We start from the raw sequence: 60909 nt of genomic DNA, 5'->3' as shown, positions 1-60909 counted from the left end.
ATAGGAACTGCCTCATTCATATAGTAGTTCAGTACTTTGAAGTTTGTGTGTTCAATTTTTTTTAATAAAAAATAGTAATTCACCATTGGCTTGGACCCCCACAAACACAAATCTTTGTAAGCAAAAATCAACTGAGTATTCTGAGCCATTTAGGACCATCTAGCTAAAGAGATATCACAACATATATATGTAATAGGGCCTGCACTGCATGATTCTAATTAAGTATACTTTTGCAGGACAGAACATTTACATGCATGTTTTGATTTGGTCCCCTCTTCTTTCATTTTTTTCTTCCTCCACTATCAATATCAATTTCTCATCAACCTCTCATTAATTAATTTGTATGCTTTCGTCTCTCGCTCGATGTTCGGGGTCTGCATTAGAGCATCAACTTAATTCAAATAGTGGGCCTATGTAGGGGTAACTGACGCTCTCAATAGGAGTTTCTTCATTTCAAGACTCGAACTTGAGATTTCAGATTAAGAATATGAAACAGTTCTTCCATTACACCACAAAGTCACAACCCATGTTGTTTCATTAATTAATATTTCCTTGAGGTGAATGAGATGGTTCATTCAACTTACAAAAATATTATTGAATTCAGTGCATGTCCACCATAGGTATTTATTTTTTAATTGACACGTACATAACTTTGGAGGATGAAAAGTAAGAAAATTTAACAAAATAATCTCAGAAAACAACTTCACAATACAAAACCCTAGTATGTTTTTTTACTGACAAATATAGGACAAAGATTTGGAAACGTAAAAAGAGCTTATAAGGAGTATCTTTGTGAGTTAAAAAAATAAAAAAGGTTTGGTCCCAGAGAGATTGTACTGTAAATTGACAGATCTAGCTAGTTACTTCAGAAAGAGAACAGCTAGGTTTTGGTTGGGGGAGTTTGAGGGTGTGCATCGGTTGATTTAATTTGATTTTATATATTATGATACAATTTTAATTTGTGGAAATGCTAAATCAATAATTATATCAACAAGATATTTATTATCAATTTTTTGCCCTTAGCATTTCAATTTTTTATTTTATTTTTTATTTAATCTATAAGAGAATAATCGATGTTCACCAAATAGAATAGTAGCAAAAATAGAAGTGTGACTCAAATTTATCTACATTGATCACTTTTGTTTAATACTATGCGATAAATTGTCGTAGACATTGAAATTTTGTAGGCATTCAATTCGAATTAAGACTCTATTAGATATGTTCAATTCCAATTAGGATTCTTAGAGGCTACTCAACCCTAAACTCTAATTCATCCCTATATAAGAGTACTGAATTCCCTTGAAAGACATCTCAAAAATTCCATAAAGAGATCAGGATCTCGAATATTCCGCAAATTGATGGAATATTCATGTAGAGGTCAAATCTAAATCATCCTGGTTTGAGAAATACGTCATTAATGAGCCTCGAATATCATGGATAAATCGGATCAGAATTGCATTCTCAATTTTTATCAATTAAGTTATGTTTCTTTTTATTTTATTGTAACTGAAAAAGTGAAAGAATGAGTACTTCAAATCAATAACCCGATAAAAAAATTATAAAATCGTTTATACCCTGCTAACCAACGGCTGATAATCAATAGTGTTTTTTTCGATTCACTTAAACTGGTTTTTGCACATCCTTAGCCATTGGGCTAGTGGAACTCAAGGGTAGTTACTGTTCGTTCAAAAAAATATAGAGTTGATAGCGAAAAACATAATTAAATTAATACTTTTTTTCATGATTTTTATTATTTAACTACTAGTTATTCCTATTTTCTACTTAAACTATATCATTATTTGTGTATAAAAAGATATAATAAAATTGACTAGACCAACTATTCAATTGATCTTTTTTTTTTTTTATCTGAACTACGTATTTTTACACATTATCTCAAATTTATCCAGTGAAAAATTGAAAAAAAAAAGTAGGTAATGAAGGTGAAGTCGTGTTCAAATGTATGGGCTAGGATATCAATAATTAAAAGAGTTGTAATCATTGCAAATATGGCCACTCAACTTATCCATAGCCCTGTCTGCTGCATATATAATGGACACTAGTATAAACACCTTTTTTTTTTTTCTTACTGTAATTTTCCATATAACAAATTAACAATGAATGTTGCAAGCCTGGAACAGTGACACTTCTTCCAAACACAGTATCATAATTAGATTTCCTTTTTTTTTTTAATAGTAGTTGATAATGGTATATAATAATTGAACTGTACTACTATATATATTCGGGGATTTCGAGTTTGACAAGAGAAAATTTGAATAAGTTGGGTCAGTAAATTTTGAATATCGATACATTTGCAATAGGAGAAGAGAGAAAATAAGGAGGGCTAAATATCATAATCGTGCAAATAAATTTACTCTAATTTGTTAAAAAAAATATAAATAGACTGTGTGCTTAAGATATAATACGAGACGGTTATAATACTTGTATAATAATAAATAAATGTCAAAAGTCTTTATTTTTAATTTTTTAATATTTAATCAAATTAGGTCATATGAATTAAAATAAATGTATGAAATTCAACAAAGATCAACACAAATGCGAGGGGAAATTCATGCTACTGGAAAGTGATATTAATGAGGAAAATAACACCAATCAATTTATATACCAAAAGATGAAATTAAAGGGCACAATACTTAATTTATCCTTAATCAGAGATCTCGGTATGAAGAAAATCCTGTTGGGAGTGCTATCCTCTAATGGATCCTGCAATGCGTGATTCGAATTTAATCGGAAATCTGATGCGGGCTTAGACAATGAGTGAGAAACAAAAAGAAAGGGCATAGAAGCTTAAAAAATGAGTCATTAGAATAATGGTTAACTTATTTGGTAAGATTATTTAAGAATTTGAAATCTTTTGATAATTTTTATAACTTGTGGGATTTTGTCTTTTGAGAAAAAAATACAACTTAAAGATATTTGAATGGCAGGTCCAAACAATTCAACTTCATTTCATATAAGATGTTCAAACAGACTTTTCACAACAATGTTGGCATACCTTTAATACTTTAGCATTATGAATTGTGTGATATTTAATAGGGATAATTGTATAGAATGTCAAACTAATAATATAAAATAATTATAGTAGCTATCATTTGATTTATTTCTGTTTCATAGCAAACTGTTTGTCAGTCTCTCTATTCCTCATATTCTCGCTCGCCACTCTCCCTCTCTCGCTCGCTTCCTTCGCTTGCCTCTCTCGCTTTATACAATAGAATTGTATAAATTGTGTTTCTAATTGTATAAAGCGAGAGAAAATTGTATATACACATGTAAATACATATATCTCCGTCTTATACACATATAATTATACAATAAAAGTACTTTCCTGCCCAAGTCTCTTTTGTTTTTCTCTTATTATCGTTTTATATAAATTTAAATTGTATATATTTTCTCTTTTTCTCGTTTTATACAATTCGATTCAATTGTATATTCCCTGCCCAAGTCTCTTCTGCCTTTCTCCCTTTCTCGTTTTTATACAAATTTAAATTATATATAATCGTGCTATACACTTATAATTATATAATTCATTTTATATACTTCGTTTTATAAAGTTCTCTGCTCAAGTCTCTTTCTCTTTCTCGTTTTTTATACACTTCATTTTATACAATTCGTTATAATCATATATGTATAGAGAATTATACATATATATTTGCTATGGAGAGCAAATATACAAACCTTGCTATAGTATACAAATATGAATTTTACGTTTGCTATATGTGAAAGTTACTTACACATTCTAAAGGCTAAAACAATTAACATTTAACCCAGTTTCCCAGATATAATTTTTCTGCCCATTACTCTCATTTGGCCCAAGCCCAATATCATTCATAACAATTTTCATATGTTTAAAATAATTTTTTTCTAATAGTCTTCTCCTATTTAATACCTTTTAGCTCCTGTATATATATAAATGATTCAAATGGAGACTGAAAAAAGATATTTTAAAATTGTTCTATTTAATATTTATTTAATCAAAAGAAACTGCATATCTTCCCTCGAATAAGTTTGTGTTTATGCAAAATAATACATGTTTTTACAATGATCTATTAAAATAAGTTCTATTCCCTTTGATATTACTATGGTAGTTTAATTTTTATATTTGGTCAAAACAAATACTTTATCACAATAAAAATGTATAAAAACACAAGTAATTTATAGTAAAAAATAGAGTATATTATATGATTAAGAATGATTTAATAAAAATATTTTTAAATTTGTAGGAGTGATTGGATTTCTTAAAGGTTACCTCCAAACTAATAATCCTTTCCTTTAACATTAGTTGATTCTGGTTGACTCGACACATATTATTAATTTTTTAATTTATTTTAAAAAATTAAAATGAGATATCTATTTTTAATATGGATCAAAGTAAAATTAAAATGAGGGATTAATAAAGTCAATTTGTGTGTCAAAAGTAGGATTTGTTAAAACATCAAACTTCTTCCCCTAGGTTTGCTCTGTTCCGAAAATAAGGCATCAGCTCACTACAATGACTACTACAGCTTCTGTTAAGCAGATTTTGGGCGATCTAAACAAGGATTCATTCGTAACCCTTTTGGGGAAACTGATCGGCGAGTCCAAATATGTACAGAACAATCCGCCGGAGCTTATCCCGGAGGAAGACAGGATTGTGAATCACGTTCTTGATACACTTCTTCCTTATAGCACCACCACCGGCGGCGGACCATTGATCATCAATCATGTTACGTATAAGCCTAATAGGGGTAATCTTATTGTGGAGTACCCGGGTACTCAGCCCGGGAAAATCTTGTCTTTTGTTGGAATGCATATGGATGTTGTCACTGCCAATCCTGATGATTGGGTATGTAAATGCAATTATTTTGCTACCCCTTTCCGTTATTTTGAATTTACTTTGTAAAGTTGGTTGCTTTTTTTTTTTGGCTTAGGGTGGTAAAGTTTGTGCTACTTTGCTTTACTTTTATATGTTGTTGTTTGAGTGGATACTTAATAAGGGAGTTTGTTAATTGTTGGTGTTGGTCTGGCTTAAGCATTATGCTTATAGTGGTGGAAGAAAGTATTAGAATCTTGATTGAAGTGTAGATTGGCAGAGAAAGCATAACATCAAAAACATAATTTTTTTTTGTAATTTATGCTCCTTTATGAGTCGGCAATGATAATGATCTCTCATATAACGGTAAAACAATTCTGTATTCAGGAATTTGATCCCTTTTCATTGAGCATTGATGGTGATAAACTTCGAGGACGTGGAACTACTGATTGTTTAGGTCATGTGGCTCTTGTATCCGAGCTTATGAGGCGTCTTGGGGAGACAAAGCCACAGTTGAAATCCACGGTGGTTGCTGTCTTCATAGCCAGTGAAGAGAACTCATCTATCCCTGGGGTTGGTGTGGATGCATTAGTGAAGGATGGATTGCTTGATAAGTTAAAGAAAGGCCCTCTGTAAGTAACTGTATGCTATAGTATCAAGTTTCATTGCAGAAACATTGTGAATTTATTCGTATTGTTTATTTCTCTATATAGATTTTGGATTGACACAGCAGATAAACAACCATGCATTGGTACCGGTGGCAGTATACCGTGGAAACTTCATGTAACTGGAAAGCTTTTTCACAGTGGTCTCCCCCACAAGGTACTCTTTTCTTTCTACTGCTTGAAATCTAAGCTCTTCAAACTTATTTTTACACTTGATGCCCCATCTTGTTATTTTAACAAGAGGTTCCGTTGCAGTATAAAAGATGATGAAATTGGAGAAGAAAAAGTATGATCCATACAGGAATTTGTTTGCACAAGATTATATTATTATGTTGATTTTTATGTGTGACAAATCCTGGCATTCTCCTTTTTACCAAAATTCTCTTGTAAAACAATAGAAACATCATGGCCAGTGGTGGAGCCACCTTACAATGAGGGTTCATCCGAACCTGCTTCGGCGGAATATTTTATGATATATATATGGTTAAAATAATTTTTTAGGCATATATAGTAGATGTCGAACCCCTTTCGACTACTTGGTGTGTCTATTTTTTCAGATTTTGAACCTCCTCATTGAAAATCTTGGCTCCGCTACTGATGATGGCTTATGGTGGTATTACTTGTGTCAGCTCCTTTTATATCCACTGTTATGAATGTTAATCTGCCATTTGAAGTACCTGTTAATTAGAGGAAAATTGTTCTATAAAAGAATGTTGACGGAAGATTCAGAGTTGTTATGATTATTCCACCAATCTTACTACCCTATTTATAGAACTGAAAGTCCAAATGTATTCGTGGGAATAGAACTGAAAGTCCAAATGCATCCGTGGGTGACTGCCTAAATGCATTTGAGGCTAAACGCGTAGATCCATTGGGCTCTTGTTCTCCTAGATGCATCGTGATACATATCGATAAGAGTGAGTCAAGTACTGTAATGCTTATGCACAACAACCTTTCTCTAACCCTTTTCACAATTTCCCTTGTTTGATTAAAAATGTTCTTCAACTTTCATGTTGCTTTTCCCTTTTTCTAGACCTCAAGGCAACAATTTTTTTTGCTTTAATTCACATGACAACATTCTCAAAAAACATAATAAGCTCAACAATCACACTTTCACCTTTCTTTAACAACTGCTCCCCCGACATTTATTTTTTCCATTCAAATTAAATTTTGAAGTTCCGAAAAAAGGAATAGAGTGAACAATTTTTGCATTCTCTAACCATGATTCGGGCCCATCTGACCCTGTTGTTTCTGCCCATCCTTGCCATATTCCCCCAATTGCCTTCATTATATCTTTTGAGGATAAATGGAATGGAAGACCGTGTACTCTAATCCACCAATAAAAAGAAAGGCCCTGTACACCCATTCACCTTCAAATTCTATTGGAGCACACCCTGATGTCTGAAACTTAAGTTACAGCATCAGCATATGTGCTCTGCAATTTGGGAGATCAGGCTCTGCTGGAAGTGAATAGCCATTATCCATGAAGTTTTCAGTTTTATTTGCTAGATCATCCCATCCACTATCATTTTCTTGAAGTAAGAGGGATGATAGACCCTTGCAATGCCACAAAACTAGGAAAACTTCTAGGAGCAGAAATACACATTTGCTTATTCCTTTGAACTTGCAGTTTCCTGAGTATGGTACCATGGCCTACGGAAGCCTAAGTAGAGTAATTGACACAACCAGAGAAGCAAGTTTCTGTTAATATTCGATCTGCTAATTGAGTTTATCCCCGTGCTTAACCCACTCATACCAACTTTTTGAATTCTTACTTGGACTGGCTCTCTGTGACATCATAAGACCTGCAATGAAAATATATTCTGTTATCCGTTGATGCGCTGACTAAGTATTAATTGCTCAATCACTAGAATTGAATGATTGACCAAAAACAGAGGCTCTTCGGTTGAGTTTGAACTAGAGAGAAGGGAAGCTACCTTTCTCCCTCTAGCATATCTATTTTATTCACGAAACCTCCTTGGATCAATACTACTTTATGTCCTGGAATACAGTAAACATGGATACATTTTCTCTTTGTTGAAACCTTTTAATACTCGAATGTGTTTGTAACTTTGTGTGACATATATGGCAAATTTTAGGCTATCAATCCTCTGGAGCTTGCTATGGAAGCACTGAAAGAAATTCAGTCCCGCTTCTATAGAGATTTCCCTGCGCATCCAAAAGAACAAGTCTATGAATTTGCTACACCATCGACCATGAAACCAACTCAGTGGTTTTGTAAGTTCTCAAGTCTTAGTAGGATGAATTTGAAAATTTTGAGCTTATCTTCTCCGGTTGTTTCTATGTGCTAAATTATTCGCCACGCAGATCCTGGGGGTGGAATCAACCAAATTCCTGGTGAGTGCACTCTTTCTGGAGATGTTAGGTAAGTTTCTTCTTCAAAGTCTCCTTGAGGTCTTTCATCAAATGATGATATCTAATTACATCTGTTTCTTTGCAGGTTGACTCCATTTTACAGGTATGTGTTTTGTTCTTTTTTTATATGGAATTTTAGTAATGTCTCTCTTTGTATGTGGCATTTTTCCATCTCTGCAAAATAAAAAAAATTTGAGCTTCTATTTCAAAACAGGAAATGAATAGCCGACGAATCTCTTGAAAATTGTAGGAATTCTAACAATGCATCTTTGTTCAGTGTATCAGATGCTATGAAGAAATTACAAGAATATGTTGATGATTTGAATGCCAACATTGAAAAACTTGATGGTCGAGGTCCTGTTTCAAAATATGTTCTGCCAGATGAGAACTTAAGGGGCAGGTATGCTATACTTTTCTTTCAAAAGATGAGAAATCATATGATTACTGGGAATTTTTTCCATAGTTCGTCTCACCATTTTTCATTAATAATTAATTGTCCACTTTAATCCCCATCAGAATCACTATAACTTTCGACGAAGCTTCGTCTGGAGTTGCTTGTGATCTCAATTCTCGGGGATTTCATGTACTATGCAAAGCTACCAAAGAGGAAGTTGGGCATGTAAAACCATATTCTATAACTGGTACTCTGCCATTGATAAGAGATCTACAGGTGCATAACTTTTTTTTTCAAATTTACTTGTTTGGTCTTCTTAAATCTCAACTTTGCAATATCTTATTGATTATTTGTTGGCAGGACGAGGGTTTTGATGTTCAAACTTCTGGCTACGGTACAATTTCTGTTTTTATTTCATTTTTTGTAGTTGCATCATTCTCTTTTTCCTTTGTTAGAGTTAAATTTAGCGGTTTTCTGAATGAATAATACAATACTATCAGGATTGGTTATGTTTCTAGATATACAATGAAAACATTACTTGCAAGTTGCAATCATCAACTTAGACGCAAGCTTGTGACTAAACCTTCTGACTTTTTCTGTTTTGAAGCACAGTTTCAAACTTCTAATTGGGTATTAGTTGGTGTTGATAAGCTTGAGTGGTAAATGTTCAATGATTAAAAACTAGGAGTGCAGATATTGATGGAACTGCATGCCTAACTATGAAGGGGACGTGTGTATTTTAACTTATTCCTTTTCCCGTTCGTCTGTTTTGACCTTTCTCTTCACCTTTTTTTAGCATTGGGTATAAGGATATCCTGAGTTAGTGATGCCTATTGTTAGTTAAAGTTTCTCTTTCGTCAAAAGAGAAATTGCCAAAACTGTTTTTTTCTACCTGGAGAGCTTCTCAAAATTTGCACCATCTCTTGTCACATCCTTTTAGATTTGGATTTAGCTCCTTATGGATAATCCGAATATATGCTTGGCAAGCTCCCTTATACGTCCAGAGTATTATTGATTGGGAAGATGTGACTTTTTACCATTTTTATAGACCAGATATAGCTTCAAAAATCACCTTTAGTGCCTTACGTGTTCTGAACTGCGTCAAAAAGAACCAAGGTATCTTCAGCTCATAGAATCAAGGTATCATTAGCATGAATATGTGTACATCATTTCCATCTATAAAATCCCTACTCAAACTCATTAGTGGAGCTCTATTAAGCCTATAGCTTAGACCCTTCATAGATAATTGGCATGTATCATAATACTTCTTACCAGAACGATTGTCTGAATATATTTTTCTCGATATCTGTAACATATCTTCTTACTTTTGATACAGTTGCATTTGCTTAAAATTATTCATTGTAATTCATTTCCTTGTTAATATTGTCTAGTTCTTCTTTCTTGTTATTAATAGAGTCTAATAAACTTGTGTTCAAATCTGAACTTTTTGAAATGCAGGCTTAATGGCTACATACCATGCAAAGAATGAATATTGTCTACTGTCTGATATGTGCCAAGGTTTCCGGGTCTTTGCAAGCGTCATCGCTCAGTTGGAAGATTGATCTGAGGTTTGATTACATCACAATTCAGAGACTGGTTGACAGAATTAGGTTTATGATAAAGTAGAACTCTTTCACTGATGACTCCTGTTATAAATGTTGCTGGTTCTTTGTTGAATCTGTGACTAATTTAAGTACTTGAGCTGACGTTTTAACTTATACTTGAAGTAAATTTTAGCTTTGTTAAAACTAAATCCCCAGCATTACAGTATCATGTGTTTGTCATTAGTCTTTTGCGCGTTCAGAATCTATGAAATAGTTTGCTCTATTTTGATATTAACATCTAATCTGCTTTAAATAATATCGTGAAGTAGACAAAGCACATGACTTTATTATTTTGAATCGATCGTTTATCTTTTTCATCAACACCATATCATCACTTTCATATTCACAAAAATTATGTAATACAACGCAAACAAATACTATAAGAATGTTTTTGTAAAAGATAAAAAATTGGTGTAAAAGTTGAACTTTTCAAAGCTCTCAAATAATGAGATTTGATTCAAATATTAATTTATTCTACTATTTAAAAATTTGGATTATTCATCAAAATAATTTTTTCCTAAATTTTACTTTGAAAATCTATGATATACTCATCTAATTAATTTGTGAGTTGTTCACCTTGGTGATGCGGATCATGTCTGAACCTCTGATGTAAGCAAAATTAATGCTTCCTTGTTAGTGAAATTAGATTGTACTTGTCCACAACCAAAAGGATAGGGCAAACTACACAAATTTTATTAGTTTGTTATTTGATTATTTGAGTTGTTAAGATTATTATTCGTGTTAGATTTTAATTTGATGCATTTAAATACATGTCTCTCTCCCTATGCATTTATATTTGACAATGTATCAGGTATGTTAAATACATGTATCTAGTGTGATTGACATATGTATTTGAAATACGACAACACTTTCACCCCTCTTTTTTGTTTGCCTTTCTGCCTATGTATATATATTTTAAAAAATGTATTTGGTGCACCAAATAAATATATTTAGTTGTATTTAACTTGAAATTTGTTATGAACTTATTAGTTAGTGAGAATATATATATAATTATATTTCACACCATAAATAGAATCAATAAATATGATAAAAACATTTATGTAACTAGGTGAAGTTTAATTTTTTTCACTAGTTAGAAGTTTAATTTTTCTTACTTCAATCTCCAAAATAGAGTTAACAAGCAATATGATTTGTTTTTCTCGCTTGTATCAAATAACATTAACATCTGCGCCAACAAAAACTATATAATACAAAATATTTTTTTCTCATAAAACAAGCCACCAAATTTCTTACCCAGTAAATTAATTTGATTTGCTTTCGCATGCTCATGATTGGAGTCTACATCATGGATGTAGTAGACAATCGAGAAACATTTCTGGTTCGCAAATGAATCCTCATCCTGGATGATTACAAGCGGAAGACTAAGTCAAGCATACAAAGCTTACAACTGAATAGAATTCATTGAACTTAATTACAAAAATTTTAAATTAAAAGATGAATTCTGAATAAAATAATATATTCAACTCGCCAGAAATAGACAACTCAAGTCTTTAAAACATTTAACAAGATAAATGAAAAAAACTTCTCAAACTCTACAATCTATCTATGAAGCGTCTAAATGACAAATATAAAAATCGTGACAAGACCCACGACATCCTGACAAAACTGAAAAGTAAATGAAATTTTCTTGAAGCAAAAGGACTCACCATATCTAACTGAAATTATAATTGGTATCAACGAAACGCCCTTTGATGATTCTGATACTTATATCTCATGATGCAGGCCAAATGACTGAGCGCATAAAATGTATGAGCATGTAAAGGAAATTCTAAAGCATAAATATAAACTTGAACTTGATAAAAGGGAACATACTTATCTCTTCTCAACTCACTCAACTCAACTCAACTCAAAAATAAGATACTTGATTCAAAAATATGATACCCAACTCAAAGATACTGATCAACTCATACTGAACTCTGAATACTCAACTCAAGATAAAGCAAGAATAAAATATGCAATATATGAAAACCTTTTGAAACAGTAAATAGCATCTCAATGCTTTGAAGAATACAATAACAACTCATTTTGTGTAAAATTATAGTATAACTATGTGGGAGATTCTCTAACCGACAACCATTAGTTTGAGTTACATGATGATATAACGTCTTGTCGACGCTACCAGAACTGTTCTATACGTTGATAGGGTATAGAATCTCTTAACTAAGTGAATCCACTAGTCTATGCTAAAAGCATTAAGGAATCATCTAAAAAGTATAATCCTTTCTAACCACGATGAGCCTCATCCTGGGTAAGATCTCAAGGTTGAATTCTAGAATGGTCATCTGTGTCTTGTCCTGGTTCGAGATTTAGGCTCGGGTCCTAAATCAATTATCTGAGTTGATTTTTAAATAAAAAAATTTCAAAAGTCTCAAGCCAAAAAAAAAAGATAATTATGAAAAATTATTTTTAATTCACCAACCAAACATTAAAAAATATTTTCTACTCACCTAGCAAACATGAAAAATAAGTTAGAAATCTACTTGTTGTCCAAGAAAATATTTTCTAGAAAAAACATTTTTCAAAGAATACATTTTCCTTCACACATGCACAAACGCATGCACGTACACACGCACGTACGCACACACGCACACACACAAATCTTGCTTCGTGAATAGCTGAATAATATTATGTAATAGTTATAAAATCTTGAAATCGAGATGTATCCACTTGTATCAAGCTTTCGATAATACCATAAGTTTTAAGTGGTTGTCATATTGATCCTTCAAGTTAATTAATATATTCATTTGTTTAATCCGAAGACGATAACGACGAAAATCATGGCCTTTCCTTTTTTTTTAGATTTGATGTTTTATTTCCTTGTTGAAATAGTATTTCTAAGACCTGACAATTATTTAACTTTAAAGAATGATCATAAAATTGAAACAATAACAAAAAAGAATTATACAAGTGTAACATAAAAAAAGATTAATAAGAATAAACTTTTATTGTAAGTTTTGATATTTTATATAAAGTGAAGTGTGAATTGAAAATTAAGATCAAAGTTATAAGATATTGATATTAATATTTAATATTTATATAAGAATAAAATAATAAATTATTATATTTTCAATGAGTTATCAAATTACTCAATAATCAAATATTAAAAAATTAAAATTAAACTTGATAACTCAATAAATATCTTTTTATAAAACCATTTAAAATCTATTGTAGCAACAAATTAATAACATTTTGGACTTTTAACACATCCGTAGCGCCCTTTCATAAAAAAATCTACATTGGTCTCGATAAAAATATCCATCATGTATATGTGTTACAACACATTTATATTGTGTATATTCATTAATTACCGCCCTTCCATTGTACAACATATAATATATTAAAAATATATTGTGTGGATGTGACAATTTACAATTATATCCGAGCTATAAATAGTTTTTTATTTTATTTTAATAGTAGTATTTATAATTGACTTACTACGTATCTTAAGAAATAATAAATAATAAAGATAATATTATTCTTTAAATATATAATTTAGTGTTTTGAAATATATATGTTAGATATATAATATTATTTAATGACAAAAATAAAATAGATATTAAAAATAAATTCTATCTTAATCCTCTAAATTAAATAAATTTATCAAATAATTATTTTTAATATAATAAACGGAAAAAATATTGTAAAATATGGTTTACACGAACTATATTATCTGAACATAATATTTGAGAACAATATTGAAAAAGCTAAATATATGATGTAATATAATATGAACAATTCTCATATTGGTACCCACTAGGGTACAACCATATAATTTTTACTTTTTCTATTAAGATTATTAAAAAATTGAAAGAAAAGGTTAATTATACTAACCTAATATAAGTAAGGCATACCAAATCCCTGTTACAAATATATTTATTACTTTTCGAATATATTAAATCTAACACTTTAAAAAATATATTAGATATTATATAATATAAAGAATATATTATTTTTTATATTGAATTAAATGTTTTGGAAATATATATGGCATCAAATAATATAATAACCCTAAAATAGATTTAAAAAAATAAATTATCTTTTAATTTATTGAATTAAATAAATATTATTAGATAAATACTTTTAATATAAATATAAATAAACGGAGAGAGTGTTTTGCTACACGTTTTACAATCCATATATATACTTTTACAACAATATCGAAAAAGCCAAAAATATGATTTAATATAATATGAACAAATTCTCATATTGGTACCTACTACCATATCATTTTTAGTTTTTCTTTAATAAGAATATTAATATTTTTTTTAATAAAAGGTTGACTATACTAAATTAAGCTATAAGTAAGGAATATCAACCCATATTACAATAAATATATTGCCCTTCGTATAAATTAAATTTAATGCAACATATATTAATTATTAAATAATATTTAATTGTTAAAGTAAAATAGATAAAAGAATTATTTATCAATTCTCTAAATTGAATAAATTTTATTAGATAATTTATTTTGATTTAATAAATAAATAAAAATTAAACGGAGGAAATATTTGTATAACACGTTTTACACTACCTTTATTGTGTGGAAAAGGATTTTACAACAATAGCGAAAAAGCCGAAAATATGATTCAATATAATATGAACAATTTTCATATTGGTACTTACTACCATATAATTATATTTAGGTTTTTTATTTGAAACAAAAAAAAAAGGGATAAACATCATTCTTATTTTTAAATACATGTCACATCACCTCTTCTTAGCCTAGTTTATAATATTTTTACAAGTAAATTAAAATGATAATTAATTAATGAAAGAAAGTGATCTAAAGCCTTATATAAATGGATTTTCAAAAATAAGCACTCTTCAAAACTTTTTCCTCTTTGTTATTCTACAATGTCGCACATAGTGATTAGAATAAAGAAATTAATAAAATAAAGATACTAATATTGGTGTTTATTTATTTATAATCAATATTTTTAGGTGAAAAACAAGAAAAAGAATTTTAAAACTTAGTAAAAGAAAAGATAAATATCAATGCTAAATTATTTATTTAACTTAAAAGAGATGTCACATTACTTCTATTAATTTTACTCTCCATGTGCATCTCCTCATTCTTGTGACAACACAATTGATGATCTACCTGCAAAAACTTTCTCAACTCAGAAACTCAAAACTCAAGCACAACGTTAAAAATGATTTTTAGCCGTAATTAATTAATCAGTTTTTAAATAGCCTAATTCCGAAGGATAATGTCTTTTTTTCTCTACTTAAAAAAGTTTGCACATCCTATCCTAGTAGAAATAGAAACAAATTGAAAGAATTCATATTGTTGGTCAAATATTCTCTAGTCTTTTTAATTTATATGCTAAAATAAATAGTTCTTGGAAGATGAATACTTTCAGCTTTTCAGTAATTATATTTTTTCATGATTTATTCTTTGTATTAAATATTTTTTTTTCCAAACTCTTTTCTATAATTTAATATTAAACCTCATTTAATAGCTCTAATTTGGTAAAATACGTATATTAATAATTAATTTCTTAATGGGTGTGCCAAATTAAATAGTGACAAATAAAAATGGACGGAGAAAGTAACAACATAATAAATAGAAAATAGAGATAAAATTCAACAGTTAGAAACATCATGAAAAGAACTATATAAGTGCAATAACACACACAAAAAAAAATTAAGAAAGGCATAAAGATTTTACTTTAGATTTTGAAGTTTTATATAGTATGAACTATGAAGCCGTGAACTCTAAGTCACTGTGAAGTATGAATTGAAGGTTAAAGAATAAAGGCTAACGTAAAGTAGTGAGATTAATATTGAAAACTTATATATATTAAGATAAAGTAATAAACTATTACGTTCTTAACGGTTATCAATTTATCCAATAATTCAATATTAAAGATCAAAATTGAATCGATAACATGATATGTTTTCTAATATGAGATCGTTAAAAAGTTGTGAACATTTTATCAACCGATACCCTTTCGTCAAAATATTACACTAATTTAGATATATTTTTAATTATCTATACATTTTAATGTATGCAACACTCATATTACAAATGTGCTGTAATATACACACACCACATCTTTATAGTAAACAACTAAAGATATACCGAGGACTATACAACACGTTTTTTACATGAATATATTACGTGCATATGGATTATTTTATGAGGTTTTAACCAAACTAAGCCATTATATAAAGTCATTCACCAAAATAATATATTTTTCTAAAATTTTACAAAACTAGTATAAACGTATTCCACAATAACGTTTTAGGATATATTTTTTTAAAAAAAAGTTGATGACGTCAGATTGATATACGTTACTCATAGTAACGTTTCACTCCTAAAACGTTACTCACAGTAACGTTTTAGGAGTAAAACGTTACTGAAAATAACGTTTTAGGAGTAAAACGTTACTGAAAATAACGTTTTAAAAGTAAAATGTTACTTACACTAACGTATATCAACCTAATGCTGTTAGTTTTTAAAAAATAAAATATACCCTAAAACGTTACCGTGAAATACGTTTATACTAGTTTTGTAAAATTTTAGAAAAATGTATTACTTTGATAAATTATTTTACATAGTGACTTAGTTTGGTTAAAAATTCTTATTTTATCACAATATCGAAAAAGCTAAAAATGTTATGTTATATAATGTGAACAAATCCCATATTGTTACTTACTAAACTACCATATTATATCAAAAAAAAAAAAAGTGTGACTTAACACTTGCTATTAGCATGGCTGATGTAAAGCAAATTTTGGGTGATCTAAACAAGGATTCATTTGTAACTCTTTTGAAGAAACTGATCGGCGAAGCGAAATACGTTCAGAACAACCCACCGGATCTTATCCCGGAGGAAGACAGGAATGTGAACCATGTTCTTGAAATCCTTAATCCATATAGCACCAAAAATGGCGGAGCATTGATCATCAATCATGTTTCTTATACTCCTAATAGGGGTAACCTTATTGTGGAATATCCTGGTACGGACCCAAAAAAGGTTGTGTCTTTTGTTGGAATGCATCTGGATGTTGTGCCTGCAAATCCTGATGAATGGGTATGTAAATTACTTATAATTTTGGTGCATCGATTTATGTCTATTACATTATTTTTTGAAATATATTTGATATTTCGTTCTGTACCTTTATTATTTTGTTAGGTACTTGCTATCTTACACGTCTAACATTGGAAATAGGGATGGTAATTTTAGCTTACATAAAAAAAAATAGAGTTATTCTAATCATATTTATTTAAATTAACTTCTTAAATAGGTAAATATAAGCTAATGTATTTTAAGTGCTTATATAAGCATGGACAAAATGAGAAAAATATGGGAATTCATATAGACTCATGGGTTACCCAGCCATAATGTATTTACTTATTTGTTTTAGATTTACCCACTCATAATAAAAAATCCTTAATTGCATTAAAAATAATAGTTTTTTCTTTTAAAAAATAAATTATGTGGTGGGGGCGAAATTTTTTACTTTTAAAAAGTTATACAGGAGGAGTCCTGGTGGGGGAGGGTAGGGGTGGAAATATAGGCGTATGAAAAAAAATTAACTTTTTATTTGAAATTTTTTTATTTTCAGTTTTGGGTGAAAAATTGGGGGGTATAGGGGGGGGGGTAAATTTTTTTTTTTTTATGGGGGTTGGGTTAGGGGTCAAGTGGAGAGTAGGATGGAGTGAGGGAGACGGTGAGAGTGAGGGTGGTGGTGGGTGTAGGAAAAAATTGATTTTTGTAAATATTTTTTTTTCGAGTTCTTTTATATTTTTTAAATGAAGGATAGAGCTCTTAACGTGAGCTAGTCCATTTCATTCGAGTTTTAAAATTTGGTGGATTAAGTCAACCTAATCCATTTTTCTAATGGGCTCATTTTTTTCAAAAGTATAATTTTTTAAATCAAAATAAAATTTAAGAATATTATCATAAATATCACTTAGTGTTAGCGTTGCTAACTTTTTATTCAAATCTACATTCAACACTTGACAGTACATGTTCTGATGTACAAAATGATTTATAATGTAACAGTTTTTTTTGTCATCTGTAATGGTCCAGAAAAAAAATGCTACTGATATAACACTCGAGAATGGTCAGAGAAAACACATTTTAATCAATTAATTATATTGGTATTCAGGAATTTGATCCGTTTTCATTAAGCATCGATGGTGATAAACTTCAAGGACGTGGAACTACAGATTGTTTAGGTCATGTAGCTCTTGTTACCGAGCTTATGAAGAGGTTGGGAGAGACAAAGCCAAAATTAACATCGACAGTCATTGCTATTTTCATAGCGAGCGAAGAGAACTCATCTATCCCTGGAATTGGTGTAGATGCCTTATATAAGGATCATTGGTTTGATAAATTAAAATCAGGTCCTCTGTAAGTAACTGTATATATGCTATCGTATAACATTCTCATTGCAGATATATAACATTTTTTGATGAATTTTGTTCGTGTTTATAGATACTGGATCGACGCAGCTGATAAACAACCATGCATTGGTACTGGTGGTACTATACCCTGGAAACTTGAGGTAATCGGAAAGGGATTCCACAGTGGTCTGCCCAACAAGGTACTCCTTTTATTTTCATTTCATTTTTATAAATAAGTCGAAAGTCACTAAACATTAAGTCGATTCAAACAACCTGATATCATATTGCATATGGTTAGGCTATCAATGCTTTAGAACTTGCTATGGATGTACTCAAAGAAATTCAGTCGCGCTTCTATAGAGATTTTCCTGCTGTTCCTAAAGAACAAGTCTATAAATTTGAGACACCATCCACCATGAAACCAACTCAGTGGTTTTGTAAGTTTGTCAAAATTTTTGAACCTATATATATTTATCTTCTTCAGTTATTTTTACGTGTTAAAATCATTTTCTCTTATAGATCCCGGGGGTGGAATCAATCAAATTCCTGGTGAGTGTACTGTTTCTGGAGATGTTAGGTAAGTTTCTTTCTTCGTGAGATCTTTCATCAAATGATAAAATAATACCTAGTATATATAATCACAACTATATGTTTTCTTGCAGGTTGACTCCATTTTACAAGTATGTATTATTCCTTCATGTTTCTTAATAAATAAGGTTGAAAACAATAGAAAATTCTAACAATGCATTATTGTTCAGTGTACCCGATGTTATGAAGAAATTACAAGAATATGTTGATGACTTGAATGCGAATATTGAAAAACTTGATACTCGAGGGCCTGTTTCAAAATATGTTCTGCCAGATGAGAACCTCAGGGGAAGGTATGTTGAAGTAAAATTAAGAGCTCAAAGAAATTTCTTCTTGATCATTTATTAATAATTAACATTCCACTTTAATCCACACCAGAATGACTATAACTTTTGGTGAAACTTCATCTGGCGTTGCTTGTGATCTCAATTCTCTCGGGTATAAAGTACTATCCAAAGCTACCGAAGAGGTAGTTGGGTATTTAGAACCATATTCTATAACTGGTAGTTTGCCATTGATAAGAGATTTGCAGGTCTGTAACTTCTTTCAATGAAACGATTTGATCTTCTAGAAATTCGATTTTGCAATAGCTTATTTCATTATTTTGTTAACAGGACATTGGTTATGATGTTCAATCTACTGGCTACGGTAAAGTTTCTTGTTTTAGTAGTTTCATCAATCTCTTTTCTTTTTCTTAGACAAAAATTTAGTCATTCTCTGAATGAATATTTCAATGTGAAATTTTTGATAATAATGAAATGCAGGCTTAATGGATACATACCATGCAAAGAATGAATATTGTCTGTTATCTGATATGTCTCAAGGTTACCTGATCTTTGCAAGCATCATTGCTCAGTTGGAAGATTGATATGAGGTTTGTTAACATTACAGTTCTACAATTGGTCGATAAAATAACGTTTTTGATGTAATACATGAAAAGTACATCACGTTTTTATGTCAATGTTAGCTTGTTAAAAGTAATTTCCCATCATTATGTAAAATATGTAGCTATTCATGTCTTAGTACTTTATCAGTTGTATGTTGTTTTACTTGGTCATTGCATTAGTTCGTGTTTATCAGTTCAGTTTTTCCAGATTTATCTTGTTCAATTTATTAGACTTGTGATGCTTGTTCCGCATACTCAGTACAGTCAAAGTATTGACAACATACTCTTGCGCCTATATTGTTTTATATAGGTTCGAACGATCAACATTCAACTCGTTGTTAGTATGATCACCATCCAACTCAGTAGCATTTTGGTGAATCTTCTATCTTTTGAGGACAATCTCTATGTGTTGTTTCCGTTGTTTATGTCTTTGTTTAGACAACTAGAGTTGGTTGGGGGCTTGTCCCAACAACTCATCTTAATAAAGGTTTTCAGACAGTAAGTCAAGCATTAGTATCAACTTTATGTCATCTCGAAATAAACTCGCCTTTTGAGCGTTAAGTTTTATATTTCAAACTTCTCAAATCAAATTGGGGTACTTGTGGATGTAAGCATCATGCTACGACTAGGAGAATAGTCTTGAATTGTGACAAATAATATGCATGAAAATACATATATGCATATACATTTATGACTTGATGTAAACATTCCGTGTGAACAAGGTTTTACTATTTATTTTAGCGCGTTGTCACCCATAAGTTTTGTAAGCGCCTTCATGTTGTTTATAATTTAAAAGAAAGGTTTTCACAGCTAATTTAACAAGAAATCTAATGTATCTTGAGAGTGATGTTATTAGATGTTCAATTTGGATGTGACAAACTTGCAATTTCGATTCAAGGATCAAATTCTCATTAATTTAAGTGCAAATAAAGTCAAGTTTAAACTGGTCATCAAATTGATCCAAGGATCAAATTCTCATCAATTTAAGTTCAAATTCTTGTGCTTTGAGTTTAAAGAATTGTAAGGAAGAGAATAGCGGAGTAACAAAAAGATCTTGAGTTGCTAAAAAATGTTTGACGAATAATTATAGAAAAATCAGATTTCAATAAAGAATGGATAGTTTTAATGATTGATATATCAAAGCAAGTTAAATGTAGCAGATTAAGATTAACCTTTCTCTTTTTGTCCCGTTTTATTTTTCATCTTGTGATTTTTACATATTTGTTTATAATTCAAACCCCTTCTTAGATATCCTGGCTCCGCCACAAATAATATTCGTACAAATGAATTGTAATAATAGGTAATTAATGGAAGGAACTGATAAATATAGCCATACATGGATTTTGAAAAATAAGTGTACTCTTCAAAACTTCATCCTCTTAATTCTAATCATAAAGATATTAATAAAAGAAATTCAAGGGAAAATATTAATATTGGGTGTTTATATAATTATAATCAATATTTTTAGGTGAAAATAATTTTAAAAAAGGTTAAAATTTTAGCCCAAAAAAAGATAAATACCAATGCAAATTTTAAGAGAGATATCAAAATTACTTTTTTTTTTAAAACTTATTTACGCTCCATGTGCATCTCCTCATATACTTTTCACGAATGAAAATACACTAAATCAGAAATTCAACCAATATTCACACTGCATAAAAAATATCCTTAGTCGCAATAAAATAAATTAATATTATTTTTTTTATTCGATTTATCGAACGGTGCACAACAATAAACTTTCATCAAAACACTACATGTACAGATGTAGATAAAAACAACTTATAATTGTCTTATTAAAAACAAGTGTTCATATATACACTGCCTATTTTACGCTATATTTATATTGTGTATAAAAAGCTACGTTGATCTAGATAAGAATGTCTTATTATTTTGTTAAATTGTCTTATTAAAAACAAGTGTTCATATATACACCATCCATTTTACACCACATTTATATTATGTGTAAAAAGCTACATTGATCTAGATAAAAATATTATATTATTTTGTTTGATTAGAGATAAAGGCATCGTTTATTTAGTAGAGGTCTAAATCTTAATGACCTGATATATATATAAGTTATTTGTATGTTTTAACTCTTTCATAGAAAATATTAGTAATTATTTGTGATTAAAGTACGTGTATATATATATATATAGTTTTATTTTCTTTACAATCAAATAGAAGAAATCAAGAAAATACAATTTTATCTTTTTATATTCTTTTTCGTTAAGATTTACATTATTATATTTTAAACTCCTTTTATACGAAATCAAAGCTTAAAAGGCAAGAAATTGATTAAAATTTTCAAAAAAACAACAAAAATAAGATTAAAATGAAAAGATAACATTTAAACGATAGGATAGATCATACCTAAATTAGAATAGCAAGGTGCAGGTCCCCATGGGCCTTACAAGTCACAGGCCTCCCCCACGCCATTGTCTTTACCCTAATAAAAAAACAGCTTTAAGCTTCTAAAATTTTACATGCAATTTTTTCTGTTTGCGCCAATTTTATCTTGTAAAAAAAATGTTTTGTGAGTTGATTTTGTTGGATCCAATTATATATTTTATGTGACAATCTGATTCGTAAGTGCTGTATAAGGGGCAAAGTCGATATTATTTATTATGATTAGACTCAAACGATTATAAAACATATCACTATAAAAGAATTATACCTTTAGTGGCAATATTTTAGAAATTTGTGGCGACAAAGAGTCAAGTTCTTTTGTAGTGAATCTTAGTTGGCAACGCTTAGGTACAGGGATTAGTTTCATGTAGCTTGTCACTTCACTAAAAATATTAGTGTGTTAACTCTTGAGGATATTTATGATCTCCTAAAATAACGATAGAGATATTTTTGATCCAAAATATAATCATTTATTTTGAATAGACTCACACAATTATAAAACACATTACTAAAATTACTTAACATTATTGTTTTGTTTTTTTTTTAGCATAGTTGACATTTTGTATTTTATCAGATGTACGTGGAATTAATCTAGTGATTACATTAAACGAATCTTACATATCGATTTCAATATATTTGGACTCTTGCTTTATAAATTTGAATTTTTTTTCCAGTTCGATGATACACCAATATTACTAATATTATATAATACAAATTAATGGACCAAGTACGTAGTGGGGATGTTAGTTTTGTCCACATCAGTCATCAAAAGCAGAAGATACATTTAAATGGACCACATAGTGGTGCTGTTAGTTTTGTCAATATCACGAGCAGAAGGGTGCTTACATTTAAGTATCTTAATTTTTTTAAAAAGAATATACATTACTTTATTATTACTAGATAAAAAATTTTGTCAAAAATTCAAAAAAAGATAAATTTTATACGATTGAATTAAAGTCGTTAAAATTAGGATGGACGTTGCAACACGCGAAATTCCATGTCTTGTAGGGCTCAGCCGCCATGCGCCTTCCTCCAAATTTAAAAAAAAATAAATTATTTCAATCCGATTAACTTAGGAATTTTTTTTACTTCATTTTACTACCAAAAAAAAAAGAAAAATGACAAAGGCAACAATTAATTCAAAGCAAGGCGCAAGGTCCACAAGCCTTGTTTAGAATATGTTAATTTATCGAGATAATGTATAAGTACCCCTCGATCTATCCGAAATTCTAAAGACACACGTATGCTATACTTAGGTTCTATTATCTACCTGAATTTATTTTATAAATAACTTTCTATTCCTTTTTATCTTACGTGATACTATCTAATGAGCCCAGCATGTGTTCACATTTTTTTCAAACTAGTGCCACGTAGATCGAAAAAAGGTAAAAAATATCTATAAAATAAATTCAAAAAATAATAATACCTTAATATAATATAAGTATATCTCTAAAATTTAAGACATAGTTTAAAATGATACTTATGCATTTTCCCTAATTTATTATCGAAGGTCTATAGTGTTTGAAAATCAACACTTTCGCATGGGTACATAACGGTGGATAAGTTCCAACAAAAATTAAAAAAAAAACACAAAACAAGTCAACTAATATCAAAAGTTGTTGATTAAAATGATAAAAGAATTTTATTTTCTTCATAATTTATTCATATTAAAGTGAATAAAAATAATTTTAAAATATATATATAAATCACAAACAAATAGCATTTGAACAAATGAATAGTTAGAATATATATATATATATATATATATATATATATATATATATATATATATATATATATATATATATCACAAACAAACAAAATTTAACCAAAAGAAATAATAGAAACAAACAATTTAAATGAAGTTGTAAAGTCTAGGACCAAAATAAAGCTGCGACAAAGATAGTAAATGAAGTGATTATTTTTTTAAAACTTAATCAGAATGAAATAGAATTTTTTTAAAAAAAAAAAAAAATTGGAGGAAGGCGCATAAAATAAGGTACTTTTTTTTAGTCTTCTCTCATTTGCATTCCATAGATGTTTTGTTAGTACCTTAGTGTTCCATATTAAAAAATTAATTTACAAAATTTTATTAATATCACGTAAATTGAAATAAATAAAATACTTTAATATATATTATTTAAAATAATTTAAAAGTACTATACATAACATAATAATTAAAAATTTAAAAGCTATATAAATATTTGATTAACTCCCAAAAATTCTATTTTGTCACATAAACAAAGACAAAGTGACTTACATATATTATTTGAAAATAATATAAAAGTTTTCTAAAAATATAAATCAGAATAAGTAACAACTTAAAATATTCATAATATATAAATTGAGATAGAGTGAACGAACAACCAATATTATTTTAAAATGATGTAAAAAATTTAAAAATCACAATAACTAACAACCAATAATATGTGTAAGACATAAAAAGAAAAAAATTATTTGACTCTCAAACTTTTATTGGTGTCACCTAAATTAGGATAAAAAAAATAATATATGTTATGTGCCTAAATATTATTTTAAAATATTACAAATACCAATGATTAATAACTTAAATTTAATTTACAAAATCACTATAAAATATTACAAATAACAATGAGCTCCAATGTCTAGTAATCTATCTATATATAAGTGAAATAACATAAATAATAAAAATTTATTAACTCAAAATTAAAGAAGAAAAAATAGGAGAAAAGAAAGCCAAATGATTGGGAGTTGTCTATATATATATATATAAAATCATTAATCAACATATGGAGTATATAATTATCTTCGTAGAATTGGTAATAGAAATAATATTATCATATTAGAATATATTAAGTTAATACTTTGAAAAGTATATGAGATATATTAAATATTAACAAGATACAAAAGAATAAATTATCTCTTAATTTTTTATATATATATATATATATATATAAAATCATTAATCAACATATGGAGTATATAATTATCTTCGTAGAATTGGTAATAGAAATAATATTATCATATTAGAATATATTAAGTTAATACTTTGAAAAATATATCAGATATATTAAATATTAACAAGATACAAAAGAATAAATTATCTCTTAATTTTTTAAGTTGAACAAATATTATTAAATAACTATTTTTCATATAATAAAAAATTATTGAGGCGTCACTATACAACACGTTTTACACAATACATATATTATGTGGACATGAATTTTTACAACAATATCAAAGCAAAAAGAATCACGTAATATATAATGGAGTTCGGAGCTTAAAGGGTGAAAAATGTTAACAAAAATTTTAAAACGGTATATGAAATTTCTTTTTAACCAAAACTGCAAAATCATTCACGAATTAGCGATTTTGTCTGCTGAAAAAAGTAAAATCGCTGCAATAACAGTGATTTGTTAAATTTGATTTTTAAAAAAAAAAAATCGATCCCAAAGGAGTGATTTTCAAAAAAAAAATTATTTTTTTAATATGTCGCTGCTGAGGCAGCGACTTAAGTTTAATTATTATTTTTTGCTTTTTTTTTTTAAGTTTAGATCAATTTTTATTATTTTTTAAAATCAAATCGCTAAAATATTTTGATTTAAAATCTCTGCCTTGATAGCAATTTGATTTTTAAAAATAAATAAAATATTTAATTAAAAATCGGTGTGATTTAATTTTAAAAATTAAAAAAATATTGATTCAAACCTTTCTTAAAAAAAAAAGCAAAAAATAATTAAAAAAATTGAACTAAGCAGCGACATATTAAAAATATTATTAAAAAAAATTATTTTCAAAATCGCTCAAATTTAACAAATCACTATTATAACAGCGATTTTATTTTTTCAGTGGTCAAAATCGCTACTTAATGAGCGATTTTGCCGATTTGATTTTAAAAAAATTTCATATACCATTTTGAAATTTTTGTTAACATTTTTCATCCTTTAGTAATATATATATAAGTGAAATAACATAAATAATAAAAATTAATTAACTCAAAATTAAAGAAGAAAAAATAGGAGAAAATAAAGACAAATGATTGGGAGTTGTCTAAATTATATATATATATATATATATATATATATATATATATGATAATCATTAATCAACATATGGAGTATATAATTATCTTCCAAGAATTGGTAATAGAAATAATATTATCGTATTAGAATATATTAAAGTTAATACTTTGAAAACTATATCAGATATGTTAAATATCAACAAGATACAAAAGAATAAATTACCTCTTAATTTCTTAAACTGAATGAATATTATTAAATAACTATTTTTTATATAATAAAAAAATATCGAGGCGTCACTGTACAGAATTGGTAATAGAAATAATATTATCGTATTAGAATATATTAAAGTTAATACTTTGTAAACTATATAAGATATATTAAATCTCAACAAGATACAAAAGAATAAATTACCTCTTAATTTCTTAAACTGAATGAATATTATTAAATAACTATTTTTCATATAATAAAAAAATATCGAGGCGTCACTGTACAACACGTTTTACACGATACATATATTATGAGGACATGAATTTTTACAACAATATCCAAGCAAAAAGAATCACGTAATATATAATGAACAGTTTACGTACTACCATTTCAAAAAAGAAAAAAAGTGTGAGCTTAACACTTGCTATTAGCATGGCTGATGTAAAGCAAATTTTGGGTGATCTAAACAAGGATTCATTCGTAACTCTTTTGAAGAAACTGATTGGCGAAGCAAAATATGTTCAGAACAACCCACCGGATCTTATCCCGGAGGAAGACAGGATTGTGAACCATGTTCTTGAAATCCTTAATCCATATAGCACCAAAAATGGCGGAGCATTGATCATCAATCATGTTTCTTATACTCCTAATAGGGGTAACCTTATTGTGGAGTATCCTGGTACGGACCCAAAAAAAGTTGTGTCTTTTGTTGGAATGCATATGGATGTTGTGCCTGCAAATCCTGATCAATGGGTAATTTAAGTAAAATTGAAACAGTTAATAATTTTTGTATCGCGGTCATTTTTAATATATATTTTTGTGTGTATAATATTCAGGAGTTTGATCCGTTTTCATTGAGTGTGGATGGTGATAAACTTAGGGGACGTGGAACTACGGATTGTTTAGGTCATGTGGCGCTTGTTACTGAGCTTATGAAGAAATTAGCAGAGACGAAGCCAAAATTAAAATCATCGGTGATTGCTATTTTCATAGCGAGTGAAGAGAATGCATCTATCCAGGGGATTGGTGTGGATGCATTAGATAAGGATGGTTGGTTTGATAAATTAAAGGAAGGTCCTCTGTAAGTAACTCTATATATGCTATCGTATATATAAAATTTCGTTGATATATATTTTAAGTGTTTATTTGTGTATATAGATTTTGGATTGACACAGCTGATAAACAACCATGTATTGGTACTGGTGGTGTTATACCATGGGAACTTGTGGTAACTGGAAAGGGTTTCCACAGTGGTTTGCCCAACAAGGTACTCTTTTAAACTAAATACCACATCTTGTTATTATTGCACGAGCAAATCTCAAAAGATCATAAGTAATAAGACAAATAAGATATATTATAAGAGATACAAATGTTTGATGTGATACGGTCACTTGATAAGAGGAGATGAACAATCCACTTTATTAAAAAAAGTCCAAATGATAAAAAGGAATAAGCTCACACAATTCGCTCGAAGTACAAAGAGATTCACTCCCACAAATTCTCCCCTACAAAAAATTCTTTAGACCCTAAGACTAGGAGTGGACTTTTGATTCTTCGGTTCAATTTTATAAAATTTTGATTTTAGAAAAGTGGGCATCGTATACCAAATAAAACTAATTTGATTTGGTGTTCTTAAATTAATTATTCGGTGTGGATAAAAAATTAAATGAGGACAAAATCAAAGTATAAGATACTTAAAAATTTAAAAGTATGTAAAGAAATATTGTGGCTCGCCATGAATATATACATATACATATATATACATACATATATATAGCATTCTCTTAAGTAAAAATAAGAAGTATGAGGATTTTTTCTAGTAATTAGTATGAAATTTTGCAGGAAACTTATTTTCGTGCCAATTTTCATACTACTCCCCATGAAAATCTCGATATAATTCACAGTTTTTTTGTAGTGATATAACATATTTTTATCAATATACATTACGTAAAGGAATCCGTCTTCGTTCTTGTATTTCTCGAGAAATAATTGGAGGCACAATATTCTTGAAAAAAACAAAATATAGCCTTTTAGTTAGCACAATACCAATACGTTTCATATGTTAAGACTTAAATTTTCATTGGTTAGGCTATCAATGCTTTGGAACTTGGTATGGAAGCACTCAAAGAAATTCAAACCCGCTTCTATAGAGATTTCCCTCCCCATCCAAAAGAAGTGATCTACAAATTTGAAGCACCATCCACCATGAAACCAACTCAATGGTTTTGTAAGTTGTCAAAAATCTTTAAACATATATGTTCTCCAATTATTTTTTTTATGAAGTACATTATTTGGTCGTGTAGATCCTGGGGGTGGAAACAATCAAATTCCTGGTGAGTGCACTATTGCTGGAGATGTTAGGTAAGTTTCTTCTTCAAATTAAAACCTTTTTGTTCATCTTTCATCAAATAATAATACTATCTAATTACATTTTTTTATTTTTTTGTAGGTTGACTCCATTTTACAAGTATGTATTATTCCTTTATAAAAAACAAGATTTAAAATTAATGAACTGTTGATATTATATTTCAAAAACAATGCATCCTTTTTTCAGTGTATCCGATGTTATAAAGAAACTACAAGAATATGTTGATGACTTGAATGCTAATATCGAAAAACTTGATACTCGAGGGCCTGTTTCAAAATATGTTCTCCCTGATGAAAACATAAGGGGAAGTATGAGTATAAGTTTCGAGGAACCTTATTCTGGCGTTGCTTGCGATCTCGATTCGTTAGGGTATAAAGTATTAGCCAAAGCTACTGAAGAGGTTGTTGGATATGTAGAACCATATTCTATAACTGGTAGTTTGCCATTGATAAGAGATCTTCAGGTTTGTAACTTTATTTCATATCTTCTTGTTTGGTTTTTTTTTTTAGAAAGTTGAACTTATTGTAATAACATGAACTTATTTTATTATGTGTTTACAGGATAGGGGTTATGATGTTCAAACTACTGGTTACGGTAAAAAAAAAATCGTTTTCATTATTTCATTTTATCTAAAACAATCTTAGTTTAAGCACTGGTTCGAATTTATCAACAAAAAATTCGTTTTCATTATTTCATTGTTTTTTTTTTAATAATGAAATGCAGGAATTATGGATACATACCATGCAGACAATGAATATTGTCTACTGGTTGACATGTCTCAAGGTTATCAGGTCTTTGCAAGCATCATTGCACAGTTGGAAGATTTATATATATGAGGTTTGTTTACATTATAATTCTATGATTGGTCTATAGAATAACGTTTATGATGTAATACATGAAAAGTAGAAAAACTACTTTTTGAATAAAACATTAGAAAAGCTACTCCCCGTCTCACTTTATGTGACACCATTTCCTTTTTTGTCAGTCTCACATTTTTTATATGGTAAATATTTGAAGATATAAAATTCTTCTTTTGTCCTTATTGGTCTCACTTAATTTTAAAGATAGTATTTTAATACATTTATGAGGAGAGAGAAAAGTGAGTTTACATTTTTGAAGGACAATTTAGTAAATATTTCAAAATCTTCATTATTTCTTATATTTTGATACCTGTTCAAATGTTGCCACATAAAATGGGACAAAAGGAGTATAAATTATTTGTTGTATCTTGGGAGTAGTATAACTTTTCTCTAACGATGTTAACAAGTATATGACTGACCAATTTTCTTATTTGTTAGCATAATATCGAAATGTTGAGTTCTACGTCTCTTCATATTCTACTTAATAAATTGATTTGAAGACAATGCTAGATATAAAAGAGATATGATGTATATAGGTGATACTTGCATGAGCTGGTGTTACATCAATCTATATAAATTTACCATAGGGACTAATGAGGTAATAATGTATATGTTAATTAATTATCTATGATTAAGGATGAAAAATATAGCACTTAAAGAAATTTTAAGACTAGATCATATCGTAACTAATAGATCAAGAGGAATTTAGAAATTCAAGCTAAGTAAAAAAAATAGAATTTAGGACGCAATCTAAAGACTATGGAAGAAATTTTAGAATTTATGGCCGCAATCTACAAAATTAGATATTGCGATAAAACCCATCTTAAGCAAAAATTGGTTACTCACCTCCAAGTTCGATTTGAACAAGTGTATTTTTTCAGCGGAAGTTCATCAATGGGTATCCTTTCACTCGTTGAGTTTCAAGAAAATCTTATATTTACAAATAATTACTATTATGAATTTCGAAGTAACTCAGTTCCTCTTCGTTATCGATTCATAAGCATATGTTTTTCATGAATTTCAATATGTTTGCTTAAGTAAACATTCATGAGCCCTCAAAACAAGTAAATTTTATGCCTTTTGGACTTGTATATATTGCATGTTTTAGTCAAGATATAAAGGGTTTTCATGATTACTTTATTCTTTGTTATTCGGTTCATATGCATAAAATGTTTGAGATAAAGTGTATTAATTGGTATCAATTTTTCAGTAATCATGAGTTATTCAGTATTATTATATTTTCAGTATAAATTTAATTGGGAGTATTATGTAGCACTAAGTGGATCTTTAGCAATTAAGTCATTATATAAAGTCATTCACCAAAATAATATGTTTTTTTAAAATTTTACAGAACTAGTATAAACGTATTCCACAGTAACGTTTTAGGATATATTTTATTTTTTAAAAGTTGATGGCGTCAGATTGATATACATTACTCATAGTAACGTTTTACTCCTAAAACGTTACTATGAGTAAAGTTTTAGGAGTAAAACGTTACTGAAAATAACGTTTTAGGAGTAAAACGTTACTTACAATAACGTATATCAACTTAATGCTGTTATTTTTTTTAAAAAAAAATATACCCTAAAACGTTACCGTGAAATACGTTTATATTAGTTTTGTAAAATTTTAGAAAAATGTATTACTTTGGTAAATTGTTTTATATAATGGCTTAGTTTGGTTAAAAATTCGCAATTTTAAGTCCCAAAATTACGTGTCATCATAGATTATGTAGTCTATGTTGGCGTATATTATCAATTTAGTGGTACAATATTAGATCAGATCAGTCTATATACCCTGATACGATATATTAATCCCTTTTTATAGAAATTAAGCATCAAATTCCTTATCTAGCTCACATGGTTATATGTCAATTTTAATATTTAGCACAATTCAATTTTCTCAGATATTGCATGACTATGTATTTAGTTATTTCAATCGAGTACTTATCCATGGTATATTGTTTTATAACTTAGTCATTGCATTAGCTCATGCATATAAGTTCAGTCTTTCATATTTATCTTGTTAAATTTATTAGACTTGTGATACGTGTCCCCCATATTCAGTACATTTAAATTACTAACTGCAAATTATTTGTGCTATTTTATTTTATATAGGTTCAAACGTTCAGCATCCATCTCAATGTTCGTATGATCTCTGGCCAGCTTAATAGCATGGTGAGTCTTCATCTTTCGAGGACAACCTATATCTTTTTATTTCAGTTGTTTATGTCTACAGTTTGATATCTAGAGTTAGCTGAGGGCTTGTCCTAGCAACTCATCTTAATAAAGGTTTGTATCATCTAAAGTTAGCTGAGGGTTTGTCCCAACAGCTCATTTTAATAAAGGTTTTCATACATCTAGAGTTAGCTGAGGGCTTGTCCCAGCAACTCATCTTAATAAAGGTTTTCAAGACATCTAGAGTTAGCTGAGGGCTTGTCCTAGCAACTCATTTTAATAAAGGCTTTCAGACAGACAGTCATGCATTATTATCAGCTTTATGTTATTTCCAGATGAACTCGCTTTTTGTGTATTAAGTTTTATATTTTAGACTTATTTATCTCAGTTGAACTTCGACATAATTATCTTCCATTATTATTTATTTAAATAACAATGTCATGTCAGATCATGGATTAGATTACAGTCACTTATAACTTTATGCATCGTATTATGAATGCGAGATAATTTTTAATCATGGCAATAAATGTGTATGCAAATGCATGTATGCATTTATGACTTGGTGTAAATATTCAATGCGCAAAAGCTTCTAGTATCTATTTAATTTACCGCGTTGTCACCTGTAAGTTTTGAAAGTACCTTCGTGTTGTTTAATTCAAGAAAGAAAATTTCACAACTAATTGAACTAGAGAATGTATGTAGAGTTGAAAGGTACTAAAGTTTAATTTCTTTGATCATAAAGTTATTATCTAATTATTGCTCGAATTTTGGTGAAGTTAATTTTTGGAGGTAAATTATATTATAGTAATAACATTCCCCTCTCTGGGCCACATTTCTAAACCATAATAAGAGTGAGTATTGTATAAGGGCTCATCCTGAATTCAAAAAAATGGGCTTTTGGCAATTTCAACTCATAAAAAAACATGCTTCAAATTAAAGAAATAATTGAAAATCACATCGTTTGGCAATATCTTGACATTTATTATGTCGTCAAAATATTTTTTCAGAAATCTGTTCTTTGTTTTCTTAGGAATAACAAAATCTTCCGAATTGAAATTACTTCGGTTGGATTTATTTTAATTTGCACTTATCAAATTTTTTTGAGATAGATCGAATGGAAAAATGATCAAAATTATCTTTAACGTATTGAAAACGGTTTAAAAACAATCTTACTCAACCTTTTGAATAAAAAATGTCCAGTCTCTATTATTTATTTATTTTTTAAAAAAAGGATCAAATATGCCCTCTAATCTATCAATTTGAATTAAAAAAAAACTTAAGGTCCCCTCTTTTCAATAGAAGTTAATGGGGCATGAATAATAGTATGACTATTTTAATTGAATATGTGACATTATTTTTATTTGTTCACGTATAATTTGATTCAATTTCATTTACAATCATATTTATTAACTCATTTTTTTTATAGAAGACCCAACACTTCATCTTCTTCTCCAAAATTTAAAAGTCATCCTAAAATATACTGTTTATATTAATTAATCTCCGTGGATCAATTTAGTGTACTTAATTAAGTCAATATTATATTTGTATACTTTGTCATACATGACCGCACCTTCTAAAATAAAAAATATAAGAAACTAATGTTGATGTTTATTGGCAATAACTTATGTTCTAGCAACTACATACTCTTGTTCAATATTATACGTCACCATTTCGTGCAATATTATTATTTGGCAACAACGATAAAACGGATTGCCTTAGAGTTTGGAGTCACATTTAATAAAATTTAATAACTTTAATATTATTTTTGTGTTTAAACTTTATATATATATATAAAAAAAATTATGACAAATTTAATTCATTTCTTTTTTTAAAATTTAAAATCAATAAGCTTAAAATTTTAACTAGTTGATGATTGCTTTACGCCGAAGAAATCTCATGTGTTACTGACTTTATGTTATGATAAAATAAAAGGATATTGGGAACAGTAAAAAACAGAATTATTTTTCTGTTATGTCAAATAATTTAAAGAAAGCTTTTATTAAGGGAAATGAACAATAAAATTTAATTAAGATAATCGAATTCTTATTTTTATTTAGAAACGTTTTACCTCTTTATCTAATAATGCATCCTGAAGTTGAATACATCATATGCTAATAATATAAAATAACGCCCTAAACATTATTTTTTAGTTATTTTAGTTATCGTATTTACTGTTTCTTTCGTGCTTTTATTAGTCCACAATTAAAAGGAAATTTTCATTTTTTAATTTTTTACTTTAGCATATAATGAGAAAGATAAAACAAAAATTTATATTTTATCCATTTCATTAACTACTGATTTCTCAATTCAACATTTTTTAATTTTTCTTAAATAGTCATAAATATTATAGTAACATATCTACTTCATTTCTTGTTTTCTTTTAGGGAAATGCGAGTGGACTAGTAACGAACAAAGTTTGATTTTGAAAAAGCATCATTATTATGGATTGTTATTATTTTTATAGAAATTGAAATATACTTTAATTAATTATTATTTTTTACTTTTATTCTTGATGGATAGAAAAACAAATTAATATAGTAAAAAAGAGAATAGTTGTTCAATTATATTTGAAAAATAATAAAAACAATTATATTAAATTACTTTTTTATTAACATTTTTGTGAAACATCAAAAATAAAATATGACGATAAAATGAATATTCGTTCGTCACTTTTCTACACAGTCAAAGAAAAAGGGATGGACAAGAACCAATTCGAAGCCAAAAAAATAAAAAAAATATTAATATATAAATACAGAAAAAGAACAAACAAAACATTGGACAATTATACTTTTAATGGATGAAGATAATGTATTTTTTCTCCAGTCTTTCTTAAAATTTACGGCCAAAGTTAATCACCATGGGGAAACGATTCCAAAGGCCTGGTTTTTTTATTTGCTTATTATAAATTAATTAATCAATTAATTAATTAGCTTCTGGATGAAGGGAAAAGTTTAATACTTTTATGCTGTTTTTTATTTATTTATTATTTGGAATTTATTGTGCAATTTTAGTACTGGATAATTAAGCTAGAGGTGGTTTGCCTAGCTGGAGCATCCAAGGAGTGACGTGGACTCCAGCCCTTTTCTAGTCGAACTCAAAAATATAATCGACTTTACAACATTAGTGAAATATATCTCTAAATTCTCGTCTAGTTTAAGAGTGTTTTCAACAGTTTTCTTGGATTTTATGAAGACTTCATGCTCCTACATCTTGTTACGTCATGTGATATATTACAGTATATATATGAAACTATTAATTTGCATTAAATTTAGCATATTTTTCAAAACTTCTCTCAATATTTAATGAATATCACTCACGATGCACAACAAAAAATATATAAGTTAATAACAGATTTATTTTATAGTTAAATAATAAAATTCATTATTAATCTTATTTAACGACAGATTATCAAATTCTCTAGTAACCATGAAGAATTTGAAGATGAAGTTCACAGATGATTTTAATTTTTGTCTCTTTTAGAGCGCTAATTATAAAACTAATTATACAGATTAAGAAAAAAAGGGAAATAATTAAATCCAAGCCAACTAGGGTATGTCAAGGATTTGGCGAGGATGATCTCTTTTTATTTATTTTTATATATTTAACAGAAAGTAGCATAGTGAATGAGTTTGGCAGACTCTATATGTAGGTGATTACATGATAAAAGAAAACATACAAAATTTACTTTGCGACAGTTTCAAGATTAAAATTTTATAGATTTAAATTTTGAGATTTTTAATATTAAATTTATTAAAATTTAAAATTATAGATTCACGTTGAAATGTAATATAATTTATATATAAATTTATACTTTATGTTAACACTTATTTTTTATCAAAATATAAAGAGTCAAACACCAATTTTTAAAAAAAGGGTTATATTTAATATAAACAAAAAATAAATAAATTGTGTAAATTACTTTAATGATAAAAATTATGAATTTATGGTATTTATTTTAAATCTTCAACTTCCTAACTTATTTACTAAAAAATCTCATCCCATTTATTTTTTATTTTTTTCTTTTTCTTGTCTCTCTCTTTGTAAGTTCATTTCACTCTTTTTCTTTTTATTTTCTATTATTATTATTTATTTATTTTATATCCATCCTTATCTCAACAATATTTTGCATTATTATTAGTGTCTGTTATTCTTTTTTAGATGCAATTTATATTAGAATTTATTTTCTGATATTTAATAGCTAATGTTTTTCTGGAGCCTAATTTTTCACTAAAAAATAAATAAAATAAAATTTATAAACTTGTTAGATTATGATATATAAATAATTAGTAAATTATTTTTTTTAATCTAAGTAGAATTGTAATTTCATCTAGAAATTCATGATAAAATAATGATAATTACTATTAATAATTATAATTTTTTTTGAGAAATTGTATAAAGAGACAAAAGAATAAAAAATAAAAACTAAAAACAAGAAAGCCTAAAACATAAAGAAAACAACAAAAAAAATAACAGATATTTTGTTTTTTTTAAAAAAGGGAACAGAATCAAAAATAACCAAAAAAGAAAAGAGAAGAAACGTGAAAAAATGAAAAAAAGAGAGAGAGAGAGAAATAGAATTACAGAAAACAAAACAAAACAAAAAGCAAATATATAAAAATCTAAAAAAAAATAATTTTAAAATTAAAAAAAAGAAGAAGAAGAAGAAGAAGAAAGAAACAGAATGAAAAAGAAATATAAAACAAGAAATTAAAAAAAAATGATGAAAGAAAAAAAAAAGAACGTTAAAAAAAGAGTAACAAAAATTATTTAAAAAAAAGAGGAGAAGAAGACAAAATCTTTAAAATAATAATAAAAATAAAAATAAAAATTATGATAAAATTAAAATTAAAAAAATAAGAGAAACAAATTTTACAGAAAACAAAAAAAATTATAAAATTTCAAATCAAACAAAACGTGTAGAGAAAAAAAATAGAAAAAAAAACGTAAAAAATAAATTAAAAAAAAAACAGAAAAAAACGTAAAAAAAAAAAGAGTCAGAATGTTAAAATTGTTACGTGCATTAAAAAAAGAAGTTAAAACCTTTCTTAAAAAATAAACATAGTCCTAATCTATTTAGAATCTTTGTGATTTTAAAACTAATTTCAAATCTCATAAAATTTCATCTTTCTATTGTTAAATTAAAAAATAAATAAATAAAAAATTCTAAATTAACTCGAACTCTAAATTTTTTCTAACTATAAAATACCTATATAAATTCATCCCCATAATAACATAAAAAATATATGTAAAAAATGTAAAAGCAAAATAAATAAATAAATAATAAATATGAATGTTTCAAATTTTGAATTAATGGACACACACAAAAAATAATAAAATAATTTTCAATAGATTTAAAATAAATAAGACGATTTTTAAAAGGTTTAAAATAAACGAGAGAATAAAGTAAAAAAAATATATATATTTTTATTATTAAGATAAATAATATAATGTCCAAAAATTAAGTTAAGTCATACTAAAGTCAATAAAGCGACTGTGCTAGAACCACGGGACTCGAGGGGTGCCTAACACCTTCCCCTCAATCAACAGAATTGCTTATCCGAATTTCTAGTTCGCAGACCAATAAAATAGAGTTAAATTTCCTTTTGATTAGGGATTCAAATAAGGTGACTTGGAACACCAAAACTCAAATCCAAGTGGCGACTCTGTATAATAATTATCCATTTTCAAAATGTCACTTTAATTGGAAAAACTCTTTTTCTTTTGAAACAAATAAAAAAATCAAAAAATAAATTTGAGAGAAAAAAAAGAGTGTGACACTCTACATTGAAAATTATGTGTTCGATTGAACACACACCAACGTAATAATAATACATTTGCCCTCAAATAAAAGGCGATCAATAAACATACGTATTTTAAAAGTTATTTTATGAAATAGGGGCGATATGTTCAATAGTTGATTTGAAGGTGAGTTATATGATTATTAAATTTTATATATAATATATCCTATTTGGTAGTTTTTGGAGGTAGTTAGCAGAAAAATATAAAATTAATATGATGTTTAATTTATTATTTAGAAAATTAATATGTTTATATATATATATATATATATATATATATATATATATTAAGATAACTAAGACATAAATAATTAAACTCTATATAATTAATATCGACATAAATGATGCATACACTTTCTTATAACCAATCTTCTTATTAATTACACTAACCTAAGTTTAACCAACTGCCTAAACGACCCCTGTATGATCAATAGTAGAAGAAGTGCATTTTTATTATATCCTAAAGTGAAAAGGATATTAATAGATAGTATAATCGGTAAAATATTTCTTTTTAATTCGTAAAAGTATGACAAATAATTATGAATTATTATTATAAAAAAAATAGATAAATAATTAAAAGTATATTATTTGAAGTCAATTTTCAAATGTCTTTTTTTTTTCTAAAAATAAAACAGAAACAAGCAAATAACTAAAATAAGTAAAGTAAGATAATTAATGCGATTGACTTATGAAAAAATTAAATTGAACAAAAAAAGAAGAGAATGAATTCTGGGCAGCTGGCTGAGCTGGCAATCAATTTGTTTCAGACAGAATGGGCAGGAACCCACATGGCTTTTCATTATTTTTTTTAATTTTTTATGTGACAAATTTTCTTCCACCCCACAATTAGTATTTATAATAAAAAATAGTACAACTCTCACTTGAGGTTATCACATTAGACTACACTAGATATTCCCTGCACAATGTGACCACCATTAATAGAACTTTCACATTAATCGTTCGTATAAAGTTAAATAAATATATATAATGTAGCTTAGGCTTATATATTAAAAATAAAAAAATTATGTGTGTTCACTTATATAATTTATTCATATATATTTTAAATATTTTTAAAAACTTGAATTTTCCTATTTTGCCCTTTTCTTTCCCATTATGTTACGGATATATATAAACAAATAAAATCTCTCGCTTTCTCCATCTCCATTTCTTCAATCTCCTTTCTCTCTCTATTTCTTCAATGGATAATAAACCGGAAACGTCATTAGATAACCCGGTTCATCAACGATCGGAACCGGGTTCCGAAACCGGTTCCTCTCTATCAACAATTACAACTCACCACTTAACGGTTCCACCCGGTTTAACTCCGGAAGAATTCCAAGAGCTAAGCTCATCTATCGCTGAGTTTCACTCCTACAGAATCAACCCGGGCCAATGCTCTTCCCTACTCGCGCAGCGAATCCACGCGCCTGTCGAAACCGTCTGGACCGTCGTCCGCCGGTTCGACAAGCCACAAACGTACAAGCACTTCATTAAAAGCTGTTCGGTAGGTGAAGACTTCCGTATGACCGTCGGATCCACCCGTGACGTCACCGTCATCTCCGGCTTGCCGGCCGCTACCAGTACCGAACGGTTAGATATATTGGACGATGACCGGCACGTCACCGGATTTAGTATCATTGGCGGAGAACACCGGTTGAGGAATTACCGTTCAGTTACGACGGTGCATGGATTCGAACGCGACGGAGAGATCTGGACGGTTGTTTTGGAATCGTATGTTGTAGATGTACCGGAAGGGAATACGGAGGAAGATACACGCCTTTTCGCTGATACAGTTGTGAAATTGAACCTTCAGAAATTAGCTTCTGTTACTGAAACTTTGGCGCGTGAAGCCGGTAATGGTAGTGTTAATAGTCGTGATGCGAGTCACAGGTGATACATGTGATTTATTCAAACTATAAAAAGAAAATTGTCCTCTTTTCTTTTTATTTTTTATTTTTACTTCTTACTCGTTCTTTCTATTGTTTTGGGGTTTATTTGTTTGACAATGGATTAATAGAAAAAAGATAAATTAAATTTTCACCGTTAAATTTATTTTAGGATTATACTATGAGTTATGAAATTGTTGATAGTCAATTGAGCAGAGTACGTTTTTATGTGGCATATATGTTAAGTTTGTGCTTTTGATTGGATCATTTCTCCAGTTATTTTTTTTCCACATATAGTAACTATTTGTCCATTTCCATTCACCAACTATTTGCTCCTAACGTGTGTTTGAAGTAACTTTCTTTGCTTTATTATTATGTCAACCAATCACTTTGTTAATATTGATACTCCATTAATCATACATGAATTATTGTATCTGACATCAACCTACCTAATTCAGTTTATTGACGGAGTCTAAATTTTCAAAAATATTTTGGAGTGAATCCACTTGCGTTTCCCTAGGGCCCACTACTGATTTGGTGGATATGTGTTAGGTTGATGAGTTTTAAAATTAAGCGTTAATGGATAATTATGATATTTAATTTGGAATGTATTTAAGTAGAATTTAAATTTATATAAAATTAAATAAAAAAATGTATGATACTTTACGTGATGTCTTATTTATATTATGTCATGTAAAATATGTTTGTCTATTATATAAGTTTAATGTGTTTAGTTGTGCACATTTAAAATTGGAGAGTATAGTTGTTCACCGTAGCCAAGCTAAGAGTCATGTAAAAAATTTTTAAGTATAATTAAGATTTAATATATGGGGGCATATTTATATTTTGAAAGGTATATAATTGATGACTCGATGCTATGGAGTTTTTGTAATTCTTTTGGTATATATGGATATTTCTAAGGACTTTTTTGCACATATATTCCTGCTAAAGTTTTTTTCAAGAATATTTTCTGAAAAGTTTTTCTTAAAGTTATCTATTTGAAGAGCAATTTGCGTTTTGCTGACTGTTTTGGAATAAAAGAAGTTCTTAGAAAATTATTATTGTACTTTGTTTGGATTCCAAATAAAGGTTAAAAGTAGTTGCTTAAATATACTAGTGAATAATTTTAGGTCTTTAAATTTGTTAAAATTGAATCGTTTCAAGTTCTATCAAATATTCTAATATTCTATTAATTACATTTGAAAGAAACTATATTAAAAAGAAATTAACCAGAAATAATAGAAACGTTCTATCTATCTTAAAAATGACACCAAAGTTCAAAAAAATATATATACCAAAATAGCATAAATTACAAAAGTTACAATTTAAAATATAAATTCCTACTTTTTCATGACTCTCATCAAATATAACTGACAAAATTTTAATTCATTCAGAAATCAGAACACTCCAAAAGATGTTCTTTTTTTTTAAAAAAAAAAAAATCTTTATTTAACAGCAATATAATTTAGTTATGTTACCAAATAAGCAAGGTTTACTTCTCTGTAGAACTTGTTTATAAAATGCATTTTGCGGCTAAATGTGAAAGATACTAAATTAAATAGCAATATAAGAAATTTAATACCCCAAAAAGGAAAAGAGAATCAAGAAAAACACCTAAAAGGAGGATAAAAAACAGACAGGAGAAATTGTTTAAGGATAATGCTCAGAGCGGATAGTATTCTCGTCGTTTCATATTAGTCATTTATTTTTTACATGACACGCTTCTTAAAAATTTACAAATAAAAGAATAATAATTTTACTTATTTACATTTTAAATAACTTTTCAAAAATTTTACAAACTTGTCTATATTTTTTTTTAAAAATAATTATAAAAATAAAATAAAACAAAATTAATTAATTTCATCTTAATTTAAAATTTATTTTGAATCATATAAACAACTAATACATGAGACAAAGAAAGCAATGCACAACATACGCAGGTGTAGTTCAAACTTTAAGGACAGAGATTCACCATCTTTTGTGATAGAGAAGAATGGTCTTTCCACGATAATTATTCGCGATCGATTTTGAGTCTAACTTTATTACATAATATTAATTTAACATGATTTTTATTTTTTGTATTATTTATAAACTATAACAAATATAATAGTGATTATGGATTATCTTTTTAAAAAAAACTTATAAATATACTTCGAATCTATTGAACACTTTTTTTTATTTTTGATAGGGGGGTGAGTGTTTTTCCAGCAAGTTCTTTGTCTTGGACTGATCATAATTCTATATTCAGCAAAAGAGCTGATGAATGAATTTAGATAAGAGGGTCCTCTTTTGCCTCCTCTAATAATTAAATAAAATAAAAAAAGTATAGTACATATGGGAGTGTCCCCATAGGGTAATATAAAATGTAGAGCCAAATCCTACTCTATTGTGCCCACCATCCCCCAAGATTCTTGTATGTACCAATCAAGAAAGGTCACAAACCCAATAAATAAAGTAAGTACTTTCTTATACTCACTTAAAATAAAGTTATCCATAGATTAATTATTCTGAAATAGTTAGTTATTCTAGATAATTTATTTCATCATATATGTGGGATAATTTATTTTATTATTATTGTATAAATGGTGGAATAAGTTATTCTAAATATAACAATCAAATTAGATATCAATTTATAATTCAAGATTATTTTTTATCCTATTAGTATTTATTTTATGAGTTTAAGAGCAAGAGTTGAAAATATAGCTACACCCATTTTTAGTATAAAGTCGTAAAATTTCAAAAATTTAATTTATCTTTTAAATTATGTGGGCAGTCAAATCAAAAGATGCTTAAATTGAACCGAGAGAGTAGATTGACATGTTAATATAGTCAATACTATGATGTGGGGTCTTTTCTATGAATTATTTTCTTCCAATAACATAATTAGTTAATGAGGTAGTAATGGACAACGAAGCAACTCTTTTTTTTCAACAAATAAATAAATAAATAAATATTGTTAATAGTGAAAGTATTATGTTAAGCTGGCCTGGAAGTGGCTGTTTATAAATTATAACCATCTCTCTTCTAATTCATGTAAATAAATTTATTTTGAGTGGAGATAAAATTTAAATAGTTTTTTTTTATAATTTAAAATATATTATAATATTTATATAACTATAATGAAATTTGTAATCTTAAAATGGAAAGCTCAATAATCAAAGTGCTTTTAATTATATTATTTTTCTCAACAGAAAAGAGTAGCAAACGTTTGTTCAATATATATGAATTACATTAGGTAAATTGTTTACGTGTATTTTCGAATATCTATTAAGTAAGTTAATTATATAAAATATGATTTTTTTTAGTTACAGCATTAGCCTTGATTAGAACAATTATGAGATTTTACCATTCATTAAAGTTAATACATATAATTTTATAGACGATGATATATTTTAAATGCTTAACTTATCAGCATATTGAACACTTGAAAATTCATTTAAAAGATCTTTCTAAATTTGACTTAAAAGTTTTAAATATAAATACTTTTTCATGCTTTCATATTTCAATTCGATTGAGCAAATCATATTCTTATATATTTCCTAAAAAAAACAATTGGAGATGCAGGCTAATTTACGTACATTGACATTATAAGAAAAAATTTCGACGTAATGCATCTTGATTAGTTGAATTAAATACGTGTTTGCTTAATTTGCTACATAAATCTGACATGTAGATACTTAATAGCAACGCAAGGTTTGGGTAATTTTTAAGATTAAAGCATGTGTATTGTGATTAACAAAGCAATTTCACTAATCACTTTAAATCATATATTTTGGATGCTTGCTGCAATTGCTATATAATATAGTAGTTCTACTTATACTTTAATTTAGCTTTATGAAGAATCTTAATTGATTTTCAGACTTGATTATTTGATATTACAAAATTGTATATATCATTTTTTTTTCATATTTTTTTTTATTTTCATGTCAAATAGGAATCTTGATAATGGGATTGGTACCAAGCTGTATTCGTATGGGTTTAATTATAATGTCTTGGAATTATTAGACAGTTTATCAAACAGAAGCAAATTAAGAAATCATATTTAAGCAATTATTGCATGTGCATTTCTGGCAAAATTAAACTAGACCCTGCACTAAATATATTTTATATTTGTTTTTCTGGAAGCTGCGTTTATTAGTAGTAATAAATTATTGCTATGTGACATTATGCGATAATTATGTTATAATAAAAATATTATAATTTATTTAAATATTATAGTATAATTATATATTATAAAACAATACGTAACAAACGTCTAAATAGAGTTTAGTCATTGTTTTAATAACTTTATTTAAGTAAATGTTTGAGTGTTTTTTCAAGATTAAAACAAACCTATAGGCGATGTAGTAATAAGAAAACGTCAACAAATTAGAATGAGGATAAATAATTAGATTAATACGTAATAAATTAAAGTATTTATAAGTGGATGAATAATAGTTACTCAATTAGAACATGACACATGTTAATCAGGCTAATGTGACATGTGTCCCTAGTCAAGAAACGTGTCCAAAACTTTGACATGTGTAAAGGCCTCCCACATTGGTCAATGATATTTTTTCTGTTAAATTTTAATTTATTGATCTGCAAATTATTGAAAAAATAAAGCAAATACTTTAAGTTTTTATAGACAAATTCAACGCTTTCATAAGATGTAGTTGGTGATTAATTAGTATTTTTCTTGAGGTGCGTGAATAACAAAAATATACACACACACTAATAGAAATAAGCTATTTTTCGTGAAATATTATAGATTATTATCAATAATATATTTTTTCTTTCGAATATTAATAATTTTATCGATTAATAATTTAAATTTTCACTATTTTACTAATTTTTATGATATAATCATTTCATTAATCATTATGCCCCTCTCATTATTGGTAATGCAAACTATTTCTCTACCACTTGATTACAATATATATATTTATAATTGTTGATTCAGAGCCACTAGAGAGCAAATTTAACCAAGTAGTGGACCAACAAAAAAGTCAATATTACCTTAGATCACTACCTGATAAGAAAATATTTATCCTTTTAAAAAAAAAATGGATGAAGAGATTGGTGGGGGCACAAATCCTGAATAACGTAATCACATAAAGTTGATATGTAATGTGCTGTGTTATACTCGATATGAATAGTCAAAAACAATTGAGTATATTCTACTTGCTTACTCATCATTCAACTTATATTTTTTTGAATAATATCTATGTTCTCCGTTTGATCGGATAAAAGCTTTATCTTTTACGGAGAAAAATATATAAGTATTCCCTGATCAAATTTATATTCGAAATTTTAAAGACATACTTATTTTATATCAAGGTCTTATTATTTTTCTGGACTTATTTTATAGATAATTTTCTATTTCTTTTCGGCCTACATGACACTAGTTTTAAAAAAAAATCAATTCGCATTGGATTCACAAGATGGTGCTACATAGACCGAAAAAAGATAAAAAATTATTAATAAAATAAATTTAGAAAAGTAATAAAACTTTAGTATAGTATAAGTATATCTCTACAATTTCGAGCATAAATTGAAAGGACGCTGATGCATTAATTATCCCTTTTTTATATAAATAAGATGGACTAACTCATCCATACACTCTCCCCACCCCCATGGGAAAAAGACCAAAATTGAAAGAAAGAAGAAAACTCTCTGAAGGGAATTCTTTTTGAAAACGATGAGGCTCTCGATAATAATTGTTTTACTTTATTTCTGAAGTAGATTTGTTTATATTATTACTTTGTATATTTTATCTTCTTTAAATTTTATTGTGTGATACTATATTAAATGTATTCTCTAATTATATTTGATACAATATTCATATTTGAAAAGTAATTAGATTATCGAGATTGGGATATTGATATTAAGTTTTATATTATATTTATAAATCTCGTAATTCTAATTTTGTGTTAAAATTAAATTACATTTATTCCGTATTTAGTCATTGTTATTAGGTCAAACCAATCTGAAATTTATATTAGGTAAAATCTGTATGAAATTTTTATCAAAACATTGGTGTATTTTCTATATAGGATGTTGGATTATAATATATACTCTTTGAGATAATTTTGTCTTTCATGACCATTGAATTAAAATATTTTTCAAATTTTATTTAAAAATAAATAATAAATAATACTTGGGAGGGTATGTAAATTTTACTAGTACTTTTTTATGAACAAGAAAATCAACTTCAAATTATACCAACAACATAGTGGGTAATTGAAAGGACATCAATTGATTTTGTAAAGCACTTGAGGAACACTAACCACTTGACATAAGAAATTAAAATTAAAGTCCAAGTGACTCCATCTTTCATGTAGGCCAAAGGTCAATATTCATGCCAAAAATACAACTTGCCAACTTGGCTATATTTAGGAATGATTAAAGATACTAATAATTATAAAAAAAAAAAAAAGGAGAAATAGGTACATAAAAGTGGACCTTCCTTTAATACTTATTGTTTGGCAATAGGAGAAAAATGTGGTACAAATTATGAGAGAAATCTTCATCCTCATCAAAAATCACTTAGTAAAACAACTAGTAATCTTTGTCTCATAAATTAAACTGATATGGAAGCATATTTCCAAGGAATCTCTTAATTAATTTGTTGATTTTTTTTCATTTCTTATTTGTAAGGATGGAGCTATATTATGATGATGAGTTCGAAATCTTATCATTTTTGTTAATATCTTATATTAATGAATTATAAATACGATGATAAATTCAAAATTAATAAATAAATTTTAAATTCTAACTCTCGCTTTAAATTGTTTATAAATTAATCACAAAGTAAATTTACTAAGAAAATTGAAGATCTATTTATGTTTTACTAATTATGAATTGGACTTATTTAATTTAGAAAAATAGGAGAGAATAAAGGAACTCATAAAAGTGGCAAAATGTTAGAAAGGTCCAAATATAGGAAGGAGAAATACTTGGTTGGTTGAGAAAGGAATCTCTGCCTCCATCCTTTGATGCTTTTCTTAATTTGTTCTTAGATTATTCAGGTCTCTTTCATACCCAAAAATAAAAAATTCCACTAGATACAAAATTTTTAAAATAAAAAATAATTTTAAATTTTGTGATTTTAAATTAATTGCATGTGTCAAATGTATCGAAGTATCTTTTAATCATTTAATTTTAAACCTACATGTTTCATTTAAAGCTGAAACTAAAGATATGTCAATATATAGGTCCGAAAGTAAGTAAAAGTCAATTTGATTAGTTTTTAAAGTTAAATTAGATTACGTTAATTTGATATTTTAAAGAAAAAATGAGATATTCTAAAACTATATGAAGCGTACAACAAATTGCAATTTTTTACATATTAATATAATGAAAAAACACATCGTTAAATGTTAGTCAAAATTTTTATAGTTTGACTCTAAAAATAAAAATCATGACAAACAATATTGAATGGAGAGAGCACTATAGACATTAAATTTATCATATTGAAATAAAATGAAAATTGATACCACAAATCCACAATTATAATATTATGGTATGGATTTTAAGAATTTTTGTTAATTAGATATAGTATTTGGTAATATATAAAAATCTAAAATTATCAAAGTATATATATATACACGAAAATAGTATTAGTACAAAAATAATTATTAATTATGTTATATTAACTAAAATATTGTTTTTGTTAAAACATTCTTGTTAAAAAAACAAAATAGTGCATATACACTCTCGTTAACTAACAAATAGTGCATATACATTTTTATTGTTTAACAAATATTTTATATATATTTTTGTCGTCTAACAAATATTATATACTCTCTTTCTATCTCTATCTTTTCAAACACTACTCCCCATCTCTAATTTCATTAAATTTCTTTACTAGGTAAGTTGCGACTTCCTCATTCAAACTCATGGTTTAAGCACAAATAGAAAATTTTGCATGAACTAGAATTTAAAAGGGAAAATTACTACAAACACAATTTTTGATGATAACATTTTTTACTCCTTAGCCATTGATAAGTTTTTTTTGCTTTAATTTTATGGCGTTTAATTAAATATATTTGACCTTCAACTAATTGAAACGTGTACTAGTAAGTTTTGCAATTTATTATGATTATCAATCAGTTCACTACGTAATCATATATGTTTTATTAAACTTATATTATTACTTCATATTGAATAATAGTAAAAATAATCCAAAGTATACCACATTTTTCTAGGAGCGGCTCAAGCATATTAGTGGCCTAAAGAAAAAATCAAACAGAGTCTTAAATTTGAATTGTTAATAATTTTTATATAATTGATTTGTTCTAGTTTTCAATTGATAATATAATCATTCTTATTTTAGATTATTTTTCATGAGATATAGTATTCCAAATATGTCAAATTTCTTGTAATAATTCCTTCATTTTCATGAAAAGTTTACTTTTTCTACCAATAGTATTCAATATTTGTGTAAAAAATAATTTATAACCTATTATTATTAAAAATAAAACCCCTTAAATTTGAGAGCCTAAGACACATGTCTTTTTTTTTTTACACCGTCTATGCATTTTCCTACCTAAAGAGACTAAAACACACGTATCAATTAGTTAAAGGTTAAATGTACTTTATTATAAGGACCAATATTTTTTAATCAATTGACGGATCAAAAATGCGATTATGCCTCAAAATATGGATCGATCCAACCCATTTGGAGCTCACATAGTCTTTGAAATTGACGATTCTGACTGGCTAGCCCATCATATTGATGAGTCTTAAAATAACTGGTATATTAAAGCAGAATAAATTTAAAAATATTTATTAAGTTTGATTTCGAATAAAAAAAAATAAAATTAAACGAAACCATAAAAGTAGCTCATCAAATAGGTGTCCAAATTAAAGGCCCATGCTGAAGACTGACAAAGCACAGTGAAGATTAAAAGTACTGAGGAGCAAAAATATATATGTTTTGAATTGTGTGCCCCTTCTCATAATTTAATTAGTCCATCTCACACCAAATAAAACCAAAAGTTTTTTTCCCCCTCAATTTTGGTAATAAGAAATCACTTATGTTACGTGGACATAAACCTCACATATAAAACAAAACTATAGAAGACATGTATATATAAAATTAATCAAAATGTGATACTTCCTCCGTTCAAAATTATTTGTCATATTGTGTTTTTCGAAAATCAATGACTAATTTTCAAAGTTAAATTAGATCACATTAATTCGATATTCTAAACAAAAAAGTTTAGATATTTTAAAACTATATGAAAAGTACTATAAATTGCAATTTTTTGCATATTAATATTATGAGAAATTACATCTTAAAATATTAGTCAATTTTTATGGTTTAACTCTAAAAATAGAAACCATGACAAATAAATCAGGACGGAGCGAGTATATTTGCAAGCTAACTGGACATCACCAGTAGTATATATAGTGCAATCCGCAATGAAAGTTCTATAATTTTTGCAATGGAAAAATGTTTAAATATACTAGTTAATAAACACTTAACAAGTAGTAATAATATAATATATGCAAGTAATAGTTCTAAAAAGATATGAAGATTTCAAGTTCCAACACAAATATCATGAATGATCCATCCTTTCATATTGTCTTTTTTTTTCCCTACCTGCGCCTGTCTAGTCCGATCGTTTAGCCGCTCTTTCTAAGAGACTGGAGAAGGAAGGAAGAAAAGTCTTAGCCCCAACGAACTGATTCATGTTCTTGACAGGCTTCTTGCCCCTTCCTAGTCTATTAATAACAAAACGGATTTTTCCAATGTATAAAATCAAAATTCCAATGGCTTTGGCTACTCTAACCTTCCCGTTAAATAGAAAGGTGTTCAGAGCCAACATCAGAAAAACAAGTTTGGAATGACTTCGTCGTAGAAGTAGCATTTCTCTCTATCCTTTTGACACACCTCATCTTCACTCCCACCGACACTCTTTTCATCTTTCCTTTTAATTTGTTGAATAAATAGTCCATGGCTCCATTAATACAATGGTTCATGGAACACATGTTGTAGTAACTATTTGGTCCTCCTTTTAAGGTTTGATGCTTCTGTATTCAAAATAGACTCAACAGACATACAGCAATTTGATTACCCGAGTCAACTTACCACATAAAGTATTCCAAATTTGAAAAAAAATTCATAGCAATTTCAATGAAGAAAATATCACATCAAGTAGTTTCTATATCAAAACGAGTAAATCATTCATAACAGGTTGACTGTATATTCCTATCGCTAGCTGTACAAGTAGGCAAAAGCACATTGACTTACTTAACTACCATAGCAATTTTATGACCTAAAACCAAGGAAGAAGTGATATCTCTAAACAGCAACTCTCTGTCTCAATATAGAAGAGCAACAGCATTCAAACTCTATACAACTTTCAAGAAGTTAATTCGATGAACTATACAAGTTCTAAGCTTTGATACGATGTTCTTGAGCCGAGGGTTCTATTGAAAGCAACCTATCTATCTCACAAGATTGTGATAGGAGTAAGGTTTGCACACAGATTTCTAATTTTAAAGGGAAAGCATGCAAGTACAAAGGCACTACATTGGAGAGTTACAACTGACTTTATGAGCAACACAAAACTAGAAGAATATGAATAATCAAATACGAACTCTCGCCCATGAAGCTGTGGTAATGCAACCTCAGTTTCCTGAGGCCAGAAACAGCTTCTTTGGTTATGAGTTACAGTTTTTTCATGAAAGACACAATGCAGCAAAGACTGCTGAAATAAACCAAGAGCCAAGAGAAGCCAAGAGATGAGAAATGTTCAGGTGGCTAGACACAGGCAGCAGTTTAATACCCACCAATCTTATCCCATGAATAATGAACTGCAATAAGAATCCTATGCAAACTAAAATGAGTTGATACACAGCCCTAGAAGGCTCATGCCTGTGTGATAATATTTGTAACTAAGCATGTCATAAACAACCTCTCTACCTTCTCAAGGTAAGGGTAAGGCTTCGTGCACACCACCCTCCCTGCATCCCACTAGTGGGATTACACTTTCTATGATGTTGCATGTCATGGAGTAGTAAATACTAATTATAAATTCACTATACAGCCAGAGGACTTCCCGAAACTATAGAATCAACTACAAATAATCAGAAAACAGAAAATATTGAACTGATTCCATAACCAAATTTAGCGACATTGGGTTCTCAAAAGAGATGATAATGGCCCCAACCACTGATCACCAAAGAGCAACCCCAGTGCACGAAGCATCATGCATTCTCATGAGATCCGGGGAAGGGCCGCAACAAAGGGGGTGGGTTGGGGTGGGGGGCGGTGTGGTGTAGGCAACATACCCTGATGCAAGCATGAATGGTTGATTCCACATATCGAAGTGACATATAGGTTACATAGAGACAACTTAACTGTTGTTCTAAGGCTCCCCAGCCCAACCGCTGATCACTACACCTCTTTTGAATGAAGTAAGGTAGTCACTAGGAAGGCATCAAGGAGACGCAAGGTAGGTTACAAAAGAAGAAATATTAGCTCCATTAAAACAAGATCATGCTAAGAGTAAGGAGCTAACAAAGTCCAAAATACTAACTACAGGGGTAAAGTTTGTCCAACAAAATAAATGAAGCAAATATGAGTGATTTAGAGTTGAGATTCCATAAAAATACTTCCATTTCTTTTAGTCGACAAACACCATTTAAGATCACTACACCTTGCACATCTCTCAAACTTTTATTCTTCCAAAAAAATAGAAAGAGATAAGAGGTAGAAGGCATTTATAGGAGTGAATACAATAAACTTTCAAAATTCAAAGGAATGATCAGAAAGGTACTTGCAAGGATGACCAATCATAAGCTCCCTCAAATGAAGTTATCACCCTATCAGATTAGCTATCAACTATTTTATTGCACTCTGGAAGTAGTTTTTCTTAAGATGTAAGCATTTCAGAGATTTCCGATTAAATGTAAAGGATCGTTGGCTTTCACCCTAACTTCTCCAAACTAATTGTAGCACAGATATTACCTCTAGCAGAATTGTAGAGGCACTGCCTGACACTCTTGTGCATATAAAAAATCAAGGGCATAATTCATTTCAAACCCTCTATCGGCTTCGACCTATTGACCAACTTCCATTTGCCAGGAATGATACAAATGAGCTCCCTAATAACTTCCAAAGTGCAACCATTTATGACATTCAATTATTTTAGTTAGCATATCTTAACTCTTAGGCTTGTCTAGAAGGGTGAATATTCAACCGCCATATACATGTTGCTTCACCAACTACCGGTACAACACAGATACATACTCAATGATAATACAAGAATTTGAGTGTTTAGGAACTGATAATAAGATGGAAACATGAAAAATCATTGCCAAAGTGAACCAAAACAAGAAACCTAATGTTCTGCTATAAAAAAAAAGAAGGCTAGTCTAATACCGTGTAAATAGTTTTCTATGTTCTAATGAAACTGAACACTAAAGAATATCACCTATTTATAAGACCCAGCTTACTGCAGCACTGAAGTCGAGCCATATGCTTTGAGGTACCAAGGCTACCTGACCATGTCTATGTTCTCATTTCGCCGTCTTGTCACCCTTTGACCTTTAACCTTTGCCTCATATAATATTAGGAGTTGGGAGATTCTAAAAGTGGATCTATTTCTCCTCTCCCTTGACAATTGACAGGGGATTCTTCATGGAACTGACTAAGAAGCTCAAAATTTTCAGATTATGGAGGAAATATTTACCAGGACCGAGAAACTTCAGATTCAATAGAACAACTTTCAAATTAGGTTTGCCATTTAACATTGTTTGTCAAACTTCTGGCAATGACTCAAATAGCAAACAAGATGACAAAACACACTTCCACACCAAACTTGCTATTAAATATTATATCCAGCCAGGCCTCCCTTCTCTCGCCTTCCCACTCTACGTTGTCCCTTCCTCCTTCCCCCTCTGTATAGAAAAGTAAGCACTGAGAGTTTCGTAGCACACCAGGTTTGAAACAAACCCATGCATGAAAGATGAATAAACATTGCACAGAATTTGTAGGGTGGCAAAGATTGATAAAATCGCACAAAATATGGAATCATAACACGAAAACTTGTGCACATTAAAGGCGAAGAAATGAAGAAAATTCGAAGTATTTGATTCCAAATATGACAGTACAAGAATCTTTCCTGCATTTATCCTTACATATAGATCACTTTAAACAACATCTAACAAGTTACAGCCCTTTTTGAGTTGCCTAATTAACTACATTGCCTAATGTTCTAAGGGAATAAAGAGATGAATCAGCTACCGACTCTACTCACAAAGAGCTAAGATAAGATGGCAATGTATGTGAATAAAATAATATTTTAAAAAAACAAACTAAATGCGAATCACTAAAGAGATCTCTTACGTTTTGCTAGGGTACATTGTATCTCAACAAGTATAAAGATTCAATTTGGAGAAGATTTTCACCACGAAATTCCTCAAACCAATACCAGTCACTGGAGCTTTCCAAAATCAGCACTTTACTTAACACTACTGATCCCTCCATCTTGGACTTGTTATAGGAAATAATCCTGACGGCGACAAAGGAAATCCATAACCAGGAGATGGGGGAAGTTGTGGTCCAGGGCCTAAAATTCCAGGCTGAGCCATGTGAGAGAAGGAGAAATTCGGAGTCAATGGTGGAGGTCGCTGCACACCAGGAGAAAGCAATGGATAAGGTGATCGAGGGGATAACATGTTGAAGAAGCCAGTGGGTGATTGCAAAAGGAACTGAGAAGTGGGTGAAGGCAAAAAAGTTGGCCCATTTATTCCCGGAGATGGAAGAGGAGGAGGCGGACCATTCATCCTAGGAGATGGGAAAGGAGGATGTGGGCCATTCATTCGAAGGGGTGGGAGAGAAGGTGGACCATTTGTTCTAGGCAATGGGAGGAGAGGCGGGCCATTCATTCTAGGCGATGGGAGGAGAGGCGGGCCATTCATTCTAGGAGAAGGAAGTGGTGGCGGGGGGCCATTCATTCTAGGAGAAGGAAGTGGTGGCGGGCCATTCATTCTAGGAGAGGGAAGTAGTGCCATTGAAGGATTAGGAAGAAAGCCGGAGGATGGAGGATGTGCTTGAGTATGAGCAGGACCTTGAAGTTGTGTTTGTGTAGCCCCTGGATCCATTATCGAATTTTGAAGGTAACGCATGTAAGCTGAGATTGGAGACTCTGCTGTATTAGCCCAAGCATCACCAGGGTTAACGGGTGGTAACATGGGAGGAGATGGCTGACCATACTGAGGAGGAGGTCTCACAAAATTGTTATTGAATGCAACACCAGGTGCAGGACCTGCCGGTTGACTTGGGACTGGCATTGGTGCTGGAGGGTGCATGGGAATTCGGGGGCGATTAATTGGTGCCAACGGGGGAGGTCGAATTCTTTGCAATCTCATACTTGGAGGCTTTGGTGGATTATGAGGAGGTCTAGGTTGAGGTTCTTGAGATGGCGAACCAGTCAACTGCTGAACAATACTCCGAAAATCATTTTTGTTGATATTATAAATTTGGGGTTGAGCTTGTTGTCTCGCACTATTTGCATTATTGAAATTGGGTTGGTGTATAGGACTTTTCTTTATATTCTTCCCCAATTTATTCACACCTAAATAATCAAGACTTCGATTGTTAGGACGATCTGGATTATCCATTTGAATACTTCTCTACAGTTGTTTTACCTAGAATAGCTCCTCTTCGTCAAACCATCAATGAACATCAACCGAAACAAAGTCTTTTAAGCTTAAAGACAACACAAAACCTTAGCACTTACACCACTGCAATAAACCCTCCAGAAATCTCAACCATTGAACAAAAACCCAGAAATACAATTCACAGAAAGCAGTCTCCAATCCTAACAAATTCAAAAGAGATACCCAAGCAAGAACCAAAACAAAGTTGCAAACTTTGAAACTGTAACAGCAATATACACCAGTATATAATCCCCAAATCAAATCAGCTCCAGCTTCAGGAAAAACAAAAAATTCCTCATATTCCCAAAATGAACCAAAAGCACAGAAATCTGAGTAATCAGTGAAATTCCCAACAAAATACTCAACACCCAATTATTGTTTCTCTCTGTAGACTTCCAAGAACGAATCTTTATCCTTCTCAAACACTTGAAAATTCACAAAAAACCCAAAAAAGTCTGACCTTTTCCTATTTTTCAAGATTCAGATATATGCTTAAAATAGATACTAACTCTGTAAAGGGGTCAGAGAAGAGAAACTTACGCCTTGATTAGCTGGACAAAGCTGTCATTACCCATGTCAACTGATCAAGAAACCTCTTCTTCTTCCTTAAATCAGTATAAAAGTTCTATTTTTGAAGGTTTTTCTCTATAGTTTGAGAAAAAAAAATTGAATAAACCCTAGCTTGGTGCAGAGGGGTGGTGGGGTTGTTAGTCAACGAGAAAATGAAACGGAAATTGGAAGCTAAATATTAGAAAGTGAAAAACAATTGATAATGATGAACAAGAAGAAAATAAAAACTATAAATACATAAATATAAATAGAGAAATAGTGGGAAAAAAAAAAAGGAATGTAGGGTCAGATTAGAGTGACAAAAAAGATAGTCAAACTTATTTTCTACTTTCCCAATACATTTTATGTTTTAAGAGTTAAATAATTTAAGTTTGGTCAAAAATTTACACAATAAATTTTTAAATTTTTTTGAAATAAAATTTATATATATTTATCAATTACATAAAAAGTATTATAAGTTATAATAATTAATAATTCAAAATGTTTAAAAATTTTATAAAAATATACTGTCAAAAATAGACTTATTTGACTCTTGAAATATGAAAGTCAACATATAAAATGAGGTAAAGAAATACTAAAATGGAATAAATTTAGAATGTTACTTATCAGTTATTTATTTCTCCATTAGGAAAGTCAGACATATAAAATGAGGTAAAGAAATACTAAAATGGAATAAATTTAGAATGTTACTTATGAGTTATTTATTTCTCCATTAGGAAAGTTATTTTAAAATTTATATACTATCTAGTAGAACATTGTGTATGGAATGGTAGCAAGGTTCGATGATTATGAGATGGGATGGTAAAAGAATGAAAAGTGAGAGCGTTGAACAGATCAAAAGTACTGAAATGGAATGTAATTTAAGTTTCACATCAATTTTTATTTTTATTTTATTTTTTCTCAATAATACGAAAATTTCGGTAGTTATTTATGTATGAAGAAAAAAAATCTTCAATTTTGAAATATTTATCAATTTTTAACTAAATATTGCCCAGACGTCTACTAAAATCACCAAATCCAATAATTTTCTTTAATTAAAGAAAAACTCCAATAGTTTTTACTAGGTTATGTTTAAACATGCGATATACAATTATGATTTGAAATTATATTGATTAAAATTGAAGTACTATTTTGCGTATAAATTGTGAAAATTATCATCATTTTTCGAGTTCTCATACAATCTTATCATATGAGTAAACAATCCTTCATAAATCTAAATATCTACACTTGGTACGAACAATCTCTTTATACTGAACATGAGATTTCAAATCATGTATTTTTTTTATATAAAAATTAGACATTATTTCAAATCATAACCTTAAATCGCATTCTGATTTAAAATCATAACTCTATATTACATCATTTGCATGTCTAATTTACACTACTCCAATAATAATCTGATAGTTATTATTATTATACTGTAGAAATCTCACGTCTAGGACTAGAAAAATTAAGGATAGAATTTATTGTATTGATAGTAATGTATTGATATTATTGATATGTTGATCAATATTTGTTGTATTAATTGTATTGATCAATTGATTTATTGATATGTGATCAATTATTGATGAATTGATGAATAATAATGTTAAGTACATACTCCTCATGTTAAAGAGAATTGTAGAGTCCTAAGTTAACTATACTTAGAGTCATACTACAATACTTATTACTACTATAATAATAAAATAATTAAATCCTAATTGTGCTATAATTCTAATAGAAATCTAATCCTAATCATAATATTATTCTAATCATAATTTAATTCTAGTCGAAATATAATCCTAATTAACATAGGTAGTCTAATCCTAGTGCGATTATAATTCTTCAGTTGTGTTGTAACTCGCCAGTCAGCTTCGTTGGACCTGTTCCTTCGACATGCTTCAATCCTCAACTTCCTTTTTCATCAACACTTGCTGTAGACAAGTCAGTCTACTGCGTTGGACCTGTTCCTTTGACATGTTCAATCGTCAGTTTCCTTCTTCTTCAACACTTTCGCTCAAGCTAGTGAGTAGAGGAACGGTTACTCCTAGCTTGCTTTGAACATCCAGCAAAAAAAAAACTTTGAATACCCAGCAAAAACTTGTTATGTCAATGCTTCGGTATGTTGATGTTGTTGATTCTGAATATCTAGCAAAAAAACTTTAATACCCAGCAAAAACTTGTTTTGTTAATGTTTCGGTATATTGATGTTGTTGTTTCCTCTTCTTATGCCTTATTGAGCAGATAATACCATATTATGGTTTGTTATGACACTTTTTTTTCTCTTTCCTTATATCAAAGCTTGTGAGACCATTAAATTGATTAAAAATAGATATCGTGCTTTATCTAAATCTCTAGCAAAATTAATTGCTTTTGTTTTTTGAATATATGTTTTTTTTTTAAAAAAAAAAATCGCATCTCCTTGGCAGTTGAGCAGCCTACAATTAGTTGTGTGCTTTCTTCGGTCAAGGTGTCTGAGATCCAACTCCTTAGTAACACATCTTTTTCCTTCCAATCATCAATAATGTCACTATCTTTTGCATCCTTCAAAGCTGCTACAACTTCCCAACAATCTGTCCAGTGGAACAACTACTTTTACTTGGTTCATTCTTTGTGATATGAATCAATTGAGATATATGTGTCCTCTTTATGAGGTAGTTTGCTGGCTTAAGTTTAATGGAGCAAGCGACAATTATTTGGTGAAGTAAGGATGTTGACATAGTTTTTGGTAGAATGATTCATTGAAATGTGTGAATTTTTATCATTTTTTTACCTTTCAAGCGCAGAATCACATGCTGAGGAACGGGTTGAGGTTGATGATCCATCTACTAGTTTTGAAAATCCAGCTGTCAATTTTGAATCAGCCAGCAGTAGTGAGGAACAGGATGCTCTTACAGGTACATCCAATGAGCATCATCACACAACCACTTTAGTTGATGTACCAGTTGAGCATCAACTTGACAATGTTACACTCCACTCTACTACCTTGGGTGAAATACCAGTTAAGGTACTTATGACACCACAAAGACATCATATGATCATCAGGAACAAGGTGAAGGAACAACACTTGTCACTTGTTGCTCACAGCAGCACAGAAAATGTGAGAGAACCTAATACTACTAAGGAAACACTAAAATCACCTCATTGGCTTGCAGCAATGCAAGAAGAGATTTTGCTTTACATACTAACAAAACATGAATTTTGATGCCCAAATCTCCTGGTATGAACTTGGTTGGATCAAAATGGGTGTTCAAGACAAAATTAAAAGCTGATAAAACAGTAGATAGATACAAGGCCAGACTTGTGGCAAGGGAATTCTCGCAGCTTGAAGGGATAGATTTTGAAGAAACACTCAATCTTGTGGTTAAAGCAGCAACTATTAGGGTGGTTCTATCCATTGTTGTCAGTTCAAAGTTGAAAGTTAGATAACTTGATGTCAAAAATATCTTTCTTCATGGCTTCTTCTAAGAGGAGGTGTACATGAGTCAACCTCCTGGTTTTTATTGATCCCTAGTATCCTCAGCATGTATGTCTACTGCATTTTATGGTCTTAAACAAGCACCAAGAGCCTGGTTTGATAGGTTTAACATGCATCTCTTACACCTTGATTTCATTTGTAGTAAGGTTGGTCCTTCCTTATTTACTTTGAAAACTCACAAAGGCAAAATATTTTCATTGTTATATGTGGATGGTATTATTGTCACATGAAGTAATCCATCTCATGTCTCAAAGTTGGTCCTACAACTTGGGAAGAAGTTTGCCATGAAAGATCTTAGTCATTTACATTTCTTTCTTGGAGTTGAGGTTAAGTATTTTGATGGGGGCATCCATTAAGCCAGAGTAAGTATGTTGCTAAACTGCTAGACAAGACTGAAATGACTTTTGCAAAGGCTATAGCCACTCCTTTAGCTCAGAAGCATGGTCTACATGAAGCTGTGAGAAACATGGTTGAAGCATCTTTTTACATAATGATAGTAAGGAGTATTCAATACTTGACTCTTACAAGAGCAAATATATTACTTATGCTGTGAATTTAGCAAGCCAATTTATGCAAAATTCGAACAGTGCACATCTTCAAGGGGTGAAAAGAATTCTCAGGTACATCAAATGCAGTCTGCACTTTGGACTTAGACTTATTTCACAATCACCATGTAGGTTGTATGGGTATTCCGATGCTGATTAGGGAGGTTGTATCGCCACTAGGAGATCCACTACGGGCTACAACATCTACCTAGGTGCAATCTGTATTTCTTAGACCTCCAAGAAACAATCAACAGTTGCTCGTTCAAGTGCTGAAGCTAAGTATAGAGCACTTGCCTCCACTGCATCCGAGATGACATGGATCATGTATATCTACTTCATGATCTTGGGGTATTTTTTCGATCTGTACCTACATTGTATTGTGATAACATGAGTGCTTTGTACATGACAGTTAATCTAGTTATGCATGCTAGAACTGAACATATTGAAATGGACTATCATTTTGTTCGTGAGAAGGTTGCTAGAGGACAACTTGTTACTCAATTTGTGAGGTCTAGGGATCAGCTAGCAGATATTCATACAAAAGCATTGATCAAACAGGTTTTTGTTGAGTTTCGCCGCAAACTAGGAGTTACAGTTCCTCCACTCACTAGCTTGAGGGAAAGTGTTGAAAGAAGCTGATGGGACAGGTCAAAGGAACAGGTTATGTGAATTTGTCTAACGAGTTAGAGTTTGAGTTACACTAGGACTAGACTACTCAATTCTAGTTTATGTATAAGTCTATATTTTGTACGACTAGGATAAGTTATATATATTATATTTGTGTTGTATTAGGATTCCTAGTATAGCTAGTATAAGACTCTTCTCCTATGTAAGGAGTATGTAACTCAATCATTGAATTATCAACACTTGTAGACAAATCAGTCAACTGCATTGGACTTGTTCCTTTGACATGTTCCAATCGTCAGTTTCTTTCTACTTCAACATATACTTCATATTGAATATCTAAACACAAGCTTACACTCCTCATAGCTAAAATATGAATTACCACTAGCTAATTAATTAATTTGACACATACGTAAGAATATAGTCTGGTTACTGTTTATAGCAGTCAGCATGCTATGATTAAAGAAACTTTCAAGCAGAAAATTAATTATATTCCCTATGCATAATTAACAAAAGTCAAAACCTAAGATATAACTAGAATGACACGTAAATATTATTGATGGTGCAACTTTGAAAAATTCGTTAAACAAATTAGATTATTGACAAAAATAAGATTAACATCAAAATGTGGGGCTTACTGTTTAAGTGGATGTGATAGTCAAGAAGACAACAGTCCAATCGTTTCAATTGTAACTCATTGGGTCAATTACTTGCTAGATCAAACTTAAGTATGTTTTTTTGATGTATTAAAGTTGATGCATCATAAAATTAATAAAAGAGATAATATAAGAATAAATTTGGCATATGTAATAGATCTAAGTATGTTAGTTGAAAAAAAAATATTTTTTTTGCAGAGAACATAAATTATGTATGTTTCGTTCTTTTCAAATATATTATTACTTATAAAATATATAAATCGTTATTGTAATCTAATAATAAGCTCTTTAAAAATAAAAAAAAATTCAATTGTTGGATAATAATTTGAGATTTCAAATTTAACTCCTAATTACTCCTCTTTTATGTATAAAAAATCTAAATAAAGAACACTTTTTTCTTTTGAGTTTTATGTGATTACTTCATCTTTGACTAGAAATTTGGGGTTAAGCTCTAGATATGGAGAAAATTCAGTTGGAAGTGTCACCTTCTGATAAGCTCCATAATGTGCAATTTAAATTTTATCAGGCTTCAAATACAAACTTTGAATATCAAATGAAAAATTAAAAAGTTTTAGATGACATTGAAAGGCAAATTTGAAACAAAAAAATCATTTTAAAATATTCTATGGCATCGTAGGTTTTAAGAGTGTTGATAACGGAAAGGTAATAAAAAGAAATGAAGTAATCAAACATATAAATAGGAGAGGCCGCCTTAGATATTTCAAACGTGATCATTAATTAACACTAAACTAAGATACCTATTATTCTAATTTTAGTGGGAATTTAGGTGCTATCATTAAGTAATCAGTTTTTGATTTTTAAATATCTTAAATTAATATTAAATATGTTAATAATTTTTTATTAATCGATTTATATAACGATACAATTATCTATTTAACTAATAAAAAATCAACCAAGCCAACAATTTTTTGTTAAAGAAAAAACAAAAATCACCAAGATAGCAATTATAAAACGCAATAAATAGAAAATATTAAA

At 29.0% G+C, this 60909-nt stretch overlaps 5 protein-coding genes and 1 long non-coding RNA gene across 6 annotated transcripts; 4 read left to right on the top strand and 2 right to left on the bottom strand.

Annotated features, from left to right (window-relative positions):
• The first annotated feature begins 4317 nt into the window (after positions 1 to 4317).
• Positions 4318 to 9995, top strand: LOC101267549 (acetylornithine deacetylase). The gene is made up of 10 exons (XM_004245842.5): positions 4318 to 4840; positions 5195 to 5439; positions 5521 to 5629; positions 7572 to 7710; positions 7801 to 7858; positions 7934 to 7951; positions 8126 to 8248; positions 8365 to 8518; positions 8603 to 8636; positions 9701 to 9995. Exons 1-10 carry the CDS (start codon positions 4508 to 4510, stop codon positions 9802 to 9804), a joined length of 1317 nt encoding a protein of 438 aa, XP_004245890.2. The 5' UTR covers positions 4318 to 4507; the 3' UTR covers positions 9805 to 9995.
• Positions 9996 to 16521: 6526 nt separating this feature from the next.
• On the top strand, positions 16522 to 20267 carry LOC101267833 (acetylornithine deacetylase-like). The gene is made up of 11 exons (XM_004245843.5): positions 16522 to 16907; positions 17989 to 18233; positions 18318 to 18426; positions 18525 to 18663; positions 18746 to 18803; positions 18889 to 18906; positions 18985 to 19107; positions 19193 to 19346; positions 19429 to 19462; positions 19579 to 19688; positions 20011 to 20267. Exons 1-10 carry the CDS (start codon positions 16587 to 16589, stop codon positions 19680 to 19682), a joined length of 1305 nt encoding a protein of 434 aa, XP_004245891.1. The 5' UTR covers positions 16522 to 16586; the 3' UTR covers positions 19683 to 19688; positions 20011 to 20267.
• A 6416-nt stretch (positions 20268 to 26683) lies between these two features.
• On the top strand, positions 26684 to 32033 carry NAOD (N2-acetylornithine deacetylase). The gene is given in 10 exon segments (NM_001329234.1): positions 26684 to 27067; positions 27151 to 27395; positions 27473 to 27581; positions 28403 to 28541; positions 28618 to 28675; positions 28764 to 28781; positions 28869 to 29145; positions 29243 to 29276; positions 29406 to 29519; positions 31660 to 32033. Coding segments are annotated over 9 exon segments (1314 nt in total). The 5' UTR covers positions 26684 to 26746; the 3' UTR covers position 29519; positions 31660 to 32033.
• A 6223-nt stretch (positions 32034 to 38256) lies between these two features.
• LOC101268417 (abscisic acid receptor PYR1) lies at positions 38257 to 39565 on the top strand. The gene has a single exon (XM_004245845.5). The coding sequence runs from the start codon at positions 38716 to 38718 to the stop codon at positions 39409 to 39411; it is 696 nt and encodes a 231-aa protein (XP_004245893.1). The 5' UTR covers positions 38257 to 38715; the 3' UTR covers positions 39412 to 39565.
• A 12094-nt stretch (positions 39566 to 51659) lies between these two features.
• On the bottom strand, positions 51660 to 54877 carry LOC104648970 (uncharacterized). The gene is made up of 2 exons (XR_742919.4): positions 54602 to 54877; positions 51660 to 52297 (listed from the first exon to the last, which is right to left on the bottom strand). It is a non-coding gene; the product is annotated as an uncharacterized lncRNA (long non-coding RNA).
• Positions 52470 to 54602, bottom strand: LOC101268709 (protein HAIKU1-like). Its single transcript, XM_004245846.5, has one exon. The coding sequence runs from the start codon at positions 54020 to 54022 to the stop codon at positions 52871 to 52873; it is 1152 nt and encodes a 383-aa protein (XP_004245894.2). The 5' UTR covers positions 54023 to 54602; the 3' UTR covers positions 52470 to 52870.
• Positions 54878 to 60909: the final 6032 nt, after the last annotated feature.

This window comes from Solanum lycopersicum, chromosome 8 (assembly GCF_036512215.1).
Source record: "Solanum lycopersicum chromosome 8, SLM_r2.1".
NCBI lineage: Eukaryota > Viridiplantae > Streptophyta > Magnoliopsida > Solanales > Solanaceae > Solanum > Solanum lycopersicum.
This window is presented reverse-complemented; position numbering and strand designations above follow the sequence as displayed.

Coding starts and splice junctions, on each gene's coding strand:
- LOC101267549 (XM_004245842.5), top strand. CDS start 4,508: ATGACTACTACAGCTTCTGTTAAGCAGATTTTGGGCGATCTAAACAAG. Junction 4,841..5,194: donor CTGCCAATCCTGATGATTGG/GTATGTAAATGC, acceptor TTCTGTATTCAG/GAATTTGATCCCTTTTCATT. Junction 7,711..7,800: donor GAAACCAACTCAGTGGTTTT/GTAAGTTCTCAA, acceptor TTCGCCACGCAG/ATCCTGGGGGTGGAATCAAC.
- LOC101267833 (XM_004245843.5), top strand. CDS start 16,587: ATGGCTGATGTAAAGCAAATTTTGGGTGATCTAAACAAGGATTCATTT. Junction 19,347..19,428: donor CATTGATAAGAGATTTGCAG/GTCTGTAACTTC, acceptor TTTTGTTAACAG/GACATTGGTTATGATGTTCA. Junction 19,463..19,578: donor TGTTCAATCTACTGGCTACG/GTAAAGTTTCTT, acceptor AATGAAATGCAG/GCTTAATGGATACATACCAT.
- LOC101268417 (XM_004245845.5), top strand. CDS start 38,716: ATGGATAATAAACCGGAAACGTCATTAGATAACCCGGTTCATCAACGA.
- LOC101268709 (XM_004245846.5), bottom strand. CDS start 54,022: ATGGATAATCCAGATCGTCCTAACAATCGAAGTCTTGATTATTTAGGT.